The sequence below is a fragment of the Schistocerca nitens genome, chromosome 3, assembly GCF_023898315.1.
Source record: "Schistocerca nitens isolate TAMUIC-IGC-003100 chromosome 3, iqSchNite1.1, whole genome shotgun sequence".
Classification (NCBI taxonomy): Eukaryota; Metazoa; Arthropoda; class Insecta; order Orthoptera; family Acrididae; genus Schistocerca; species Schistocerca nitens.
In genome coordinates, this window is record NC_064616.1 from 926,103,928 (window position 1) to 926,176,016 (window position 72,089).

A 72,089-nucleotide genomic window follows, 5' to 3' on the forward strand; every position below is an offset into this window, starting at 1 on the left:
CCACTGTCAAACACAGTGCACTATTATGCCTGAAATATTTAATACTATAAAGGGTGGCTCATTTTACTTTGTCTAGGTGCCTCATGAAATAAGTTAAACAAATATTTCTAAATCTGTCTAAAGTTAAAACAGTCTCCTACAGCTGCAGCTACATTTACACATAGATCCGCGGGGTTATCAGTACTCACACTTTCAGCTGGCTTTTCTACCTGCCCACCAATTGAAATCAAAGCGTTAGATCACTACTTCTGTTTTGGTCTGCTCCATATAAGCTACACCACTTGAGAATAACTGCTGTTTATATCATTATCGTCTTCCTCTATTTCTTTTGACAAGCTAGCACAACTCCAAGGTTCCACGTCCTCATTATCTTTGCCACCTCCTTCATCTACTACCTCCTCCCTCTCAGAACTTTGCGACACTGAATCTGCTTCCCCCAGCGGAATTTTAGCCTGCTGATTTCCATTATTACCATAAATGTAAGCATTTACCTCATCTCTGCTACAAACGAATTAGTTGACTCTGCTCTACTATTTCTAATATTTTCTTTTTCAAGCTTATTCCAAGTGTCTAGCGTGTGCCATTACGGGGTGTTGAAAAAGTCTCTCCGCAGTGCCGTATGATTGTTCGCCTGCCTGGGTTACTTCCCTTCAAGTGGACTCTACCAACCTTCCACTGTTTCGTTTATCTCAGTAAAAATGAATTTTCAATAAATTAATAACTTGTATTCTACTGAGCTTCATTTCGGTATATTCACTGCGGCATACGGCACGCGCGGCTTTCAGTCATATGGCGCTGCGAGGAGAGACTTTTTGAACACCCCGTACGTTTTATTAGATAGTCAGTATGGTAGAACACATTAGCATTACTGGCAGTTCCAACTGAAATATCATTCCTGTCATCGGTTTGTGTATAATGGCTTATTACTTTGGTCTGTTTGTCAAGCACTGGCTGTATTATTGTTTCCGCCTGGTGAATGCCAGTGTCCTCAGAGATGGGAATTAATTTCTTTCATGCGACCTTGTACTCAAATTAGTAATATTTTCATATCGGAATGCATTTTTTTCTCCATGCTGTCTCAAAGGATATTCTCTCGGTCTTCACAATAATTAGTGTTCGTATTTCGAACTTCCAAGTTCTACACATTTACGTTCCGACTCTATAATCATTTTACCAATTCTAAATATTCGGTGAATCTGTTAACATTATCTTCAGATGAATAAATTATTATTTTCTGCCAGTTCCAAGGCAGTCTACCTTCTGATCACATTATATTCACTTTCAGTTACATCTTTGCTGTCAAATTTGATAGCTGCGAAACCTGCTTCTGAGAGAAATCTTTAATAAATTCGCTAGCAGCAATGTACTTTCTACTGCTCCAAAATCCCTTTAATTCATCATTTTGTTCATTATGTGAGCAGTCTCACGCTGGAAAGTAGATTTTCATTCAGGCAGCGTTTTACATCGTGTCATTACATCAGCTGACCAATGCAAGGCATCTACTATCAAATGACTTCTAATAAAAGATTTTCTCGCATTCTGACCACACATTTGGCAACACATTTTCAGAGTCATTTCAGAACTCTAATAGGTGTATTTCCTCGCCTTAATCAAAACACAAAAATTTCTGAGAGCAATAAAAGCTTCATCAACTGACTCAACAAGCTGCAGATTAGTACTACACGAACTACTAAGAGTTACTCTACTTTATTTGTTAGCAATGCTAGTAATAAATGCTTTACTTGGATTTCTACTAAGTTTACTTTTATCAGAAATCTTTTCGTTAGTTTGAACATATTTTTAAGGCAATAGGTTTTTACTTTTTTTATCTCAGTTTGATAATTATTTACGTTAGCAAACAGTGTGTGCTGTGTTCCCACTCTCACTCAGCTTCTTCAAATTCTGTAACATGAAATCCCCGCTTTTACGTATTACAACAAGCAAAATGTACAGATTCCATTAGTAGTAGTAGTAATGTATGTGATATTTACATTTATCAATGATGGTGGCTAGATTGATAATCGTGGTGGTGGCATCTCTTACACAGCAGCTTCAATGACATAGCTATTGCAGCGAGTCTTCCTGCTTTTACGAGGTGCATTCAAGTTCTAAGGCCTCAGATTTTTTTTCTCCGGACTGGAAAGAGATAGAAACATGTGCATTGTTTTAAAATGAGGCCACGTTCATTGTCAATACGTCCCAGAGATGGCAGCACCGTACGGCAGATGGAATTTTACTGCGAGTGGCGAGAATGAGAACTGTTTTAAATACTTAAAGTGGCGACATTTTCCTTACTTGAACAGCGTGCAATCATTCGTTTTCTGAATTTGCGTGGTGTGAAACCAATTGAAATTCATCGACAGTTGAAGGAGACATGTGGTGGTGGAGTTATGGATGTGTCGAAAGTGCGTTTGTGGGTGCGACAGTTTAATGAAGGCAGAACATCGTGTGACAACAAACCGAAACAACCTCGGGCTCGCACAAGCCGGTCTGACGACATGATCGAGAAAGTGGAGAGAATTGTTTTGGGGGATCGCCGAAAGACTGTTGAACAGATCGCCTCCAGAGTTGGCATTTCTATGGGTTCTGTGCACACAATCCTGCCTGACGACCTGAAAATGCGAAAAGTGTCATCCAGGTGGGTGCCACGAATGCTGACGGACGACCACATGGCTGCCCGTGTGGCATGTTGCCAAGCAATGTTGATGCACAACGACAGCATGAATGGGACTTTCTTTTCGTCGGTTGTGACATTGGATGAGAGGTGGATGCCATTTTTCAATCCAGAAAGAAAGCGCCAGTCAGCTCAATGGAAGCACACAGATTCACCGCCACCAAAAAAATTTCGGGTAACCGCCAGTGCTGAAAAAATGATGGTGTCCATGTTCTGGGACAGCGAGGGCGTAATCCTTACCCATTGCGTTCCAAAGGGCACTACGGTAACAGGTGCATCCTACGACAATGTTTTGAAGAACAAATTCCTTCCTGCACTGCAACAAAAACGTCCGAGAAGGGCTGCGCGTGTGCTGTTTCATCAAGATAACGCACCCGCACATCGAGCTAACGTTACGCAACAGTTTCTTCGTGATAACAACTTTGAAGTGATTCCTCATGCTCCCTACTCACCTGACCTGGCTCCTAGTGACTTTTGGCTTTTTCCAACAACGAAAGACGCTCTCCGTGGCCGCACATTCACCAGCCGTGCTGCTATTGCCTCAGCGATTTTCCAGTGGTCAAAACAGACTCCTAAAGAAACCTTCGCCGCTGCCGTGGAATCATGGCGTCAGCGTTGTGAAAAATGTGTACGTCTGCAGGACGATTACGTCGAGAAGTAACGCCAGTTTCATCGTTTTCGGGTGAGTAGTTAATTAGAAAAAAAATCGGAGGCCTTAGAACTTGAATGCACCTCGTATAGTGAGCCACAATGCTAAGTCAGTAGGTAAAAATGCGACTACTAGGCAGAAAATGTGATTACTAAGCACTAGTCAGCAAGCTTTCCATATTCTTGTTGCTTACCACATTTCCAATGAACACGATCTCTAAGGTCCGAGATATCAAGTAAACTCAACTGAATCTTTTTCAACGATGGGCCCGTGGGTGGGGAACAGATAAGTGGACCTCTCATTTCTTTGGACACAATTTGTTGTACAAAAATTTTCATACTTTTTACGCTGCATGTAGTAATGTAATACGCTTCTTAGAAGCAGCAACACTAGTCTGACATTCGCCTGCATCATCCTGCAATAGGTTAACACATGGTTCAAATGGCTCTGAGCACTATGGGACTTAACTGCTGAGGTCATCAGTCCCCTAGAACTTAGAACTACTTAAACCTAACTAACCTAAGGACAACACACACATCCATGTCCGAGGCAGGATTCGAACCTGCGACCGTAGCGGTCTCGCGGTTCCAGACTGTAGCGCCTAGAACCGCACGGCCACTTCGGCCGGCGTTAACACATGCAGTTGGATGCTGTCTTAAGACATTGACTCTGTGGCATGCACCCAGACAATGTAGTTACGTAAAGTGTTTCCATATATTTTGTGAGATATCTATTGCAAGGAATGGAATGTTCTGCAACTGTAAACCGTAGGCAATAATCAAAATTTTGTCTTCGACAGAAGAAATATAATTTTGCAGATCAATGTTGTTGTTGTTGTGGTCTTCAGTCCTGAGACTGGTTTGATGCAGCTCTCCATGCTACTCTATCCTGTGCAAGCTTCTTCATCTCCCAGTACCTACTGCAACCTACATCCTTCTGAATCTGCTTAGTGTATTGATCTCTTGGTCTCCCTCTACGATTTTTACCCTCCACGCTGCCCTCCAATGCTAAATTTGTGATCCCTTGATGCCTCAAAACATGTCCTACCAACCGATCCCTTCTTCTAGTCAAGTTGTGCCACAAACTTCTCTTCTCCCCAATCCTATTCAATACCTCCTCATTAGTTACGTGATCTGCCCACCTTATCTTCAGCATTATTCTGTAGCACCACATTTCAAAAGCATCTATTCTCTTCTTGTCCAAACTGGTTATCGTCAATGTTTCACTTCCATACATGGCTACACTCCATACAAATACTTTCAGAAACGACTTCCTGACACTTAAATCTATACTCGATGTTAACAAATTTCTCTTCTTCAGAAACGATTTCCTTGCTATTGCCAGTCTACATTTTATATCCTCTCTACTTCGACCATCATCAGTTATTTTGCTCCCTAAATAGCAAAACTCCTTTACTACTTTAAGTGTCTCATTTCCTAATCTAATCCCCTCAGCAATACCCGATTTAATTTGACTACATTCCATTATCCTCGTTTTGCTTTTGCTGATGTTCATCTTATATCCTCCTTTCAAGACACTGTCCATTCCGTTCAACTGCTCGTCCAAGTCCTCTGCTGTCTCTGACAGAATTACAATGTCATCGGCGAACCTCAAAGTTTTTACATCTTCTCCATGAATTTTAATACCTACTCCGAATTTTTCTTTTGTTTCCTTTACTGCTTGCTCAATATACAGATTGAATAACATCGGGGAGAGGCTACAACCCTGTCTCACTCCTTTCCCAACCACTGCTTCCCTTTCATGCCCCTCGACTCTTATAACTGCCATCTGGTTTCTGTACAAATTGTAAATAGCCTTTCGCTCCCTGTATTTTACCCCTGCCACCTTCAGAATTTGAAAGAGAGTATTCCAGTTAACGTTGTCAAAAGCTTTCTCTAAGTCTAGAAATGCTAGAAACGTAGGTTTGCCTTTTCTTAATCTTTCTTCTAAGATAAGTCGTAAGGTTAGTATTGCCTCACGTGTTCCATGTGTATGCAGATCATTAAGAAGTGTTTTTCGTTATAATATTATTATCATGCTCTGCCAAGTACTGATGGAAATTTCGGTTAAAGATGTTATTTAATTAACATGTGAATTATTACCGATCTCTTTCCATTGCTTCGTATTATGGCAAACTGCCTTATTAAAAATTGCAATATTGTTAAATTAATACAGGATGTGTCTGCTCTTTGCCCACATAACTACTTGAACTCTGCTGGGAAGACTTTCAAAGAGACAGCAGAATGTCTGTGGTGGAATGGCAGCTCGTTCTTCCTCAATAACTGAAACCAGTGATTTGGGATGCTGAGGTCTTGAGTGAAGTCGACGTTCTATCTCACCCCAGTGGTGTTTAGGTCGAAACTTGGGGCAGGATAGTCCACTTCAGGAATGTTATTGTCCACAAACAATTGTCTCACAGATGCTGGTTTACGACAGGGTGTATCGCCATGTTGATAAAAACAATCATTGTCTCCGAATTGCTCCTGTACTTACGGCAGTATGCAGTGCTGTAAAATGTCTTCATATGCTTATGCTTTTAGGGTTATATTAAGTTCAGTAAGGAGGCTACGCTCTAATAATGAAAAACAGCTCGATTCCGTTACACCACCACCTCTGTACTTTATCGATGGTAGATAATGATCGCCACTCCAAATCACCCATCCTCCAGTCGGCCACTGCCCAGTGACATCGCTCTTTACCGTCGGTCAGCACTGGCTAGAGAAATGTGTGGGCTGCTCGAAAGTTGCACTCCACTCATTTTACAGTTATTGTGCTAACTGGACTGCCAGTAGCACTTACATGGTGTGTACATTTCGGTTCAAAGCTTGCGTCCGATTTATCTCCTTCTATTAACCTGATTTTCAGCTGCCTTATTAATCAAGAAATCTCCAGAAACAGCCTGTTTTGTGTTTTCCAATTCTTTTGCAGTCCAGTCTTACCCATCTCAAATATAAAATATGGATAAGATTAGTTTGTAAGATGATTATCACATGGTTTTATGCGACCACTATGTGATACAATGTACAGCTTGCGTTTAGGTCAGATTTATTTCCACTCTTTAATATGATTTTTATGTGCTACGAGGTATTTTAAATTTTTTGGAGCCGTTTTAATTGATATACTTCCAGAAACAGCCTACTTCACCTTTTTCAAATCTTCTGCAGACATTTAGCTTGCTCCGTCTCCCATATACACGTTCTAACCAATTGAAAAATAGAATCCACCTACATAGTGCAGCAGTCAGCATATTTAGTTGCTATGCAGAGGAACCAGTACTGTCAGGAGCTTTCCCGCGGTGGGAGCACAGTAACAAGGTGCCCTTTGCCTCGTTAAGCCAATTGAGGTGGTACTTGAGTGAGAAGTAGCGTCTGCAAGGTCAAGAAAGGCGACAGCGCCGGCTGACAACACGCCTCTCCATGCCGCATACTAATGACGCCCTTGTCAGAGGATGTCACTGTGGTTGGTCACACTCCGTTGGCCCCTCTGTGGTCGGAACACCGGGATTTGCTTTTTAGCTTTTTGAAAAATAAAGAAAATATGTATTAAATGTGTTTGCGTGGCCAAATGGATACTGCTAGGATAATGGTAGGGTGAATGCCATAACCCAGAATGCATGATTTCATTCAGCAACTATGTAATGCATAGTGGAGATTACCATGATGCTGTGTAATCAATAGTGTGTTAGCAGCAGGCAGTTAATTGTGATCTGTCCTGTGGTTTCAAACATTCTTACGCGATTAATATACTAATACAAGTAACAACTGACGAGATAGCTTACACTATGCCTTTTAAATACAAGAGATCATTGTGCTCACCATCGCAAATGATGCTAATTTGACAGGGTGGTCAACATTACTTCTTTTCTTCCAGACACGCCATCAGCTTATGTATCTTTCTGATATTCCTGATATCGCAACATGTGATACATCATGTTGATGGAGTCATTGTCTCTAGAATTCCTTATGAGCGTCCGATTTCGTGCGATAGTACAGATAAATGTCAATGTTTTGATCCAGTTCACTACAATTGGCTCAGAGCAGTACGGGACTTAACATCTGAGGTCATCAGTCCCCTAGAACTTAGAACTACTTAAACCTAACCTAAGGATATCACACACATTCATGACCGAGGCAGGATTTGAACCTGCGACCGTAGCGGTCACGCGGTTCCAGACTGAAGCGCCTAGAACCGCTTGACCACACCGGCCGGCTCACTACAATTATTCTTGAAAATGAGGAAGAGAAAGAACCACACATTTGAAAACTGGTGGAGTTTTACACGAAATAAGAGATTCCTGGGGGGAAGTCCGCCCCGGTAGCTGAGTGGTCAGCGTGACAGACTGTCAATCCTAAAGGCCCCGGTTCGAATCCCGGCTGGGTCGGAAATTTTCTCCGCTCGGGGACTGGGTGTTGTGTTGTCCTAATCATCATCATTTCATCCCCATCGACACGCAGGTCGCCGACGTGGCGTCAAATCGAAAGACTTGCACCAGGCGAACGGTCTACCCGACGGGAGGCCCTAGCCACACGACATTTCCATTTCCTGGGGGGAATCCACTCACCTCCAACCACTTACTAATTCACACTAGATACGAAACTATGGGGAATTCCTTCTCCACAGCTTGCTGACTCAGCTGGCAAATAGTTCCAAATACAATTATTTATAATTATGTCTCATCATCATAATAAATTTAATTTCTATGATTTATACACCACAATGAAGTTCCAGGCAACAACATTATAATACATTACAGAGGGAATACAGTTTTCTGTCCAATTGCTGGCACCCAATTCACTGAGTGAACAAGTCTTTTGATAACTCTCAACTTACTTTTGCTTGTCGAAGCTTGATGGAACAAGTCTCAACTTGCTTAAGCTTATCTGTTCCCTGTTGCTTGAGGAAGATGTTGTAAGAGATGGATTTGTCCGTCGGTACACGTCTGGTGGGAAACTCGAGATTCTGTGGGATGTACGACTTGCAGACTATGATTCAGCAGGAATTCGCACAAGATATAAGAAATTTCTGGGTGGGTAATCCATTACCGCTCTCAGTGACTCGCAGGGTAACACAGCAGAGATTCAACTCATGGAAGCCATTGATATTACATCTTCAAGGCTGTAAAGATCATGCAGCAGGAGGGAGAGAGCCACGTCATTTCCTTTGAAATTAGACATGTATACAAAAAATGAAAAAAAGAGTAAATTTCTGCTTATGCAGATTTTAATTTATTATACATGTTTCATATATGAATACATACATAAATGTAGCTCAGACTTTTTTTTTTAATTCAATGCTACAGGATCTGCAAACGTCACCGAAGTTTCTGCAAAAGCTTTTGGGGTAAGAGTGCATAGTTGGCAGTTGATATGTTGTGAGCGTGTGGATGCTATTCTGTCATTCTGCGCAACGGATTAATCTGAGATGTACCCTTTACCCTGTGGCTCCTGCAAGAAACAATTTCCACCCCCACACTACTACAGAAGTCAGACAGACGCTCCTAACGTTTTAAAGAGAAATGCCAGAAAAACTTTCAGCAATAAATATCTTCTGGATTCGTCCGCTGTAAAGAAATGACACAAAAATTCACAAAATTTCTTACGTAACTAGTGGGATACTTGGGTACTGGAGTAGTACTAGTTAGTGTAAGAAATACATGAAACTAACTAAAATTATTATTTATTTTTCAAAAATTCTGAGAAATCACGATGGCACTTTTACTTATGAACTGAACAAGTTATATCCGGGTTCTTTTCGGAATGTGAAGTTACCTCTTAAGGATAGGATTCGCTAATGAAATTTCTATACAAAGTTGAAGATTGTTATTGACTTGGCAGAATGGCTGAGAGCCTCGCCTGCTCAACTTGAATAATTATCCGTTAGAATGTTGCTAGGTACGGTCGTCGGCCGGGGTGGCGGAGCGGTTCTAGGCTCTACAGTTTGGAACCGCGCGACCGCTACGGTCGCAGGTTCGAATCCTGCCTCGGACATGGATGTGTGTGATGTCCATAGGTTAGTTAGGTTTAAGTAGTTCTAAGTTCTAGGGGACTGATGACCTCAGCAGTTAAGTCCCATAGTGCTCAGAGCCATTTGAATTTAGGTACGGTCGAGGCTGTCGCGTGTGAAATGGAGTGAAGTGTATTGTTGTGGAGAAAATTTGGGGCTCAGAAGAGCTGTAGCGCACAATAGCGTAAGCGCCGATGACTGCTGTCTGCGCCGTTCGCTGCTGACAAATAAGGTAACTCTCGTTCTATCTGGATTGACCATTGCCAATCAAACTCTCCCTACGCCTTGATGAAGTCAAGGACTCCTATTTGCCCCTAGTCTAACTATTGGCGTGGTACACCGGTCAGCTAACCAGTCCACCGCGGTGTCACTAAAAAATTCGCTCGCAGGCATTGTAAGCTACCGTTTCTGTTTTGCTCTTTTCTGCTCATGGGTAAGCCTGCGAGCCAAACGTATAAGTGAAAAATTTTGTGCAACGGATTTTATAACGCTAATTTGTCGCCTTTGACATTTATACGCTCTCCAGAAGGGTAAGCTTATCCTCTGCTCTATATGTGACGTTAACTAGTCGTATGCAAATCTGGTTGGTTTCTAACCATATCCTCAGTATACGCTAGAATGTTCAGTTGTGCTGACCTACGAACACTGCCTCCACCTGGTGGTTGCAAACATGAAATACACAAATAAGGAGATAATAAAATGACAAAGGAAAGTACTAGCTATGAAATGATACACTCAGTAGTGTTAAATTCTTTACTCTTCTGCAATTGACTCTATACAAGATTACACATTACGAGCAACATTTTAGTTCTGCGTATTCACATTTGGTAATCGCTCTGTCTGGCACTGTCCTGTGATGTATTCGCGGTCGTTAATTCAAGCGTGGAATACTGACATCAGCTGTGGCAATTGCAATTATATTTAGAACTACACTCGCGACTTGCAACGTGAAGCCTCAGCATAGAACGAAAAAGACAAATGATCAGCAATTTACTTTACTTCCCTAACCGCTGTTGCGAATGTACGATCACTACAGTGATGTAACGCTTATCGCTGCAAAGGTTCTCGCCTCAGTCTCACCAAAAGCTTCCGTAGGCACCTCCAAGGCTGCTTTGGAACACCAGACGATCCTCAGGCTCTCACTACAAGTACTCTGTCCCAGTAACGAGGCCGCACACCTCGCCAGGACCAACCTCTCTCCTCGACGCCCCTGGAACAAGTGTTTCTCAGTCGCTACGCTTTTTCGTACCTCCTGTTCTTTTTTCTTCTTCCCTTTAATGTGCGTGTCCAATCATGTTGCTGGAAGGCGTTCGTTTCCGAGCGCTGACCAATCTGTTTTGCAAGCGACCGAAGCTTCTAGAAGCTTCCAGACTGTTCCAGAAGCTTCCGCTCCGGCCGTTGGGAAAACCACCCACACGCCGCCACGCGTTTTGTGAGCGAGCCCCTGTGTCTTCTCCTTGTCCTCGGCCACGTGCTCCCGCTAAGCCGCATCCACCCGCCTGGGGTTTCCAGGAGCTTCCGGGCGCTGTTGTCTTCAGCTCTCAGGCCTGCCTGCCTCGCTTGTGTCTCCTGTCAGCCTCCCGTCTCCATCTGCTTCATTATCGCCCAACGTGCAGATATTCTGCTACAAATTAAGATCCCTAGCCGATATCAGTATCGTTAATGGTTTCCTGTCTCGGTGTTTATACTATTAAAGGGTCTTCTTTCCGGAGTGGTAGTTGTAATGTGGCTCAAAATGATGCCACCTTACAATACCTTCCCGTTCCCAGCAATTTTGTACTTTCATGCGGTGACTCTAAGAGTGTCGTCTTATGCAGTACAAAATTCATTTACATTTAGCCCTTGTTATCATTCCAAATTTGATGAAGGCAATGGGACAGATGAATACCAATGTGTCTTTATTGCAACATTCATACTTGGGATACTACCAACTTTGGTTAAATTTAATTTAAATTAATTGACATGGTAATTATTTATAGATTGGTTCGTTTGTGCTTTATGTTGTTAATATTCCTTGTTTGTGGCACGACGATTACAATGTTCAGGTGCAAGATTACGCATGTAAGCGAAAGAAAACTGTAAACTAACAATGAGAGATTTATCTATTTAATTATGGCAAATGGTAGTCCCTTTATTTTAAATTAAGTTCTTGTTATGTAACCACTCATCCTTCCCTAACTGAATGTATAGTAATGCTACATGCTACATGAAAACATATTTGATACATGTGGTCAACTAATATTAACGGTTCTCATGTTCGCAGAGGGCAGTTTCATCATTATCAGTTCATTTAAACAAATAGATATTCAATTTCATTTTAGCTAATTAATATTCATCACATATACAATTTCCTGTGTAATTGGATCTGGAAGTGTTTCTGTCTCTGGTGTATGAGTCAGTTAGCTTTACATAATTGATAACCTGTCTGGGTAAGTCCAGTACTTACTTTTAGTGTACATATTGTAAATTCAATAGAGTCAATATTGTTATTCACTTTCGCAATTTGTATTAAAGGAAATTACCAATGCCCGTTTTTGGATCGACCTCTCAATATAATAAAGAAAAAGAATACATAGGTATTCAGTTATTTCGCTTACAGGAAAATGTGTAAACATGATTAATCAGATAGACTTTAAATCAATACAGTTTACAAAATATAAAACAAAGAAGAAAAAAAACAAAAGGCATTGATAAAGTTTTATCTGTGGGTGTTAGTACGAGTCTATCTGATGTGACCCTACTGTTTGTATGATCATAACACATAGGCACTGCTTGACATTACACTGACACTATCGATGCTAGTTTATTTACAGGAGGGCACTGTAGTCTGTGTGTGTGAGATATGGTTTGAATTGACACGCGTCTCTAGCCTGGATTCACTCTAGTACCTTGGCAATAGGATCTATGGGCACTCAGCCTTCTCGTCGATTATCACTGATCGTTGAGGTACAGTGACGTAAGGGAATGGCATGTCTGTTCACAAGGTGAGGAGCAAGGCAAAGTGGTGTGTTGATGGGCAGTTTCATGGGTTTTCTTCACCGAGACAGATAACTGGTTGATAGGAAGGTACACGGGTTTTTATGTGGTGCAAGTAGTGGGTATAAGGAAACATATAGTTCCTCTTCGTTGTCTAAGAGTTTGTGTAGCTGTCCCTATTTCGATCTTCATGTATTTCTTCTTTGGCCTTTAGTTTTTGTGTTCTTGCTTCGTGATCTTCTGTCTCTTGTAAACTCTTGTAATCAGGTAAGGAACATAGGTTTTTGTGGTTAATATTACTATGAGGATTGGGTTAGGTCTCCTGCTTGGAAATCCGAGCCTTTGTAGTCGCCTCGGTTCCCGTTGGATGGTGTCGGAAGACACGAAACTATTGTATTCGCGACGTAGAAGTCGCTCGTTAAGTAATAATTTTGCTACAATGGTAGCGATAATGTTTTCTTTCTCAGTACACAAACGTCGTCTGTGTAAGGCCTGCGTTCGGTTGCTGTGATCCTATCAGTTATCTGCCATGTCATCTGCTGTCGAGGTCTTATTGAACATGCCGCCACTTTGTAGCTCGTTAGGGCGCTTGCTGCGCGGGCCCATGTTATACGTGGAAGGCAGCGGCGCGTGTCTGCTGTCCCGTTATCTTTCGTGCGTGAAGTCCTCGCCAACCGCGCTTTTCCCTACTGCGCCCGCCATCAGTTCAGCCACCCCGACACCTGTCTCCTCCAGTGTTATCATGAGCAGCTCGTCATACTCGTCCCGGTTCTCTGAATACCTGCACCCCCTAGAGTACACAGTCTCAATCATCAATACCTGTACATGGAATTTAACACATACATAAACATGTTACATACATGGAATGAATTTCTAAGATGGTCGGCAGTGACCCTTTTTCAGCAAATATTATAACTTCTAATTTTACCCTACTTCCAATTTGATGGTTACATGTATTCTATGAAGCTCTCGCCTTACATTTAAACCTGCTTACGTGGGAGAAATATTTTCATTAGTACATTTTGTGCAGTCAATGGTTCAAATGGCTCTGAGCACTATGGGACTTAACATCTGAGGTCATCAGTCCCCTAGAACTTAGAACTACTTAAACCTAACTAACCTAAGGACATCACACACATCCATGCCCGAGGCAGGATTCGAACCTGCAACCGTACCGGTCGCGCGGTTCCACAATGAAGCGCCTAGAACCGCTCGGCCACACCGGCCGGTTTGTGCAGTCCAACACCAAGGTCCATGACATGAGTTAAAGGTTTTCTACACTATTTGTTAAAACTATACAACTAACAAGCTAAAGAATACACAAACGCGCTGGCCAGCGTGTCTACTCTACTTTTATTCATACAACAACAACAACAAAAACTCCCTGTTTTTATAATCTCAGAAGCCTTCTTCTGCACCGTGGTTCTCTGGTTGCGCAAGGTGTGTGGTTTTCCCTGTTAGGGAAAACTACACACCTTCCGCAACCAGAGACCCACGGTGCAGAAGAAGGCTTCTTTCCCTGTTAACATAAGAACAGAATGCGCCACAGCGGAAAGATTGCGTTTAGTCATGTCTTTCTCTGTTGTAATTTTTTTTTTTTTTTTTGAGATCACCGCTGGTTGCGTCTTTGTTTGGTACCTGCAGACAGATGAATCATTTGTGTGATATTGTAATCACTGCTCAGTATCACAGGTACTATAATGCGATCTTATTATTAACCCATTTTCTCAAGCGACAGTTATCGGAATTTCTTGTGCCTATATTTGGCGTGTTCTCTATTTGTATTTAATCTTATGTGATCGAGTAACTGTACTTGACATTATGATGTCAAATTCCCTCTCATTTTCCTCAGATTTTAGTGCGTTCATACGCCATAGCGTAGATCAGTCCACCCTTATACATTTTATCATTAACAAACATAAAAGAATTCCCCCTCTATAATCTCGCGGTGTGCTCTCGCGAACTTCACGCAGAGCTGGCCACCCAATTGACTTCTTATCACTATAAATACATCACACTTCCCTCTTTATTTTGCCGTGCGATTTTGCGAACTTTACGCAAAGCAGGCCACCAATTCGTCAACATAAACACTTCGACACAACACAGCAGGCATACCCATTTGTTTCCTTAAATAATGTCAGTCAAGTCACTCTCTGGTGGCATTGTATTCACGCAAATTAAATATTCTGTACAGTTAGTCTTTCCGAAAACTGTCACCCCCATTTATACAGGTGATTCTGTTATTACACACTCAGATGACTAAAATATGTTTAAACAGATGTAGGTTTTCATGACTAAACTCATTAGTATCGTTCTGTCCTTTCCAGGTACAGACCAGATGAAATGATTAACAGGTCCTTCATATGCTGGTGTCATATCTATTGTTCATTTCCCGCAGCTTAATACTAATCATTTTATACTAGAATTATTATATCTGCTTACTCTAGACTTAGTAATAATTTACATAATGTACATCTCATTCTCCGTTTGTCTGTTTTCCGTTCCTTGTTTTACTCTACGGAGTACTTGATATGGCTTACGTGGTGTAAACCAAGCGACTTCCCTGTTTTGATGGACTCCAGTTCCACTGCGTTCGCATGTGCCAATCGCCTAATCCTTACAGGCCCGTCATAGACATCGAAGAATTTGTGGCAAAGCCTATTTTGTTTATTGGACAAACGGTGAGATTTTACTAACACTCGCTGCCCAATAACAAATTCACGCACATTTGCTTTGTGTCTGCTCGCTTCTTACGTTTTTCTCCTGCCATGCGAATGTTACGTAGCGCCTCTGCTACGAGGGCTCTATGTTGTTGTCGTTTCCTGGGCTGGAAATCGACTAGTTCCCTTATCCTATCTGGAGCCGGCCTGCCGGCCGTTGGAGTGTGCTCCCTGCCGCCGTTGGATAAGCAGCTGCAGCAGAAAGTCGTATACTCCTAGCTCACTCATTTGTTACATTGTTTAATTCTTAATTTCTTTGCGTGTTTTTGGTACTTGCATTGTATAATTCATAAATTTCGGGCGTATTATAGTATTTGATAGTTGTAGCATCGCGTTTTAGTACCTGAATAGTGTAAATTCGCGTAGTCGTTTGTCTTCTGTTTCTGTTTTGAACGGCCAGTGTCAGTTGGTCACAGTCAGTGTGCTCCCCGCCGCCGTTGGATAAGCAGCTGCAGCAGCAAGTCGTATACTCCTAGCTCACTCATTTGTTACATAGTTTAATTCTTAATTTCTTATCGTGTTTTTGGTACTTTCATTGTATAATTCATAAATTTCGGGCTTATTATAGTATTTGAGAGTTGTAGCATCGCGTTTTAGTACCTGAATAGTGTAAAATCGCGTAGTCTCCTTCCGCCGCCGAGCAGTGTGTCAGCAGTGCGCAAGTAGCAGCATTACTGCATTTACTAGGCAAACTTGTATTTTAATAACCGTTTAAATTTTGTGTCGATTTTTTGCGCTCTCTGTTGATTAGTTCAGACGTTCTTTGCACAACAGCTTTTAGCATTGATATGGACTGCAACTGCTGTGTTCGGATGCAGGCTGAGTTGGCATCCCTTCGCTCCCAGCTTCAGGCAGTGTTGGCTTCAGTCACACAGCTTGAGGCTGTTGCCAATGGGCATCACTGTGGGGGTCCGGATGGGGGTTTGTCGGGGACGGCCAGCTCGTCCCACGCATCCCCCGATCGGACTACGACTGTGGTTACCCGGGATACTGCCCGCATTGAGGCTGATCCCTCACCTGTGGTAGAGTGGGAGGTCGTCTCAAGGTGTGGCAGGGGGCGAAAGACATTCCGGAGGGCTGAACGGAAGGCCTCTCCAGTTTGTCTGACGAACCGGTTTCAGGCTCTGTCTCAGGCTGATACTGATCTTCGGCCTGACATGGCTGCTTGTCCTGTTCCAGAGGTTGCCCCTCAGTCTGCAAGATCCGGGCGGTCGCAGAGGGTGGGCTTACTGGTAGTTTGGAGCTCCAACGTCAGGCGCGTAATCGGGCCCCTTAGGGAAATGGCAGCAAGAGAGGGGAAGAAAACCAATGTGCACTCCGTGTGCATACCGGGGGGAGTCATTCCAGATGTGAAAAGGGTCCTTCCGGATGCCATGAAGGGTACAGGGTGCACCCATCTGCAGGTGGTCGCTCATGTCGGCACCAATGATGTGTGTCGCTATGGATCGGAGGAAATCCTCTCAGGCTTCCGGCGGCTATCTGATTTGGTGAAGACTGCCAATCTCGCTAGCGGGATGAAAGCAGAGCTCACCATCTGCAGCATTGTCGACAGGACTGACTGCGGACCTTTGGTACAGAGCCGAGTGGAGGGTCTGAATCAGAGGCTGAGACGGTTATGCGACCGTGTGGGCTGCAGATTCCTCGACTTGCGCCATAGGGTGGTGGGGTTTCGGGTTCCGCTGGATAGGTCAGGAGTCCACTACATGCAACAAGCGGCTACACGGGTAGCAGGGGTTCTGTGGCGTGGGCTGGGCGGTTTTTTAGGTTACATGGCCTTGGGCAAGTACAGAAAGGGCAACAGCCTCAACGGGTGCGGGGCAAAGTCAGGACATGCGGGGACCAAGCAGCAATCGGTGTTGTAATTGTCAACTGTCGAAGCTGCGTTGGTAAAGTACCGGAACTTCAAGCGCTGATAGAAAGCACCGAAGCTAAAATCGTTATAGGTACAGAAAGCTGGCTGAAGCCAGAGATAAATTCTGCCGAAATTTTTACAAAGGTACAGACGGTATTTAGAAAGGATAGATTGCATGCAACCGGTGGTGGAGTGTTCGTCGCTGTTAGTAGTAGTTTATCCTGTAGTGAAGTAGAAGTGGATAGTTCCTGTGAATTATTATGGGTGGAGGTTACACTCAACAACCGAGATAGGTTAATAATTGGCTCCTTTTACCGACTTCCCGACTCAGCAGCATTAGTGGCAGAACAACTGAGAGAAAATTTGGAATACATTTCACATAAATTTTCTCAGCGTGTTATAGTCTTAGGTGGAGATGTCAATTTACCAGATATAGATTGGGACACTCAGATGTTTAGGATGGGTGGTAGGGACAGAGCATCGAGTGACATTATACTGAGTGCACTATCCGAAAATTACCTCGAGCAGTTAAACAGAGAACCGACTCGTGGAGATAACATCTTGGACCTACTGATAACAAACAGACCCGAACTTTTCGACTCTGTATGTGCAGAACAGGGAATAAGTGATCATAAGGCCGTTGCAGCATCCCTGAATATGAGAGTTAATAGGAATATAAAAAAAGGGAGGAAGGTTTATCTGTTTAGCAAGAGTAATAGAAGGCAGATTTCAGACTACCTAACAGATCATAGCGAAAATTTCTGTTCCGACACTGACAATGTTGAGTGTTTATGGAAAAAGTTCAAGGCAATCGTAAAATGCGTTTTAGACAGGTACGTGCCGAGTAAAACTGTGAGGGACGGGAAAAACCCACCGTAGTACAACAACAAAGTTAGGAAACTACTGCAAAAGCAAAGAGAGCTTCACTCCAAGTTTAAACGCAGCCAAAACCTCTCAGACAAACAGAAGCTAAACGATGTCAAAGTTAGCGTAAGGAGGGCTATGCGTGAAGCGTTCAGTGAATTCGAAAGTAAAATTCTATGTACCGACTTGACAGAAAATCCTAGGAAGTTCTGGTCTTACGTTAAATCAGTAAGTGGCTCGAAACAGCATATCCAGACACTCCGGGATGATGATGGCATTGAAACAGAGGATGGCACGCGTAAAGCTGAAATACTAAACACCTTTTTCCAAAGCTGTTTCACAGAGGAAGACCGCACTGCAGTTCCTTCTCTAAATCCTCGCACAAACGAAAAAATGGCTGACATCGGAATAAGTGTCCAAGGAATAGAAAAGCAACTGGAATCACTCAACAGAAGAAAGTCCACTGGACCTGACGGGATACCAATTCGATTCTACACAGAGTACGCGAAAGCACTTGCCCCCCTTCTAACAGCCGTGTACCGCAAGTCTCTAGAGGAACGGAGGGTTCCAAATGATTGGAAAAGAGCACAGGTAGTCCCGGTCTTCAAGAAGGGTCGTCGAGCAGATGCGCAAAACTATAGACCTATATCTCTGACGTCGATCTGTTGTAGAATTTTAGGACATGTTTTTTGCTCGAGTATCATGTCGTTTTTTGAAACCCAGAATCTACTATGTAGGAATCAACATGGATTCCGGAAACAGAGATCGTGTGAGACCCAACTCGCTTTATTTGTTCATGAGACCCAGAAAATATTAGATACAGGCTCCCAGGTAGATGCTATTTTTCTTGACTTCCGGAAGGCGTTCGATACAGTTCCGCACTGTCGCCTGATAAACAAAGTAAGAGCCTACGGAATATCAGACCAGCTGTGTGGCTGGATTGAAGAGATTTTAGCAAACAGAACACAGCATGTTGTTATCAATGGAGAGACGTCTACAGACGTTAAGGTAACCTCTGGCGTGCCACAGGGGAGTGTTATGGGACCATTGCTTTTCACAATATATATAAATGACCTAGTAGATAGTGTCGGAAGTTCCATGCGGCTTTTCGCGGATGATGCTGTAGTATACAGAGAAGTTGCAGCATTAGACAATTGTAGCGAAATGCAGGAAGATCTGTCGCGGATAGGCACTTGATGCAGGGAGTGGCAACTGTCCCTTAACATAGACAAATGTAATGTATTTCGAATCATAGAAAGAAGGATGCTTTATTGTATGATTATATGATAGCGGAACAAACACTGGTAGCAGTTACTTCTGTAAAATATCTGGGAGTATGCGTGCGGAACGATTTGAAGTGGAATGATCATATAAAATTAATTGTTGGTAAGGCGGGTACCAGGTTGAGATTCATTGGGAGAGTGCTTAGAAAATGTAGTCCATCAACAAAGGAGGTGGCTTACAAAACACTCGTTCGACCTATACTTGAGTATTGCTCATCAGTGTGGGATCCGTACCAGATCGGGTTGACGGAGGAGATAGAGAAGATCTAAAGAAGAGCGGCGCGTTTCGTCACAGGGTTATTTGGTAACCGTGATAGCGTTACGGAGATGTTTAATAAACTCAAGTGGCAGACTTTGCAAGAGAGGCGCTCTGCATCGCGGTGTAGCTTGCTCGCCAGGTTTCGAGAGGGTGCGTTTCTGGATGAGGTATCGAATATATTGCTTCCCCCTACTTATACCTCCCGAGGAGATCACGAATGTAAAATTAGAGAGATTAGAGCGCGCACGGAGGCTTTCAGACAGTCGTTCTTCCCGCGAACCATAAGCGACTGGAACAGGAAAGGGAAGTAATGACAGTGGCACGTAAAGTGCCCTCCGCCACACACCGTTGGGTAGCTTGCGGAGTATAAATGTAGATGTAGATTCTTTAATACAGAGATTGGTGGTAACAATGTGGTGCTACGAGGAAGTTCATTAATAACATCCTGAAAATATTTAAGGAAGAAATCCCACGTTGCATGTCTTTTGCCACAATACAGTCGGCACAGGTTTCCTATGTCCTTCATCGTACTCGGAGGGGTTTGAACTGGGTTTAAACCTTGAGATGAACGCGGGCTTTATTTTGTGCCTCCGTAACATTCTCTTCCAAATCTCTGATTTGTATTGCGGGCCATTGTCAGAAAGAACTACATCAACCGTCCCGACCTGGGTCAGGAAGTCTTTGCAGAACGCATTGCTTACCGTGAGGCCTGTGGCTCTCCGTAGTGGTGTCAGAGTAACGAACTTAGACGTTAGTTCTAACACTACCAGGATGTACCTATATCCGCTTGGCGTCGCCGGCAAAGGAACCGTTAAATCAGTGGCCGCGATATGGCGCAATTTCTTGGGTATAATTGGGCACATCGGGGCTTGCAACGCTACTGTTGTCGTCTTTGCCTTTTGGCACCTTTTGCAGACGTCCAATACCTTTATTATTCGCCTCTCCATGTTTTTAAAGTGACATATCCCTTTCAATTTTATAAAACATTTACGAGCACCAAAGTGTGCAAAACTTAAGTGGGTGTACCAAATTAATTTATTGATGACTTCTTCTGGCACACACACTACCCATAGTTCTATAGAAGAAAATTCCCTTTCTAAGGAGGTAGTGTTGGAGTATATTTGCCTGTGTACGATCCCTTCATTTCCGTCTTATCTCCAGGAGTGTGGGATCCTTGTCCTGTTCCGTCATGATATTCTGCATAGTGACGGTAATGAAATTCTCGAACGCCACCTTTCGGAGGTAAAACAACGAAAAATGTTCGTGTTCTAGCTCCTCTGCTGCCTGTTCCGTTATGCCTATCGGTGAACGCGACAACGCGTCGGCAATAGCATTGGTGGACCCTGGTACGTGTACTGTCGTGAACTCGTATTCCTGTAATGCGGTAATCCATCGAGGCAGTCTTCCGTGCGTGAGTTTGGCAGTCAGCAGGAACTCAAGTGCCTTGTGATCGGTATATACCTTTGTTTTTCTGCCAAAAAGGAAATATCTGAAGTTTTTAAAACACCAAACTATGGCTAGGGCTTCGAGTTCCGTCACCGAATAATTGCGTTCACTCTTCGTCAAAACTCTATTCACAAACGCGATTGTTTTGTGTACCTGTTTTCCGTCCTGCTCGTACTCCTGAAATACCATCACCTCTAATCCAGTCTTCGCACTACCCGTAGCCATGCAAAATTCTTGCAACAAATCCGGGTGTGACAGTATGGGAGCCGTAGTGCTGATTTGAGCTCCTGAAACTCCCTGTCCGCATTCTCGTCCCATACCCATGGTGTCTTCTTACTCGTTAACTGACAGAGGCGAGGCGTCGTTAAAGAGCTTACATAAACAAATTTCTTGTAGAAATTGGTTATTCCGAGAAATCCCCTCAGTTGCTTCCTCGATTTTGGAGTAGCAAATTCGCCTATAGCTTCCAGACTTTCAGGGTCAGGAGAGATACCTTCACTGTTTACGACGTGACCCAGAAAGTGCACCTGACTGCTTCCAAAACATGATTTTCTGATGTTTGCCGTTACCGCATGTTGCTTCAGTCTGTCCAGCATTTCCCCCAGTAGCGCATTATGTCGTTCCCACGTGCTCTCAGCTATGAGGACGTCGTCGACATAACAAGTGATCCTTTCTTTTAGGTTGTCACTTAATATACTACTAAAGCCTCTAATGAATGCGGCTGACGAGATACTTAAACCGAATGGCAACCTATAGAATTGGAAGCACTGTCCAAATGCAATGAATGCACTGTACTTACGGCACGCTGGATCCAGCTCGATTTGCCAGAAGCTAGACTTCATATCTAATGAGGTGAATACGGTGATCCCATAGAATTTCTGGAGTAGTTCCGCTAATCGTTCAGGTCTATCCGTTTCCGGGATAATAATTGTATTGATCTGACGCGAATCTAATACAAGCCGGATTCCGCCATCCTTCTTCTCGAGTACTCTTAAAGGGCTGTTGTACTCTGATGTTGCCGGTTCAATGACTCCATCATCCCTCATTTTTTGCAATTCTGCCAAAACTCTGTCTCGGTATGCCCAAGGTATGATGTTGGGTGGGACGCGGAAAGGTCTATGTTTCCTGACATTGAATTTGTACCGGTATCCTTTTATTGTACCGGTCTTGAGTAGAAAGACTTCTGCATTATTGTGCAGCGTCACTTCTAACTCTTGTTTCGACCTAGGAGGTATGTTCGTTAATGCCTGAATATTAGTGTCTACTTCCTGATGAATTTCCCGTAACTCTTCTCTCTCCGTCATGCAAGGTTGTTTACTGTTTAGCCCGCATCTCGTGGTCGTGCGGTAGCGTTCTCGCTTCCCACGCCCGGGTTCCCGGGTTCGATTCCCGGTGGGGTCAGGGATTTTCTCTGCCTCGTGATGGCTGGGTGTTGTGTGATGTCTTTAGGTTAGTTAGGTTTAAGTAGTTCTAAGTTCTAGGGGACTGATGACCATAGATGTTAAGTCCCATAGTGCTCAGAGCCATTTGAATCATTTTTTTTTTGTTTACTGTTTATCTTTTCCCGGGGAACACTGTCGTTTTAGCCTGTCGGTCAGTAAACTGTAACCTTCGACAGTTTGTCGGGATTTGCGCCTTTATGACCTCCTCGTCAAACCTGATTGTGATTCTTTCTTCTTCCCTATAGTAAGTTCGCCTCTTCTCAAATCTATTATTGCCTTTTGGGCGGAGAGAAAATCAACCCCTATTATGATGTCTGCAGTTAATTTGGGAATGACAAACAGATTTGCTGTGAGTTTGTGTCCTTGGCAGTCAAAGTCAATTTGCGTCTGTTGCGAAATTTCAGTGCCTTTCCCCATTAGCGCGCCCCTCACTTTCGATTTCCTTACTGCAAGCGTTGGTGGATTTACGGAGTCTCTACATCCATTATATAGGGAGTCAGATATTGCTGAAAGCTCGCTTCCACTGTCTATTATCGCCGTGCAGTTGATCTCGCCTATCTTTACTTTAACCAGAGGGTATATTTCTGCCCTACATTTCGTATCCTTTTCTTCTAATAGTAGTTTACCCGTATATTCGTATTCTAGCATGTTCATTTGACCGTATCCGATATTGTTTTCGGGCTGTCTTTGTGTCGTGCCCGACCTGTGGCCTAGTCAATTATCAGTCTCTACTTCGATCACTTCTACGCGTCCCGGATTTGGTGGCCGAATTTCAACATCATGCCTGTTTCCGGTGCGTCCGTTTCCTTGCCAATTCTGATACGTATGCGTTCGGTTGTTGCTTCTGTTGTTGCTCCACTGTCCGCTGTTACTCCTCCACGTGTACGCTCTCTGATCATTAGGCAGCCTGTTGTTTCGATTGTTTGTCCAATTGGGATTGTTCCCTGTCTGATTTTCACGTTGGAAGTTTCGCTGAGGCGATCTACGACCATTATTGTGACAGCTCTGTCCTCTACTGTTTTCGTTCTGGTTTTCCCAATTAGCCCTTTGTGTGTCCTTTTGCACTTTCCTTTCTCTGTTTTGCTGCTCATTAAAAGCGAAATCAAGTTCCCTTAACGTGCCTTTAAACATCTCGATGTTATCGCCGCACCTACCAGCTAGGGTTTTTTGGTACGCGATCGGTAATTTCATGTAGCATAATCTGATTATTTCTGCTTGGCTACACGGTTGGTCTAAGTACTGGTTTCGTTTGGTCATGTTTTCGAAATATTTGACGGGGCTGCGGAAACCTGAACTTTCAAAATTTCGGCTCATCATGAGTCCTTGTTTAATTCTGTCTTGCGTTTCTTTCGACCAATACTTGTTGAGGAACGCAGTATGGAATTCTTCATAGGTATTGCAAGTTCACGCAATGTTTCGCATCCACTCGGCGGTGGCGCCTTCCATATCTGAACAGACAAAGTCTATCTGATATCAGAGTGGCCAATGCGGTGGTAAACTTAGGTCAAATTGTCCGATGAATGTTTTCGGGTGCGACAGATTCCCGTCACCGATATGAAGTGCTTAAAATCGAAGTTGTCTTCTGACTTCGGTATCTCACCTCATTCTTGTCTTCCTTCCTGTTCACTGTACCGGCAGTTTTCGTTCCTCATTGTAACGGCACATTCGGAATTATACAGTTGATTTGCGGTGGTTCGGATTAACGGACCGAATTACTTGAGTCGACCGTAATGTTGCTATTCGCACGGTTGTTGATTAGAGGGGCAGGTGGGTTCAAAGGATTTGTCCGTTCTATGCCACCGCTGGCCATATTAAATTCCCTCTCCGTGTTCCCATGGTGGATTACATTAATTTCTGATCCGCTATTCGACGTTTGCCTGTGACTGGTTGGCAGTGAAATTGCTCCTGTTCTTGTCGTTCCCTCTGTACTTGTGGGGCTGTTACTTCGGTCTTCTATAGTCTCTGCATTTTTGCTCAGTGACTTTATTTCCACTGCTAGCCGCTCCATTTCTTTAGTAACGTCTATTTTTATTTGTTCGAGCTCTGCATTCGGTGCTTCGTTCTGTGGTGCGCTTTTGGTACGTAATTGTGTTTCTTCGACCTTCTTTATCCGGTTCTGGAGTTTGTGTATCGCTCCATTTCCCACTTTCGCGGTTTGCAATGTTTCCTCTTTGGTTGCACGAGCCATGCGCTTCGCGCCTTTTGCTATTAATTTCGCTTCGTTTGCCGTTCTTTTAGTTTCCGCTACATCACGTGCCAATGTGGCTTGTAACGCAGCTACATCGTCTTTCATGTCTTTCGTTTACATCTTAATCACATTAATATCCATACTGACGTGATCTATCCGACTGTGAATTCCCTTGATTTCGTTTTTCATACTACTTCGGATTTCTGTCTTGTTTTCTTGCATTTTCTTTTCCATACTAGTTTGAATTTCTGTCTTGTTACTTTGCATTTCGTTACTCATATTTTTAAGAAATTCCTACCGCGGCAACACCTTGCACGTTATTTGACACAACAGGTTCTGAACAAGCGCGGACATATCAGTACTGTGTTCTATCAACCTCCTCTTGCCTGCTGTACCTACTATAACCTGACGTGTGGCTGCGTGCTGACGCGTTTGATCCTAGTCGGTCGTAGTAATTACTGTCGCTTTTGTGTTCACGTGGGCTAACTACACCGTAGTTTCTGATGGTAACAGCTGGATCTACGTGTTCTCTAAGATCTTCCTCGCTATCAGATTCTCGTCCCCTGGCTTGGCTGAGTCTGTCTTCCTCCAGAAACTCCCTGTGATCCGCGTTCACCTCATCAGTACCCTGCGCACCTAGCATTCTCAATTCTGTCTTGTCCCATCGATTCTCGTTACTCCTATTTATTCCCGCCATTTTACTATTAATTTTGTCTGTTGTATCTACTTGTTTCTGTAACCGACCTTTAGCTCTTGTTAGCATGAGGCGTAGGCTAACTCACTGTTATCCCTCACACAAATAATAAATAAATTGTCACACGAACACTTACAAGAAATAACAACGTCGTGATTCCGCAGTGCACATGCAAATACATATATAAAACACTTCTTACGGCTCCAACCAGCGAGCAGACGCTCAAGCAAGTCCCTATTTCAAACAACTGAAAACACTGGGCCAACGAGCAGCCGCTCAGGCGCAGCAGTAATTCTACAAATTATTCTAAGACACTGAAGCCAGCGAGCAGACGCTAAAGCGCGGCAACAAATGCAATTCTTATTAAACTAGCATTTATAATATGTGGTTCTATGCATCTACACATAATTTATTCAATCAAGCTGAGATCACGATTAATATGTAAGTAATTATTTACTGAGACTTCAAATTGCTATCTCTTCGAATTTTTGCTGACTGTGTTTCAGGATTCTCAGAAACGTATCCCGGCAGGGTCGCCAATTGCAAGCTACCGCTTCTGTTTTGCTATTTTCTGCTGAAGAGGAAGCCTGCGAGCCGAGCGTACAAGTGAAAAAATTTTGCACAACAGATTTTATAACACTAATTTGTCGCCCTGACACTTATACGCTCTCCAGAAGGGTAAGCTTATCCTTTGCGACGTTAACTAGTCATATGCAAATCTGGTTGGTTTCTAACCATATCCTCAGTATATGCTAGAATGTTCAGATGTGCTGACCTACAAACACTGCCTCCACCAGGTGGTTGCAAACATGAAATACACAAATAACGAGATAATAAAATGACAAAGGAAAGTACTAGCAATGAAATAATACACTCAGTATTGTTAAATTCTTTACTCTTCTGCAATTTACTCTATACAGGATTACACAGTACGAGCAACATTTTAGTTCTGCGTATTCACATTTGGTAATCGCTCTATCTGGCACTGTCCTCTGATATATTCGCGGTCGTTAATTCAAGCGAGGAATACTGACATCAGCTATGCCAATTGCAATTATATTTAGAACTACACTCATGACCAGCAATGTGAAGCCTCAGCATAGAACGAAAAAGACACGTGATCAGCAATTTACTTTACTTCCCTAACCGCTGTTGTGAATGTCCGATCACTACAGTGATCTAACGCTTACCGCTGCAAAGGTTCTCGCCTCAGCGAGATAACATAAATTCTACCTCACCAAACAGCTTCTGTAGGCACATCCACAGCTGCCGTGGAACACCAGACGATCCTCAGGCTCTCGCTACAAGTACTCTGTCGCAGTAACGAGGTCGCACACATCGCCAGGACCAACCTCTCTCCTCGATGCCCCAGGAACAAGTGTTTCTCAGTCGCTACGCTTTTTCGTAGCTCCTGTTCTTTTTTCTTCTTCCCTTCAATGTGCGTGGCCAATCATGTTGCTGGAAGGTGTTCGTTTCCGAGCGCCAACCAATCTGTTTTTCAACAGACCGAAGCTTCTAGAAGCTTCCAGACTGTTCCAGGAACTTCTGCTCCGGCCGTTGGGAAAACCACCCACATGCTGGCACGCGTTTTGTGAGCGAGTCCCTGTGTCTTCTCCTTGTCCTCGGCCACGTGGCTCCCGCTAAGCCACGGTCCACCCGCCTGGGGTTTCCAGGAGCTTATGGGCGCTGTTGTCTTCAGCTCTCAGGCCTGCCTGCCTCGCTTGTGTCTTTCCCGTTCTCCTGCCAGCCTCCCATCTACGTCCAGTTCACTATCGCCCAACGTGCAGATATTCTGCTACAAATTAAGATCCCTAGCCGATGTCAGTATCGTTATGGTTTCCTGCCTCGATGTTTATACTATTAAAGGGTCTTATTTCCTGAGTGGTAGTTGTAATATGGCTCAAAACGATGCCACCTTACAGCTTTTAACTATAACTCTGTCCGTTCACACCGCAAAATAAGTGTGGTGGCCAACAGAGTGTACAACGCTTAATCGCAAGGACTCAATATAGAGTCGCACTCCGATTCGCTGTCGACAGAGGTGCTCTCCCAGTGAAGTACTGAGGAGAGACTTGTTCCTCGCTCTTTGAGTACACGTACGAGTGCACATGCTCTCGTTACATGTTTTTGCTCCAAGAGCGACAATGGAACTGCCCCTCTGCTTGACGTGGCAGTTGTTTCGATACAGGTGTAATCAGTCTCGATCTTTTCTTTGATAGTTTGTATCAACTCTGTTCGAAGCTTTTCAAACTGATCTTTGTTTTTAAGTTCTATTTTATTGATCCGCCGATCATATTTTTTCAGTGGAACCTTTGCGAACTTGCTTTGAATTGCTTGTTCTTCCGAAATTTGTATTGCTGTTCGAGTGGCTTTTTTCGTAAAACGTTCCACCTTTTTGTCAACATTTACGATGTCCAATTGGACCTTGTCCACGTCAGTGCGTAATTGCTGCTGACCTTGTGTTAGTACCTGAATTCTTTCTTTAGATTCTTTCGCGTCTTTGTTTATCTGAGTGATCTGACTATCAATTCTAGCGATCGCTTCTTCCGTCTGGATTTTAACACGTTGGATCTGTGTCTTAATAGGCTGATTATCCTGTTTCAATTCCTGATTATCCTCTTTCAATTCCTGATACTATTTTGTTGTGTGTGTATTCTGTTTCGTCATACTAGCGTTCATTTTTTGTAACATCTCCATGATCGCGTCCTGTCTTGTAACACTACCTTCTGCTGAACTATATATTCTCGAGCTATTGTTTTCTACTCTGTCAGTTACGTCGTTTACTGGGCTATGCTGTGGCGTTTCTAAGTTTGATAACTGCAATAACCCGTGCTGTCTGTGTTGAGGACTAGTTGCGTTTGTCATTGAACCATTACGTGGCGCAAACAACTCGGCATTCGGCCCTCTCTGTTGTGTATGTCTTGTATTTGCAGGTACAGTTGCGTCTGTTACGGAACCTTTTCGTGGCGCTCGTAACTCCGCAATATTCTGTGTCTGTTGTTGGGGCATATTAGAATGCGTACGATAGGTTCGACGTATTCTAAACGTTCCCCCTCTTCCTCACTGTCTACTTGTCTTTGAACGTTAGCTAACTGCCGGTTCACTGACTGAATTGACGCGTATTCTGTCCCTGAATATGCGGCAAACAAACGCGTTTCCTGTGCTCAAAATGGTTCAAATGGCTCTGAGCACTATGCGACTTAACTTCTGGGGTCATCAGTCGCCTAGAACTTAGAACTAATTAAACCTAACTAACCTAAGGACATCACACACATCCATGCCCGAGGCAGGCTTCTAACCTGCGACCGTAGCGGTCGCTCGGTTCCAGACTGAAGCGCCTAGTACCGCACGGCCACTCCGGCCGGCTTCCTGTGCACGTTTCGCTTCTAATCTTTGCCATTTCCCACGTGGGCTGTCTATTTCTGGCTCAGAATGTGCCCTTCCTTGAATTTCATATTCTGGAAATTCGATGTTCTCATCCCTTCGATTCCCATCTGTCTGATCTGTCTCAGTTTTATCCCAGTCTAACTGAGCCTGCTGATTTTGCAGCTCCCCGACTGTCCTATTCTCTAATTCATCGTCTGGCCTATTCTCAGGTTCACCTTCTGTCCTGTTGTCAATAAGCTCGTTTACTTGCTGTCTATGTGGTTGATTCTCCCCCATCTTGGTTCAAATGGCTCTGAGCACTATGGGACTTAACTTCTGAGGTCATCAGTCCCCTAGAACTTAGAACTACTTAAACCTAACTAACCTAAGGACATCACACACATCCATGCCCGAGGCAGGATTCGAACCTGCGACCGTGGCGGTCATGCGGTTCCAGACTGTAGTGCCTAGAATCGCTTGGCCACCGTGGCCAGCCCCCCATCTTTTCTACTTGCTGTCTCTCACGTAACCTTTTGGCTTGTGCTCTCGTTAACATGGAAATTCTTTCAACATACCACAACCCTATCTACAAAACTGTACGACCACTTACCAGTTGGTTGAACCAACAACAACAACAACGTTGTGGCTTCTTGGTTAATGTTCTGTCTGTTCTGCTACAGTCTCCAATCTCCACCTGTGCGCTTGGAAAGGGAGAAAAATGTTATTTCTTAATTCTAACTTATATGATGCTGCGTCACACTGTGTCTCTGCGTCACTCTGCGTCTGTGCTTGTCACCTGAAAATCCTGTGCCCTAACAGCTACACAAAAATCGTAAAAAAAATGCAAAATTTTCCGACACAATAACACACGTCCTTTTCCCTACAATTCTGCTTTCTTCACTACCTGTATCTATCCTGATCCCAATCTTTGCAAATAGCTATTTAGTACATGAAAGAAAGTTCTTCAAAGTGCTACTGCTGCAATCTGCCGTACCTAACTATTCTGATACTTTCCTATCCTGGTAGCTTACCTATTTTACCTATCCTGACAGGGTCGCCATTTTCTGTGAACGTGTGGGTGCTTTTCTGTCATTCTGCACAATGAATTAATCTGAGATGTACCCTTTACCCTGTGGCTCCTGCAAGATGCAATTTCCACCCCCACACTACTACAGAAGTCAGACAGACGCTCCTAACATTCTAAAGAGAAATGCCTGAAAAACTTTCAGCAATAAATATCTTCGGGAGTCGTCCACTGTAAGGAAATGACACAAAAATTCACAAAATTTCTTACGTAACTAGTGGGATACTTCGGTACTGTAGTAGTGCTAGTTAGTGTAAGAAATGCATGAAACTAACTAAAATTATTATTTATTTTCCAAAACTTCTGAGAAATCACGGTGGCACTTTTAGTTATGAACTGAACAAGTTATTTCCGGGTTCTTTTTGGAATGTGAAGTTACCTCTTAAGGATAGGATTCGCTAATGAAATTTCTATACAAAGTTTAAGATTGTTATTGACTTGGCAGAATGACTGAGAGCTGCACCTACTCAACTTGAATAATTATCCTTTAGAATGTTGCTAGGTAAGGTCAAGGCTGTCGCGTGTGAAATGCGGTGAAGTATATTGTTGTGGAGGAAATATGGGGCACGCAAGAGCTGTAGCCACAATACCGTAAGCTGCGATGACTGCTGTCTTCGCCGCTCGTTGCTGACAAATGAGATAACTCTCGTTCTATCTGGATTGACCTTCACCAATCAAACTCTCCCTACGCCTTGATGAAGTCAATGACTCCTATTCGCCCCTACTCTAACTATTGGCGTGGCACACCAGCCAGCTAACCACTCAAAAATTCGCTCGCAGGCGTTTAACTATAACTCTGTCCGTTCACACCGCACAATAAGTGTGGCAGCCAGCACAGTGAACAACGCTTAATCGCAAGGACTCAATATAGAGTCACACTCCGATTCGCTCTCGACAGAGGTGCTCTCCCAGTGAAATACTGAGGAGAGACTTGTTCCTCGCTCTTTGAGTACACGTACTAGCACACACGCTCTCGTTCCTTGTTTTCGCTCCAAGAGCGACAACGGAACGGCCCCTCTCCACGACAGACGTGAAGGGGTATATCTTTCGGTCTCTTCCATTACTCCTTCAGCTCAAGGCGTCAGGAATATCGTCTGACAATCAGCAATGCTCTTCTAAAACGGGAGAATGACGTTTCGTTTAAGGCGACCATTCCAGAAATCTGTAGCATCGGCGTTTGGCGATTGCTGTCTCCCTGTGAAAACCTCTGAAACTGCGTGCTATGTTTGTAAAGAATGCGTAGGCTGGGCGCTCCCACACAATGTAGCGGAATATACTTTTAAGCCGAACACGGGGTCGTTGTCCCCTTTCACTCGGGCACACGCTGTCCGCTCCACGGGCAGTCGCCGTCCGACGTAGATAGGCTGAATTGTCCTCTGCAGGGACCGGCCTCCCGGCGTGAAGTCTGCCTCTCCCGAACTAAAAGAGTCGTGTCTGGAATGTATGTGTGTACGCCAGCCTCGAGTATTTCAACCACGGTGAGCTTACTTGTTATTTGCATATCGTTTACATGAATTCATACAACACTGACTTTATGTTATCGAGTTTGGGTTTGAATGACGCGTCTTGATGTGCGGAATATGATTGTGAGGGCGGAATATGTAAGCAATGAAGGTTAGGAGACCACGACGTCTTACAGTGTGTGGCAAGAAAATTGAAGTCTGCAATCTTTAAGCTGCTAATGCTGCTGATCATGCTGTATATCATTCAGACATTTCTTGTAGAAGTTTCATATCTATGCATGCAACTCAGATGTCCTTTTCCTCATTCAGTGCTATAGAGTCTGCAAGCAGCAGTAGAGAAGCTGCAGTTTAGTACGCTTGGAAAATCTGAAAAAAGCTGCAGCAGCAGCAGTGGAGAATATGCAGAAGAGGCGCAATTTGGTAGGCTGAATTCCATAGTCTAACCTAGTTAAATGGCTCTGAGCACTATGGCACTAACATCTGAGGACATCCGTCCCCTAGAACTTAGAACCACTAAACCTAACTAATCTAAGGACATTACACACATCTATGCCCGAGGCAGGATTCGAACCTGCAACTGTAGCGGTCGTGCGGTTCCAGACTGAAGCGCCTAGAACCGCTCGGCCACAACGGCCGGCCCTAACCTAATTATATTAGCATAACGGGTGAACTGGAGCTGTTAAATGATCACGAATTGATTGCTGTTGAGACTGCATTTAGAAGCCGAATACTTGCTGATGTGATGGAAAATAGTGTAGGATTTAAAGACCCTAGACATGACTTGAATGTCTTTTTTCATATATTTGTGGAATGAAAAACATGTAATTTACCCATCACCTAAAACAAATGTTTCGTTAGTCTTTTAGTTTCTCTTGCACCAGTGAGGCAAGGAAAACGAGATGTAACTTACTAGAGAACGTAAATTTATTGCCATCCAAAATTCGTGATGGCTGGTGCTCGACTAACGTTACTGATAAGCATCGAAGGAATGTTGAGACTTTTCAGGAGAGAGGTTTCCATAGGGCATTGTAGAAAATAATTAATTTGTGAGTAAATGCTACTGAAAGTAAGGAATTGTACGTAAGATTAGGCACGAAACTGCCTTAAATAATAGCAAATGCAACTGTGGTAACGAACATTAAATCAAAGGACATGCTTGTTTTAAGTGGTCAATTCTAGCAGGATTGCATCCTATAAATAAGCATGCAAAAATGTGTCTAAATATTGGCCACGTGCAAGGAAATTAAACTGTGCCTACATACCTTTTGCAGAAGAGCTGAAACATGTTCACATTTCCGAAAAGGAACATAAACCTGTCTGTAAACGTCTACGTCATGGATGACTGTGAAAGACAGGAGGAATGACAAAGAATTCCGAGTTGTATCGCTTTTTATCACAAAACACCGTCGCAAAACGAATGTATATTTATTGATGTAGCAGTTTGTAACTACAGTTATTTGTCATTTCTATTGGATTAAAAACTTGTCCAGATTAGATTGTAGTACTATTACTGCTTATCATAAGTCCATCATCGAATGTGAATGCTGTCTATGTCATTTTCATTCCTAGGAAAGATCAGAAGCACATTTAGTTTCCTCAGCACAGTTTAAACCACTCACCAGTGTATTTCCTAATGGTGAAAACGAGTTTGTAAAATTTACGAAGTTCAGCAAGAAACTGAAGCTGCCATTTGTAATTTATGCTGATGTGGAATGTGTATTGCAGCCAGTTGCTAGTTGCAGGCATAGTACTGACTTACGTTTATGTTCCAGTCAGATACATTTGCATAAACCATTCAGCATTGCCTACTACATGCGCTGTAGCTATGAGAAGGAATATTTCAAGTTAAAATCGTACAGAGGAAACAGTTGCATAGAGTGCTTCACAAAACAGCTCAATGCAATTGATACGAATGTGAAAGTCTTATTATCACAAATCAAAAAGGTGGAAGTTAGCCACGAAAAGCCGGCTGGTGTGGCCGAGCGGTTCTAGGCGCTTCAGTCTGGAACCGCGCGACCACTACGGTCGCAGGTTCGAATCCTGCTTCGCGCATGTATGTGTGTGATGTCCTTAGGTTAGTTAGGTTTAAGTAATTCTAAGTTCTAGGGGACTGATGACCTCTGATGTTAAGTCCCATAGTGCTCAGAGCCACAGCCCCGAAAAGGAATCAGCATTTCGCTCAACTGAGGTCGGCTCTATTTGCTGGAAACAGTTTGAAGAAGGCGATCTGAAACATAGAGATCGCATTCATTTCACAAGTACATATCGGTACTGTAATACTACAACATTCACTAAATTTTTTGACATGCGCACTAGAAAGTGCTCATCGTACCTAAAATCCGATGAACTCAAGATAATGAAAACATATTTTCCCAGCAAATGCAAGTTTAATCTAGCTAATAAAAAGCCGCTATTTTGCATATGAGTATGAGGGTAACGAATTGTTTCTGCTGGAAGATAGCCTGCTGTCAATCGAAAACTTTAAAAGTTTATTAATAGGTGAAATGATACCAGAAGAATACACATGTGACTCCTTGTCAACATGTTCGAAAACTTTTCGGCCTTTGCCTAGCACAATATATTATTTCGTCTGGCTTGGTATGGGATGCTCCGCTAAAAATTACTAGAGTGGAATTGCAGCTTGTTTCTGATATCAAACAATCCACTTTATTCAGTGTGGCATCAAAGGCAGAATTGTCAATTGTTCTTCAGACATAAAGTTGCCAACAACAGATCAGTAGTTGATTATAATGACAAAATTAATGAATTTTTACCACATATCTTGAAGTGAATACACCATACGGCTGGGCGATGTCACGTCATCTCCCTCCAGGGAGTGTTGAAACTTTTGACATGAAACACACACCAGACGATTCCAACATAGGCTATATATTAGAAGTGGTCCTGAATATCCCAAGAGTATACACTACTTACATTAGGATTTGCCCTTATGTCCAAAAAAATGGAGCTACAATTCAATATTAGTCCATTCGTCCTTGGTTGTGCATTTATGCGCCATATGACATTGTTTCAGATATTTACTCCTTGGGAGCAAAACGGATGCAGATATTACTTCCTGCTCTTGTCTCAGTGCAGCGAAGATAAGGCACTACTTGTTTTGTATTGGTGAATTGTTGTAGTGTCTGATCGTTTCCAGGGATCAAACTGTTAGTTCGTTTCAGAGAGCAAAGTGGCTCCACATCATTACAACAAAGGGTAAACGTATTGCAAAACCCTTTTATATTTAGTAAACTATTGTTTGAACTGCCTTTGGTGAACTGTATTCCATGTGCGTATAAAACAGGATGAGGTTATGCACAATGGTCTGGCTGTAAATGCTACTGAAATTTATTTGGTGCGCTAATGCACCACCGATCAGAAGGATATATATTTTGCTGAAATGTGAACTCTACTTTCTAGTTTCCATTTTAAGAAGTATTATACTCATAGCACAATTTGTATGTTGGTTCTTACATTCCGAAGAGGTTATTACTCTCGTTGCGGTGGTATAAATGCGGAAAAGGTGTTGGCTTTGCTAGAGTAATCTGATATTGAAGATTATGAAATTTAAATTTCATTGGCATTCTGCTTTGCTCCCCCTGATGTCAGAGACGGTACAAACGAAGACAGCGAAGACGAGAATGTTGGGGACAACATCAATAATCTGAACTGCCATCGTTGACAGCAGAATGTGAAGCCATTGTAATAGAGGCTAATGAAGATGAAATAATGGGTTTCTGTCATACTGAACCCGAAAAATCAAGGGATGAACACGTATAAAATGACTCCATAATTGAAGTAACTGTAAGAAATACTAATGAAGGTAAAACAGTCTGTTGCAGTAAAACAGAACAAGTTAATTTACGGAGCTATCTCACTTCACACAAGGAAAGGACAAAAACGGTTGGTAGCAGATGGTTGCCTTCTAAGTTGCCTGAAAGAAATGAAGTCAATGGCTGAACTTGGGTTGCTTGTTTCAGAGACTTAATCGCATTCAGAGAGCCCTGACTGTACTGAATATATTTGAAATGTTTTTCGGTGACGATTTTACTGCGTACATTATGAAACAAAATGTTTTATATACAGTCCAAAATGGTAGGATGATTTTTGAGTTATCTGTTGAAGATCTAAAGACTCTCTTTGGATTATTATTGGTTAATGGGAATGATGTCCTACATCGGAAACGAAAGTACTGGAAGGAAGTGATGATACACGAAACTATTCTCTGTCAGAGTCAATGACAAGAAACCATTTTAGAGATATCATGTATGATGTGCATCTAAATTACAATACTAACTTAGATAAGAACAACAGACTAAAAAATTCGGCCCTACTTAGAACACTTCAGAAACTGTTTCCTTGCGTATGCTGTGTGGGAGAAAGAAAACAGTGTAGATGTAGCTACGGCACCATACATTGGACGGCCCGGCCGCAAACAATTCATTATGGGCAAACATATACGTTTTGGAGACAAAGAATGGTGCCACAACTTCAGACTAAGTCATCTTGCGAAGTTTGAGATTTATCAAAGGGACCACAATATAAATACATTGAAGATTATGTTTTGAGAGTGGAAATCCTTTTATGACTCACTGAATCTCTGGCTAAGAATGGTAGTTGCGACATTGCGCCCCATCATTTGTTTGCAGACAGTTACTCTATCTCCTTGAAAATAGTCGTTAAATTCACTGGAATTGCTATTGGTATACGTGGTGTCATTAGACGTAAAGGAACTGAAAATTCTCCATTAAAAAGTGTAGCTGCGATGAAGAAGGAACACAGAGTCTCTTACGAAGTGATGTGTGATAAAATTTCACAGTTACTTGTTTGTCGCTGGATAACAACTCTCTAGTCACGGCAGTGCCAAACTGTGGAGGTGTAAATCCAATCTGTAAAGTTCAGAGATATTCTGCGACACTAAAAATGAAAACTGTTGTTCCTCATCCTCATATAATGATGTCTTACAATTACAATATGGGCAGAACAGATAGAATAGACCAAACAGTGAGCTATTACAGGATAAATATCAGATCCAAGAAATGGTGGAGGCTAAATCTTTTCTGGGTAAACCCCAGCAATTCAAAATTCAATATTCGTGGATGTTTTACAGACTTTCTGGGAATGAAGAGAGGGATCTTCTCGAATTTAGATGAAAGGTGGCTAGATGCTTCTTACAAAAATAAGAGAAACAAAAATTGGAGGCAGGACCTAGTAGGGTCTCTTTGGCAGTTCGTTTAGATGAAAGAGTCGTTTTATTGTTCCTCAAACGAAAACAAAAAGATGTGCTTACTGTTAATCAAACAGAACTCGCAGCTGCAAAAAAAAATGTAATGTAGCCTTACATGAAAATAATGGTTCCATTCCTTTCATTCAAGAAAATAGGATGTGTGATATTCCATATGCTCTGTGGTGCGTTTGTGTATCGGCTCATATTTTGTAATGTGTATACAGAAAAAAATAAAACTGGATGTGGCCATGCTTCTTTGGTTTATTGAACCTATCCTAGCAACATGAATCAATTTTCTCACAAAAAATTCTGAGCACTAATAGGTTAGGAGGATAAAGAAATTTTTTCGATGTGATATGGCAATGAAACCTATTTTATTCATTACGGAACTCTAAAACAATGTTAACAACATAGACTGGTTTTAAAAAGAAAGATTTATCAAACTTTATCAGTTTGGCAAACTCTCTGGATGTTGCAACACATTGTGATTAACGCACACAAGAACATGAGTACAATCAATGAGGCCGAGAAGAAATTTTCAAGCTGATAAATAATGTCTGTTTGGAAAACCATGTAGAATGTGCGAAAGCTGCTAGACATAAGAACAGAAACATCATAGAATGGCGTTCCCCAAGGTAGTGTTATAGGCCCTTTGCTGTTCCTTATCTATATAAACGATTTGGGAGACAATCTGAGCAGCCGCCTTCGGTTGTTTGCAGATGACGCTGCCGTTTATCGACTAATAAAGTCATCAGAAGATCAAAACAAACAGTAAAACGATTTAGAAAAGATATTGGAATGGTGCGAAAAGTGGCAGTTGACCCTAAATAACGAAAAGTGTGAGGTCATCCACATGAGTGCTAAAAACCGTAAATTCAACTAAATACCTAGGTATTACAATTACGAACAACTTAAATTGGAAAGAACACATAGAAAACGTTGTGGGGAAGGCTAACCAAAGTCTGCGTTTTATTGGCAGGACACTTAGAAAATGTAACAGACCTACTAAGGAGACTGTTTACACTACGCTTGTCCGTCCTCTTTTTAGAATACTGCTGCGCGATGTGGGAGCCTTATCAGATAGGACTGACGGAGAACATCGAAAAAGTTCAAAGAAAGGCAGCACGTTTTATATTATCTCGAAATATGGGAGAGAGTGTCACAGAAATGATACAGGATTTGGGCTGGACATCATTAAAAGAAAGACGTTTTTCGTTACGAAATTCCAATCGCCAACTTCTCCTCCGAATGCGAAAATATTTTGTTTGCACCGAACTACATAGGGAGGAACGATCACCACGATAAAATAAGGGAAATCAGAGCTCGTACGGAAAGATATAGGTGTTCGGTCTTTCCGCGCGCTATACAAGATTGGAATAATAGAGAATAGTGAAGGTGGTTCAATGAACCCTCTGCCAGGCACTTAAATGTGATTTGCAGAGTATCCATGTAGATGTAGATGTAGATGTAGATGGCAGATATGGCGCAGCTGCATTAATTGCCAAACCAATTTTTCAAAGGGGCATTACTTTTTTACGAAAATTTAGTCTTTTATAAACCAATTGCAATAGGAATGGCCACTGTGGATATTTCAAAAACCCTTCTTTTCGATTTTCACCATGGATACATATCAAAGAAGTTTCCGCCAAACCACGTAAAACTGCGCTCCACAGACACAGATAGTCTAATATATCACAAAAAAGCGAATGAATGCAAGCAGTGAGCCCGAGAAGATATCGCGGCGCGACACCACCTACTAGTAAAACGTGTCTACGGTTCCTGTTGTCACCATAAACCGAATGTAATGGATCAGTGTGACTTGAACAGATGTGGAGGAAGCCTCGCAGACGTATGCGCGAACCGTATCGTCAACTCAGTGAGTTTGAAAGACGTCGCATTATTGGCATGAAAGACTGTAATGCATCCATCGGGGAAAATGCTGCTCATATGGAAAGGAAGAGTTTTCTCAGTGCAACGACTGTGTGCCGAATGGTTCACTGAAGGACTTAGAACACCACAAGATGGGTCAGGTCGCACCAGCCAGACTATGCCGCAAGAAGATCAACACCTCATTCGAATGACATTGCAGGACATATCTGCGTCCTCCTCCGCTCTGGCGCAACAGTGGGTCAGTGTCACATCGTACACTATCGGGTGTGACGGTCCGTCGCCTTTTATTACGCCATGAGTTAAGTGCGAATGTGCGGAAACATGCTAGACCGCAATGGTGTATGGAGCGAGGTGACTGGGAACACGAATGACATAAGATAGTGTTTCCGAAGAATCTCCAGCTACTGTTTATTTGAAAATGATGGCCGCATTTTGGTTCGCCGCAGACAGAGGGAGCAGCCTCACAGTAACTGCATTCGCACAAGATATACAGCGTCAACTCAAGTCCTGAGAGCCTAATATACCACATTAAAACTCTAAATATCTATGACGATACCAGGAGTGGGGTTCACAAACAGTTCAACATGTCGGCTTACTCTGAACTTTACAACTTGCTACGTGCTAATAAAAAGAGGTTTACTGGATGAAAGACGTACTTAATGGTGAACCTATTGTAGGGAAGCAGCCTACTCACGCCGTAGTAAATTCACAGCAGTCTTTCCATTGTGTGCCAGCCAGTCCGCTGTAACTAGTTCTGACGTCATAAATGTTGCGCAATACTTTAAAAATCAAGCAAATAACCTAAAACATTTCTAGCATGTCAGGAGTAATACTAAATTAATGTGTGTTGAATATCAGTTCGACAACTTTAGCCATTTTCGAAATTTGGACGTTTTTCTGTAAAAATCATTGGCGCAACAGAAAAGAGCTAGAGATTTATACTTAGGTTCCTTTTCAATAATAATTTAATAGAAACAGCCTTCTGGATCTCACAAATTAAGATTTTTGTTGAAATTCATGATTTTCTGGGTTTTGTCTAAAAAATTAAGGAAGCAAGATAGATTAAGTAGGCTAATAAATAAGGCTAGGATGTTTATATTTAAGTAGAATGGAGATCCGCTATAACCATAAAGATGTGAGAAGTTTCATTTGAGTGACTATAAAACTATAGCGATAGCGTATCTCCAAAGGGCCAGTTCAGAGCTCGTCTACTGCGTGCAGTGTAATTAAATTAATTCTCTCGCCCAAAATATTTAACTTAGCCACGTCAAATTTTTATTATGATTACTTACCTGTGTGCTGAATGCTCATTTAAATTGAGAGCTTCATCGGCCATCAGCAAAAGAAGCTATGATTTATTCGGTAACCTAAAGTGGTGCATTACTAGTCCAGCGGCTAGTCGGGAGAGCCGATTTGATCAGGCGTTCCCTTAGCCGTCCGCACCGCGGCTTTATATATAAGAACGCTGTTTCGAAACAGTGAGACAGTTTGCGTTTTGTAATCTAATAAACCTACACATTTTATCATTTTGCATGTCTACTGTGTAAGTATGTTCATATAAGCACAAATGAGGTGCGAGAGCGATAATCATCATATCGCAGAAAGTATGAAACTATCACTTAGGCGTCTTGGCAGTTTCGTATTTCCTGCAGCAAATGCGCTGCTTTCGTGTCGTGTGACTTTCATACTTTTCAATTGGCTGAGAACAGCCATAGCTGAAGACAGAAGAACCACCACGAACGGAACTGGAGATGGGAGCAAACTGCAGAAACAACGGATATGCTACTGGGATTCCCACATTCCGTTAGTATGGGTAATATACCCATCCTGCTAATTTCCATGCACACAAGGGAATCATTGTGGATAATACGCACAGTGACTATAGACTCACAAATAACGCCAAATAATTCGAATAAATAACAAAATATGACAGAAAAAATTTTGTCTTTCAAGGTGTTTCGAACCGTTACTATAAATTCACCATGCTTCCCAGCCCTTCCCGTTCACCATTACACTATCAGTGGTATGTCAAACAGATTGCTTGCAATTATACCTACATCAGATTTATGTATATGTCTAATAACTGTCACTCTACCTCTTTTTTTATTCAAAATGTTGTAGGCTTACTTGCATTTCTTTATATGACTACTGTACATGAACAGAGAACCGTATATTATAAAAAAAGTGTAATTTAACTGAATGATTTTCACGTATTCATTATTTTGAATGTGAATAGTATGCATTGTTTTATTGTTTGGTTAGTGTTTGTAAAGCAGATGTTACGCCATTTCGAAATAGGACACTCAGCTAGAAAAGAAGCTTTATTTTCGGATATCTTAAGCTTCATGCTATTGCTTGTCAAAAAGATTTCGACACTCTTGAAAGTGTTTCATGAAGTGGTATGTTGTGTTTCAATACCTGTGCCGAACCCGAATCTCGTCCGACACAGAGCGGAATGAAACATCACTGTTTCGATACAATCAGTCCGTTCCAAGCACAGGTGGACTGAAACAGCCTTATTTTGAAACAACGATACAGTTCCTGTGTCTGGCTCGAGATCGAATCTGGTGCGGTTATCCGAGACAGGGGCGGAATGAAACACCACTGTTTCGAAACAGTGAACCACAGCCGTTTCGAAACACTGAAACAGTTCCACGTATCGATACACTGTATCGAAACATAGAAACAGTGGCCAAGACTACTCCAGACGCTGAATAGCACGCCATCTGTGTTGGGAGTCGCGTCGCGTCGGTATCATTGCTACAAATAGCCTCGGATGCCGTATTAAGTTACTCGGAATACGCGTAACCATGAAATCATTTTCGAGAGAAGTGTTAATTCTGGGTTGACTTTAATTATCGATCTTCAGTTTGCGTATTGTCGTATTTTCACGTGCCGCCGCGGGACAATCATTCTACCATTATTTAGCGTGGCGTTTGATGAACCTTATCATCAAATTATGGCGAGCATTCATTTAAACATTTAATTTGGACATTTATAGTTGCATCAGCACACTAGACTCTGAACTGCTCTGTTAGTTAGATTGTGTGGATTCTTTTGTTTTCATCTGTGACTTTCAGAATACAGAACGTTTTTTTCAAGACCGTTTTTGATTATAAATCCCGGACAATCTCCTAATTCCTCAGAGCTATAAGCTGTAACTATAAGTGTATTCTCAGATGAAGTGGGCACTAGGAATTCTAATTACAGGCTTCACGTTTTGCTAATCACTTTCTGGTAGCCAATATTGTAGTTAGAGAGCCAATGTTGAGAACGGCGAAAGACAGCATAAATAACATTCTAAATAATAGGAACATTTTAAACAACATTATTCCACCAGCCGCCCCACATATGGATAATCGGCAGGGAAGTGTTTCAACATTCAAACATTTATGCAACATTTAACAACAATAATTCCACCCGCTGCCGCGCATATGGTTAATCGGCCGGGAAATGCAGTGTTTCTACATTCAAACCTACATTCTACAAACATTTTAAACAATTAATTCTATCCGCCGCCCCACACTATTGCAAAATGTTTTGACCTAAGAGGAAAAATGTATGCTGTCAAGACTGACTCTAGCCACGTAATGTACAGAGCAAAAGACATAAAACAGTTTTGTGCTAATAGGTTCACCACAGTTAACTACAGACAATGTGTATTGGACTCAGACGTAAAACCCAGTGTCCAGTTCATTATTCAGTCAAAGTAACATGTTGCTTCCACTATTAAACAATATCAACTTGCTTTATCTGCACAGAATGACAAAGCCCATACAATTCTCGATAAGTTAAATACTGTGGTTTCTGGTCACTACTATATGAAAATGATTATTATTGTGATGATGACTGTAAATAACGCAAATACCTGTAAAAATACAAGTAACTGTGACAAAGTAACCTGTAAAAGTGTAAATAATGTAAACTGTAAACTGTAGCTTGAGGTGAGTTCCATCTTTAATATTAAACTCATCCTCTCATTATTTTAATAGAAATTCAATTATCTATCGTAGCTGCCCAGATAGCGAAAAATACGCAGAAAAAAATTGAAAATGTAAATATCTGTAAATAATGTTATATTTGGAAACTATAAATTATATAGTTTTCGATAGAAATTTAATCATCCATCTTAACTGGTCATGCAGTGAAAAAGTTGTATGTAAAAAGACTGTATGGAAAAAATAATAATAAAGTTTATATGTAGAGTTTTTGTTTGAGTTCTTCTTTTCCTTCCTATTCCCTCTAGAGGGTGTTACAAAAATTTACGGCCAAACTTTCAGGAAACATTCCTCACACACGAAGAAAGAAAATATGTTATGTGGACATGTGTCCGGAAACGCTTGCTTTCCATGTTAGAGCTCATTTTATTACTTCTCTTCAAATCACATTAATCATGGAATAGAAACACACAGCAACAGAACGTACCAGCGTGACTTCAAACACTTTGTTACAGGAAATGTTCAAAATGTCCGTTAGCGAGGATACATGCATCCACCCGCCGTCGCATGGAATCCCTGATGCGCTGATGCAGCCCTGGAGAATGGCGTATTGTATCACAGCTGTCCACAATACGAGCACGAAGAGTCTCTACTGTACATTTGGTACCAGGGTTGCGTAGACAAGAGCTTTCAAATGCCCCCATAAACGAAAGTCAAGAGGGTTGAGGTCAGGAGAGCGTGGAGGCCATGGAATTGGTCCGCCTCTACCAATCCATCGGTCACCGAATCTGTTGTTGAGAAGCGTACGAACACTTCGACTGAAATGTGCAGGAGCTCCATCGTGCATGAACCACATGTTGTGTCGTACTTGTAAAGGCACATGTTCTAGCAGCACAGGTAGAGTATCCCGTACGAAATCATGATAACGGGCTCCAATGAGCGTAGGTGGAATAACATGGGGTCCGCAGCTCGTGGTTGTGCGGTAGCGTTCTCGCTTCCCACGCTCGGGTTCCCGGGTTCGATTCCCGGCGGGGTCAGGGATTTTCTCTGCCTCGTGATGACTGGGTGTTTTTTGCTGTCCTTAGGTTAGTTAGGTTTTTAGTAGTTCTAAGTTCTAGGGTAACACTTGGTTCAAGAATCATGAAAGGAGGCTGTATACATGGAAGAAGCCTGGAGATACTAAAAGGTATCAGATAGATTATATAATGGTAAGACAGAGATTTAGGAACCAGGTTTTAAATTGTAAGACATTTCCTGGGGCAGATGGCAGATGGCAACCCAGTTCTAAGCAAAGAAGGGAAGGCAGAAAGGTGGAAGGAGTATATAGAGGGTTTATACAAGGGCGATGTACTTGAGGACAATATTATGGAAATGGAAGAGGATGTAGATGAAGACGAAATGGGAGATAAGATACTGCGTGAAGAGTTTGACAGAGCACTGAAAGACCTGAGTCGAAACAAGGCCCCGGGAGTAGACAACATTCCATTAGAACTACTGATGGCCTCGGGAGAGCCAGTCATGACAAAACTCTACCATCTGGTGAGCACGATGTATGAGACAGGCGAAATACCCTCAGACTTCAAGAAGAATATAATAATTCCAATCCCAAAGAAAGCAGGTGTTGACAGATGTGAAAATTACCGAACTATCAGTTTAATAAGTCACAGCTGCAAAATACTAACGCGAATTCTTTACAGACGAATGGAAAAACTGGTAGAAGCGGACCTCGGGGAAGATCAGTTTGGATTCCGTAGAAATGTTGGAACACGTGAGGCAATACTGACCTTACGACTTATCTTGGAACAAAGATTAAGAAAAGGCAAACCTACGTTTCTAGCATTTGTAGACTTAGAGAAAGCTTTTGACAATGTTGACTGGAATACTCTCTTTCAAATTCTGAAGGTGGCAGGGGTAAAATACAGGGAGCGAAAGGCTATTTACAATTTGTACAGAAACCAGATGGCAGTTATAAGAGTTGAGGGGCATGAAAGGGAAGCAGTGGTTGGGAAAGGAGTGAGACAGGGTTGTAGCCTCTCCCCAATGTTATTCAATCTGTATATTGAGCAAGCAGTAAAGGAAACAAAAGAAAAATTCGGAGTAGGTATTAAAATTCATGGAGAAGAAGTAAAAACTTTGAGGTTCGCTGATGACATTGTAATTCTGTCAGAGACAGCAAAGGACTTGGAAGAGCAGTTGAACGGAATGGACAGTGTCTTGAAACGAGGATATAAGATGAACATCAACAAAAGCAAAACGAGGATAATGGAATGTAGTCAAATTAAGTCGGGTGATGCTGAGGGAATTAGATTAGGAAATGAGACACTTAAAGTAGTAAAGGAGTTTTGCTATTTAGGGAGTAAAATAACCGATGATGGTCGAAGTAGAGAGGATATAAAATGTAGACTGGCAATGGCAAGGAAAACGTTTCTGAAGAAGAGAAATTTGCTAACATCGAGTATAGATTTAGGTGTCAGGAAGTCGTTTCTGAAAGTATTTGTATGGAGTGTAGCCATGTATGGAAGTGAGACATGGACGATAACTAGTTTGGATAAGAAGAGAATAGAAGCTTTCGAAATGTGGTGCTACAGAAGAATGCTGAAGATAAGGTGGGTAGATCACGTAACTAATGAGGAGGTATTGAATAGGATTGGGGAGAAGAGAAGTTTGTGGCACAACTCGACTAGAAGAAGGGATCGGTTGGTAGGACATGTTTTGAGGCATCAAGGGATCACAAATTTAGCATTGGAGGGCAGCGTGGAGGGTAAAAATCGTAGAGGGAGACCAAGAGATGAATACACTAAGCAGATTCAGAAGGATGTAGGTTGCAGTAGGTACTGGGAGATGAAGAAGCTTGCACAGGATAGAGTAGCATGGAGAGCTGCATCAAACCAGTCTCAGGACTGAAGACCACAACAACAACAAGTTCTAGGGGACTGATGACCATAGATGTTAAGTCCCATAGTGCTCAGAGCCATTTGAACCATTTGAATAACATGGGGCCCAATCAAGACATCACCAACAATGCCTGCCCAAACGTTCACAGAAAATCTGTGTTGATGACGTGATTGCACAATTGCGTGCGGATTCTCGTCAGCCCACACACGTTGATTGTGAAAATTTACAATTTGATCACGTTGGAATCAAGCCTCATCCGTAAAGAGAACATTTGCACTGAAATGAGGATTGACACATTGTTGGATGAACCATTCGCAGATGTGTACCCGTGGAGGCCAATCAGCTGCTGATAGTGCCTGCACACGCTGTACATGGTGCAGAAACAACTGGTTCTCCCGTAGCACTCTCCATACAGTGACGTGGTCAAGGTTACCTTGTACAGCAGCAACTTCTCTGACGCTGACATTAGGGTTATCGTCAACTGCACGAAGAATTGCCTCGTCCATTGCAGGTGTCCTCGTCGTTCTAGGTCTTCCCCAGTCGCGAGTCATAGACTGGAATGTTTCGTGCTTCCTGAGACGCCGATCAATTGCTTCGAATGTCTTCTTGTCGGGATACCTTCGTTCTGGAAATCTGTCTCGATACAAACGTACCGCGCCACGGCTATTTCCCCGTGCTAATCCATACATCAACTGGGCATCTGCCAACTCCGCATTTGTAAACATTGCACTCACTGCAAAACCACGTTCGTGATGAACACTAACCTGTTGATGCTACGTACTGGTGTGCTTGATTCTAGTACTGTAGAGCAATGAGTCGCATGTCAACACAAGCACCGAAGTCAACATTACCTTCCTTCAATTAGGCCAACTGGCGGTGAATCGAGGAAGTACGGTACATACTGACAAAACTAAAATGAGCTCTAACATGGAAATTAAACGTTTCCGGACACATGTCCACATAACATCTTTTCTTTATTTGTGTGTGAGGAATGTTTCCCGAAAATTTGGCCGTACCTTTTTGTAACACCCTGTATAGCTTTTGCTTCACGTAACATTATGTTAGCGAGTCTCTCTGTCTCTCTCTGTCCCTATCTTAGCAGAGCTGGCTGGCTATGTGTCTTATCAGAAGAGCTCAAACGTGTGGTCCCCACACGAGGCTCTCTGTTGCAGCAAGTGGGCCCTGTACTAACGCCCATAACGCGTGCGCTCTCGCATGCGCGCATGTGTGTGTGAGTGTGTGTGTGTGTGTGTGTGTGTGTGTGTGTGTGTGTGTGTGTGTGCGTGCGTGCGTGCGTGCGCGCGCGCGCTTGCGTATGTGTGCGTGTGTTTTCTTTTACTGATGAAAAAGCCAGAGATAACATATATTTATACTTTTTCTGAACGTGCCACAAAAAGTTCAAGTTATTTTAAAATGTTGTCAAATGACTTTTAATGACAAGGCAAAGATCGAAAGGTATAAAATTTACTATGATGCTTCGAAATATACAAGAAAAACACACGCACCTATGAAAGATAGTATTAAATGATGAGGCAAACAGATAGGACAAAAAATATTTTGTGAAATGAACTTTGAATAACGACACAGTACACAGGGAAATTTGTTATAATATCACTGAGCTACTTGTTACCGTATTGGGGTAAATGTTTGCCCTTATGGAGGCATTTTCTATCCCTTTGTGGCAAGTTGGTACAGTTTTGGAGCAATTTGATACAGTTTTCGGCCAAATTAGTGTGATTTTATTGACCATTGTCTATATAAACACTTAACTGTTTACCACTTGCTGATTAACCATTTCCATTTACCATTTCCATTTGCTCTTTAACTGTCTGCCATTTACCCATTTACCATGTGTGTATGTGTGTGTGTGTGTGTGTGTGTGTGTTTACATAGTTCAGAGGAGGAATATATCTTACGCCATTTTACGTGCATTTCTTTGAATTTCATGGAGATAGTGCAATTTGACACTATTTTTACATATCATTTCACCAATGCGAGTTGACTTTTCATGAAATAATACAACTTGACGCCAGTTTGATGCATAATCTTAATGTCACATTGATTAAATGCAGACGTATTAATATGTACACAAATATCTTTGACTTTCTAGTGAATAATCAAACTTGGCGCCATTTTATGCATCAGTTTAGTATTACGCCAGATGTATATATGTGTACGTAATTTTACATAAATATCAAAGCAGTACCACATGTCTTTGACCTTGATAACGGTTTTACACATCATTTCAATGAGGTACAGAGTTATTTGTGTGTACACAACTATCTTCAGCTTTCACAGAAAAAATGCGAGATGTGTTTGTGTCTACACAACTGTCTTTGACTTTCACAGAAATAGTGCATGTGTCTGACGTTAAAGTGAAGATAATGTAATCTTATGCTGCATTTCTGGTGCCACTTTAATTTATCATTTTAATACTATGCTCTGATTGACTGGAGATGTCGGGGAGGAAGCGATGGGGCAGGGGGGCAGTATAACGCAAATGGGCTGGTCCGCCTTCTTGGATTTTTGTAATTTCCCGCGAATTTTTAAATATCCCACTATCACTATTTTTCGTTTTCGAATTTCCTGCCATTTTTCGAATATCTCAGCGTCCACCATCTTTAATTTTTTAATTTCGTGTCAATTTCTAAATCTGCCACCTTGATGATGCCTTGTGTGCAGTTAGCTACCCAGACTCTGCAAGCATGCAACCAAGATTTTTAGGGATTTTCTTGTGAAAGTTGGCATAACACGCTGTTTAGCCTCGAACGTCCATATCCATTCTACTATACAACCTTGTGGGGCATTCAGATGTGACAGTGGTCAATTGTTAGTCTATATGGTAAAGTGGGGCAGACATACTCATTAACCGCGCGACTGCTACGGTCGCAGGTTCGAATCCTGCCTCGGGCATGGACGTGTGTGATGTCCTTAGGTTAGTTAGGTTTAAGTAGTTGTAAGTTCTAGGGGACTGATGACCACAGATGTTAAGTCCCATAGCGCTCAGAGCCATTTGAACATACTCATTGTCAAGGTTCCAGTCGAAAATATATGACCACCATACAGGAAGAGTACTGCATTGTGCACCAAACACATCGTAACCGTTTCACATTTGCACTTGCCATCCAAATACAAATAATCGACTCCCTAAAACATTCTGTATCATCCAACATCATCGGTTGGAGACCAGCAGCAGCCAAATTAGGGAATTACTGGCCTGCGCATAGGATACCGTTAACACTTGATCACAAATGGCTGCGTTTGAAGTTGCGTTCAAATGGCTCTGAGCACTATGCGACTTAACTTCTGAGGTCATCAGTCGCCTATAACTTAGAACTAATTAAACCTAACTAACCTAAGGACATCACACACATCCATGCCCGAGGCAGGATTCGAAGTGCGACCGTAGCGGTCTCGCGGTTCCAAACTGTAGCGCCTAGAACCGCACGGCCGCTCCGGCCGGCTGAAGTTGTGTCGTGACTGGGAACCATGTACTGTAGATAAATGGTGTCACATTGAGTTTAGCGATGAACTGCAGTCCTGCACTACCCCTGGATGATTATCATCGATGAGTATGATGGTGAATCGTGGGAGGTCTCATTCTTCCAATGTTTCAGAGAGGAACGGCAGTGCTACTCCTGGTGCCGTGGCATGGGAAGCCATCGGTATGACTATAAGTCACTACTGGTTGTGACTGGGGGAACGCTGACTTCACAATTGTACATCACGGGCATCCATCATCCTCGTGTGCATACATGTCTCTATGAACTGACTGGGTGATGGTGAGCTTCTCCCAAGGCCAGCTTGTTTCTCAGATTCGTCACAGATAAAACATGAAGGACCAGGTCGAACATCAAATCTTTATCCAGGTTATCAAGAGCCAATTGCAACAGTTGCGGACCAGAATCAATCAGGAGATACTACAATGGCTTTATAACACTCTTCGCAAACAAATCAGAGTACGCATCTAGGCCACAAGGGATAAGATGTCATACTGATAAGTGGGCTCATTCTACAAAGTTCTTTGTTAACGTAACTCGATTTTGTGATCACTAAAATAACACGACGTATCATCCATCCTCCTTCCCTTCTGGCTGCTTCACTTTTTTTCAAGCAGTATATATTAAAGATGAAACTTGCAACGAAATGCAGCCATGTTGTAGGTGTTGGCATATAGATACTCAGGGCGATAATCTTATAACAGTGAAGTTAAAGTAAAATGTCTTGACAAGATCGAGATGATTAGAAATGGAGCACTAGCTCAGTTACAGGAAATTCGAACCAAGAAGAAGCCTCTTTAAAGAACGGTCACAGCATACAGTTGTAGTGATTTAGGAAAACTAGGAAACATCTACACCAGCCTGGCTGGCTACTGTGAACAAGAATCCAATGTCAAGCAGAAGAGAGTTACTCTCCAACAAGAAATTAAGAATTGTCCATGAACGTTATCTATTGAATAAAATTGAAAATACTAAGACAGAAATCCTGAGATTTAGAGTTATAGTGGCATTTTCACAAGTCTCATTTTCACAAGACCTCATGTGAAAGTGGAAAGCCTTACGCATCCAGAACCCTGGATAATGGGAGCCATTATGTTTTGGGTCAGCAGTGCATGCAGCGTAGTGTTCAGGTTTCAGGCTTACATTGAGGAATTGGGTTGAAATCTTGGGCCAGCAATTACTATTTCTTTATCTCAAGTAACTTTAAAAACTAGCGCCTAGATAGGGCCTTTGAAGCCACCACAGGCAGATTCCTACCTCTTTCTTGGACAAGATAACTTGTGGTCTGCGGCTTATGACCACTTTCTCGATCAGAGGTTTTTCACAGATCTTCCATTTATTTAGCAGCAAATTTCATAAGTGGATATGTTATTTATATCGTTCAGCCGTAACAAATGAAAACAGCTTCTCATCCTGAATACACAAACATACTAAAGCGCACGCACACACGCACACACAAACACAGAGAGAGAGAGAGAACACTGCTTCCCTCATCACCATAATCCTCTGCAGCTGTTATCTGCTCCAGTATTAATACAACAGGTGCCTCATCCAACAATTGCTCCAGGAGCAGCTGAATGTCATCAACATCTGTAACATATGGAAAAAATCATCACATCACGAGCTCATATAAAATTTAAAACATTTGAGATCATGAGTACAAAAAAAAATTATTACTTATGCAGACTGTTGTCCATAAATGTGCAACATTCTGGGGGTGTATTCCTGCTTCTACACATGCACAACGTAGATCATCAACACACACTCAGTCACACACACACACACACACACACACACACACACACACACACACACACACACGAGAGAGAGAGAGAGAGAGAGAGAGAGAGAGAGAGAGAGAGAGAGTCCAAAATGTTTCAGCACTTACGCACAATGTAGTTCACAGGCTCTGCCTCTGTGGACTGGGTGGTGAGACGTGCATACCGACCATTATGGTAGCTGCCGTCTTCTTCCTTATTTCTACTGCGTCTCTTTCACTTCGTGGTGTGTTTGTAAATATCATGTATTTATACAAATTTCTCACAGCTTTTTCCATATACAATTGTACCCACATGGTCTAAGGTCCTCAGGTCTTCATTATATCTGCATAGGTCATTTCTGGACCATGCCAATGAATTTTGTGATAATTACGCATTATGCTGCATTTTACATCTATGAATGGTTTCTGGCATATAAAATTTGTGGAGAATGTTCTAATAATGCATCCACCATTTGTGAATCCAACGAAGATTACACCCATATCTATTGATTGTCCACGTTCATCACAGAAATCCTGAGTAATAATAACAATGTATGTACTTTGAGATAACGTCATAAAATGTTTTGGAGATGCTGCTACATCTATATATTTATATGAGCCTTTGTACAGTTCCTGTGAGCGATGTATGGTTTATAACATAGTTATATGTGCATACCCTGATGACATTGCTATAGTAGGAAGAAACATCAATACACTTCAAGAAACAAACCGAGCAATGGAAACAGAAGCCTTAACAATTGGTCTCATAGTAAATGAAAACAAAACAAAATGTATGGTAATGTCACAATATAAGGCCAGAAGAACCCCTAAAGACATAAACATCAATAGGATGTACTTCAAAGGAGTGTCCTCTTTTAACTACTTGGGAACCTTAATAACAAATGGTAACCATATTAAAAGGCTGCAAGGGAAAGAATACAAGCAGGAAATAGAGCTTACTTTGCAAATATGCAACTTTTCAGAAATAGCCTTGTTACTAGAAAAACAAAACTGCTAATATATAACTCCCTAGTCCGCCCAATTATCACATACGGGTCAGAGGTATGGACGTTGACAGAACATGATGAAAATGCACCAAGAACCTTTGAGCGTAAAATACTACGTAAAATCTATGGTCCAATAAGGGAGAAAGAAGGCTGGACAGTACGCTACAATGCCGAATTACAAAAGTTAATACAAGATCGGGACATAATAAAGTTTGTGAAATCACAGGGAATACGGTCGCTAGGACACGTGGAGAGAATGGCAAGGGATAGAATTCCAAAGAAAATGATGAAAAGTGTGATTCAGCTAGACGAAAAGGGAGACCTAGAAGAAGATGGATTGACGACGCAGTAGTGGATCTCACCAGTAAGGGAGTCCGGTGGTGGAAAAGAACAGCAAATAACCGAGAAGCGTGGAGGAAGTTCGTTGAAGAAGCCAAATTCACGAAAGGCTGTAGCGCTACCCTAGGTCGAAAAATTCTACGAGTGAGTCTTGATCTTTCTTCAGCCTTGCTTTCATTATCAAATGCAACATCAGAACCACCACTCTGGTGCCTTTACCTTCCATAAAGCCAAACTGAACATCATCTAACACATTCTCTATTACAATAATGGATATTAACTTCTTCAATTCACATGGACTGGGAATACGTCCCAATTCTCCTTTTAGTCCCTTACAGTAAGAAGAGCAAGACCTTGCGTAAATATCGAGCAAGCTGTAGGGGCTATTACTCCGATCTTGCTGTAAATTATCATGTAGGTAGAACTCTGAATTGAAGTAAACTTCGCCATTACTTAGTTTATAAATGCCAAATTTGCTCGAATCACATTTTGGCTTCGTCTCCCTGTCAATTTAAAGTTGGAATATGATGAATTGAGACAGTCCTGCTTGAACAGCAGTTTCGATAATCCATGTTTGTCGAACGGCATTCGATAGTATGGGGTATTCAAACATTTCCCATGAATGTTACTTAAACTCCATTTAATTCCATCAGTCAATATCTGCAAAAGGTTTAAGTATTCCTTATGCGTTACTGAAATGTGAGGGATCTTCGATGCAAGTTAATCGGTTCCTATCTATTTTTCTTCAGACCTAACCATTCCTTGATTTTAAGAATTCCTGCCTGTTGTGCATTGTATCAGTATGAGTGCTTGTTTTTCAACGACGAGAACATACTTCTTGTGCTTGAAATATCCAGTTAGCAGCTTGAGTGGTATAAATGCACTGTGGCCAAGATAAATACGAAGCCCTCGCCTACCACAGTAGTACAAGTTTATATGCCAACTAGCTCCGTAGATGACGAAGAGATTGATGAAATGTATGATGAGATAAAAGAAATTAATCAGATGGTGAAGGGAGACGACAATTTAATAGTCATGGGTGACTGGAACTCGATAGTGGGAAAAGGAAGACAAGGATAAGTAGTAGGTGAATATGGAATAGGAGTAAGGAATGAAATAGGAAGCCGCCTGGTAGAATTTTGCACAGAGCATAACTTAATCATAGCTAACACTTGGTTCAAGAATCATAAAAGAAGGTTGTATACATGGAAGAAGCCTGGAGATACTGGAAGGTCTCAGATTATATAATGGTAAGACAGACATTCAGGAACCAGTTTTTAAATTGTAAGACATTTCCAGGGTCAGATGTGGACTCTGACTGCAATCTGTTGATTATGAACTGTAGATTAAAACCGAAGAAACTGCAAAAAGGTGGGAATTTGAGGAGATGGGACCTGGATAAACTGAAAGAACCAGAGGTTGTAGAGAGCTTCAGGGAGAGCATTAGGGAACGATTGACAAGAATGGGGCAAAGAAATACAGTAGAAGAAGACTGGGTAGCTTTGAGAGACGGAATAGTGAAAGTAGCAGAGGGTCAAGCAGGTAAAAAGACGAGGGCTAATAGAAATCCTTGGGTTACAGAAGAGATACTGAATTTAATTGATGAAAGTAGAAAATATAGAAATGCAGTAAACGAAGCAGGCAAAAAGGAAGCGCAAAATGGCTAAGCAGGGATGGCTAGAGGATAAATGTAAGGATGTAGAAGCGCATATCACTAGGCGAAAGATAGATACTGCCTACAGGAAAAATAAAGAGACCTTTGGAGAAAAGAGAACCACTTGCATGAGTATCAAGAGCTCAGATTGAAACCCAGTTCTAAGCAAAGAAGGGAAAGCAGAAAGATGGAAGGAGTATATACAGGGTCTAGACAAGGGCGATGTTCTTGAGGACAATATTATGGAAATGGAAGAGGATGTAGATGAAGATGAAATAGGAGATATGATACTGCGTGAAGAGTTTGACAGAGCACTGAAAGACCTAAGACGAAACAAGGCCCCGGGAGTAGACAACATTCCATTAGAACTACTGACAGCCTTGGGAGAGCCAGGCCTAACACAACCCTACCATCTAGTGAGCAAGATGTATGAGAGAGACGAAATTCCCTCAGACTTCAAGAAGAATGTAATAATTCCAATCCCAAAGAAAACGGGTGTTGACAGATGTGAAAATTACCGAACTATCAGTTTAATGAGCCACGGCTGCAAAATACTAACACGAATTCTTTACAGATTAATGGAAAAACTTCTAGAAGCCGACCTCGGGGAAGATCAGTTTGGATTCCGTAGAAATGTTGGAACACGTGAGGCAATATTGACCCTACGACTTATCATAGAAAATATATCAAGGAAAGGCAAACCTACGTTTCTAGCATTTGTATACTTCGACAAAGCTTTTGACAATATTGACTGGAATACTCTCTTTCAAATTCTGAAGGTGGCAGGGGTAAAATACAGGGAGCGAAAGGCTATTTACAATTTGTACAGAAGCCAGATGGCAGTTATAAGAGTCGAGGGTCATGAAAGGGAAGCAGTGGGTGGGAAGGGAGTGAGACAGGGTTGATCCCAGATGTTATTCAATCAGTATATTGAGCAAGCAGTAAAGGAAACAAAAGAAAAATTCGGAGTAGGAATTAAAATCCATGGAGAAGAAATAAAAACTTTGAGATTCGCCGATGACATTGTAATTCTGTCAGAGGCAGCAAAGGACCTGGAAGAGCAGCTGAACAGAATGGACAGCGTCTTGAAAAGAGGTTATGAGATGAACATCAACAAAAGTATAACGAGGAGAACGGAATGTAGTCGAATTAAATCGGGTGATGCTGCGGGAATTAGATTAGGAAACGTGACGCTTAAAGTAGTAAATGAGTTTTGCTATTTGGGGAGCAAAATAACTGATGATGGTCGAAGTAGAGAGGATATAAAATGTAGACTAGCAATGGCAAGGAAATAGATTCTAAAGAAGAGAAATTTGTTAACATCGAGTATAGATTTAAGTGTTAGGAAGTCGTTTCTGAAAGTATTTGTATTGAGTGTAACCATGTATGGAAGTGAAACGTGGACGATAAATAGTTTAGACAAGAAGGGAATAGAAGCTTTCGAAATGTGGTGCTACAGAAGAATGCTGAAAATTAGATGGGAAGATCACGTAACTAATGAGGAGGTGTTGAATAGAATTGAAAAGAAGAGAAATTTGTGGTACAACTTGACTAGAAGAAGGGATCTGTTGGTAGGGCATATTCTGAGGCATCAAGGGATCATCAATTTAGTATTGGAGGGCAACGTGGAGGGTAAAAATCGTAGATGGAGACGAAGACATGAATACACTAAACAGATTCAGAAGGATGTAGGTTGCAGTAGCTACTGGGAGATGAAGAAGCTTGCACAGGATAGACTAGCATGGAGAGCTGCATCAAACCAGTCTCTGGACTGAAGACCACAACAACAACAACAACAACAACATGCACTAAAGTGATTCTTCGCTGATCACAGAGCAACGCCGTTCATTGCAGTCATTGCTTTCCTGTCATGGACCACGTCAAACGCAGCTCTTTGTGTTATGGTGTTTACAGCAGCCTTTACATGGGATGGTAATTTTCAAGTCGGTTGCTGCTAGTATTTAAACAAGTGTGTGGGATGCCGCAGAATGTCGGAGGGAGTCTATTCCTTGTTTCCGTATGGTAGGCGCAGATGTGAAGGATTTATCATATATTTGCTGCACAATACGGCGATTCTCACTTGTGGTGGTCATACACGGTTGACTGGAACCTTATGCCTGTTCTCGCGTTTCCATGCAGTTTAATATTAGGCGGATTTCAGGATTTTGCACGATTCGACCAGCTGGCAAAATGGAGATCTCAATGAGTGTCCTTTCAAATTATGTTGAACGTTGATAACGCTGTTTCACTGGATTACGCTGCATCTCCATGTCCACAGTGATCACTCAAAATCTGATGCTGTTCACGCCCTGTATATACCCACCAGGCCAGATAATAACACCAAACAGGAACAACACTAGTGCACTCTCCTGGCCATTCTAACTGTCACAGAGAGTTGAAACTCTGATCATTTACATACCCATTGACGCTGTGTATACGTAGGAAGTGATGTCTGATCATGTCTTACCACGTCTTTTGGGTGCTTCACATTTTTTTTGTTAGGTAGTGTACTTTAAAAAACATACTTTGACAGAAAGACTTTCAGGTGCAAAAAGCAAAATATCTGTTAACGCACAAAGGAATAAAAGAACGAGTAATTTAATAGGACTGAAGGACCGAAAAGTTTTTCGGTGATACTTAAACTCAGCAGCGGAAGCTCCGTAAGGGCTAGGAGTAGCAGTTGAGAAATTTCTCGGTAGAACCGTTTACCGTATTTGTCAGTAACAGCGTCAAGGTTAATGATTAACAAAACTACACATCAGCTGTTCAAAAAATGGTTCAAATGGCTCGGAGCCCTATGGGACTTAACATCTTAGGTCATCAGTCCCCTAGAACTTAGAACTACTTAAAACTAACTAACCTAAGGACATCACACACATCCATGCCCGCCGGCCGGTGTGGCCGTGCGGTTAAAGGCGCTTCAGTCTGGAACCGCGTGACCGCTACGGTCGCAGGTTCGAATCCTGCCTCGGGCATGGATGTGTGTGATGTCCTTAGGTTAGTTAGGTTTAATTAGTTCTAAGTTCTAGGCGACTATTGACCACAGAAGTTAAGTCGCATAGTGCTCAGAGCCATTTAACATCCATGCCCGAGGCAGGATTCGAACCTGCGACCGTAGCAGTCCCTCGGTTCCGGACTGAAGCGCCTAGAACCGCACGGCCGCCGCGGCCGACACACATCAGCTGTATTATTACACATTTATGAAACTTCCTGGCAGATTAAAACTGTGTGCCCGACCGAGACTCGAACTCGGGACCTACTTAAAAAGTAAAGTTTGGAAGGTAGGAGACGAGATACTGGCAGAAGTAAAGCTGTGAGTACCGGGCGTGAGTCGTGCTTCGGTAGCTCAGTTGGTAGAGCACTTGCCCGCGAAAGGCAAAGGTCCCGAGTTCGAGTCTCGGTCGGGCACACAGTTTTAATCTGCCAGGAAGTTTCATATCAGCGCACACTCCGCTGCAGAGTGAAAATCTCATTCTGGACACATTTATGATGTTACGACCGATTACCATCGTTGAATGTCTTCAGGTTGCCGAGTTGTGCTGAAGCCATGACATAAATGGTGTTTGTCATAGGTAATGTTGAAGACAAAATCCGAAAACACTTATCATATACCGAACGAGGTGGTGCAGTGGTTAGCACACTGGACTCGCTTTCGGGAGGACGATGGTTCAATCCCGCGTCCGGCCATCCTGATTTAGGTTTTCCGTGATTTCCCTAAATCGCTCCAGGCAAATGCTGGGATGGTTCCTTTGAAAGGGCACGGCCGACTTCCTTCCCCGTCCTTCCCTAATCCGATGAGACCGATGACCTCGCTGTTTGGTCTCTTCCCCCCCCCCCCACCCCCCACCCCCAAACAACCCAACTCAACTTATCATAAACATGTAAACATACGAAGGCCTGCTGAACATTGGTGCCTCAGAATTTTTTACGAGAAAACTCTTCAAGCTTTGTAAATAAAACGAATCTCATTTACATTAAACATCTTTATTCTTATTTATATCTCCGAACGAGAGACCAGTTTGTTGATACTGTCGCTGTAGAATGTCTGACTTTGTTGACGGAGCCACAGCTTCACCTCTGCTTGAACCGCGTCATCATTATCAAAGTGAAGTTCTCGATGATGGTCCATAAATTTTTGGGCTCAAAATGGTGAACCAATCTTTCATCACCTGTCCCAATGTTGTTAAGGAGGAGGAGGAGGAGGAGGAGGAGATTAGTGTTCAACTTCCCGTCGACAAAGAGGTCATTAGAGACGGAGCACAAGCTTAGATTAGGAAAGGATTCGGAATGAAATCGGCAGTGCCATTTCAAAGGAACCATTCGGGTATTTGCGAGAAACGATTTAGGGAAATCACGGAATACCGGATACTTCTGATCACATAGTGAATGTTCAACTGACGGCATACTGGTGTTGAACAAAGAGGAGTTTAAGAAGTGCATTACCTTTTAGCACAATTGAGGACTCAATCTATCGCTGTTTGACATCAGAGTTCACTATAGATGCCTCTCGCTGTGTTGCTCGACAATCAACCTGCAGCTCAGGTATTCGAAATTCAAGAAAGCTAATACACTCTACCACAACTGGTGCAAAATACTTCAATATTATAATTACACATCGAAGTTGTCATGAAAAAAAAAACCAGCACTCGTAATGAATGGGTCATAATGCAACACATGTATTAGGGACTGGGGAGAATCGTTGTCCCAAAAGATTGCAGCACGAGAGAGGGTTGGCAGTTGAACGTGCATTCTCCTTGAAGTGTGGTCCCAAACTGTTGCACTTAAAGTCACTCCTATCTCCCCTCATCCCTCTCTCTCCCTCCCTCTCTGTAGGTCGGGGTAGAGGCTTCTTCAAACTGGGAGCTGCTACCTCTTCTGTGCACCGTTCCCTGGTCTGCGGCTTTCCGGCCTCCCGCCAGCAGACGAACAGGCACTTGCTGTCTGTACACTGACAGCCGGCACAGCGTGCCTTCCGGTGACGGCAGCTGCGTGGTCCAGGCGGTAGATCTGCACTGACAATGCCTGCGTGCACAAAAGGCAAAATGTAGCAACACCTCACTGCACCCCCGTGCTGACCTCTGGCCAGAGCACAGCTGCCTTGGGTGATCTCACACACTGGACCCACCCACCACCTGAAGCTGCGTGCTGCTCTAAAATGGAGAACACTTTTTTTCTTCGTCAACACATCGCCTATAGCCGAGATCCTTTTAAAAAAGAAAAGAAAACTCAATCATGACGATAATAAATGTTATCTTTCCACGAAAATAGCTGCAGTCCACTTTTTAGTTTTATGAGCAGAATCGATATAGTTTTTATGTTTGACTGCAGGATAAAATTCATATCTCTCCCTTCTCCTGCCACTTGCTACTTTGCGACTTCCAACAAAATGAAAAAAAAATCTATAGCACTACCACCGATTACAGATGACAAAAGTGTAGAGGCCGGAGTGATTTCTTTCAGTTTGATGTACGAAATTACATGCCTTGAGAGTGTCCCTCACATTCAAATCAGTTTCAGTAAGTAAACTGTCGTGCACATGTGTATTACAAACATTTCAGACATGTGAAATAACATTACAGAATACAGCCTTCCACACCATTTGCTCACATGTCGAAAAAACACATTCATTTTACATTTGAAAACAACAAGCTATAATTCAAGAGGACGTTTCAGTTTTTTACACTACGGCAGGTCCTGTTTTACCAATGCAATGCTATATTGCACTGTATTTACAAACCAAATCGTGAGAGCTAGTTTTGTAACAGAACCTCCTAATATCATCTGGTAAAGAATCGTATAAGATTCCTCTGATACATCGGAAACAAATACCATATGTGTGTTGACACCTGACTTTTTTGCTCCATAACTCGCCTCTAGTGGCCTGTGTATAAAGTTTCTGTCATACAGCTGACAATCATTCGCGACAGCAGCAGATTCTCGCGTTCTAGTTTCATAAAGTAATTGATCATCACAAAACAGCCTGTTCCACGCAATCTAGTCACATGTTAGCAACACCGGTATCATTTCTAAGTTCCACAATGAACTATAATCCGAATGGTGTCTACTTTATAATTAGAGGCTATGAAGTAGAAATAACACAGGACTTGTGGTAACACCTATTTTTAAACACTCAATCGTGATGATAATAATAAAAGAAGTCATGATTCCATGAGAATAGATTCAGTCGATTTCTATTGGTTTTACGAGCAAAATTGGTGTAGTTTGAGAGCATTCTTCATGTTCAAATTACAAACTGTTGTGCAAGAGGGCATTACATTCATGAAATATTGATACAGATCAGCATCTGTAAGTCATTTAGTACATTCAAAGGCACTCTTCATCGTTATTTTGTAACATCCAGAGTAGGAAAAAAAAACTGCAAACTATCTGCATCCAAACTTTAACCACTCATACCATTCCTTGTAATAGAAGCTCCTACAAGATTTTACCACATCTCTCTCTTCCGATATACCGAAAAACAAATACCATTGAGCATATTACATATAGATACATTGCTCCATTGGAGCAAGTGGCCAATGGTTAAAGCCGCTTTGACAGACCTGTGTTAAGTTTTGTCACCTGTACTGGAGGAAGATCACATTCAACAGACTATCGATAACAAGAGTTAGTCCCTATGTTGTTCTTTCACAAGCAGTTTCATACATTGTTTTTCAGCTGTAACACATCCAAGCAGTGTATGACGACAGCTTTGTACACTACCATACACTTTGTTTTTCTACCAGGACTTTGAAATCTGTGTCAGGCACTAAACCAACATTAACATATTTCGATCTATTGGCTCTCGCAGAAAGCTGAATATAGCATGGTGTAAACTATGCAGCTCCCTCAACATACAGGATGGTAGAAATAAAACACAGAGGCGATTTTCTCACTGACAAAAATGTGGAAGACATTACAACATACAGAAACTGGTAGAATTTGTAGCATTGTAGAGCGTTTCCAAACAGCTATCCAAAGGTGACCTATACAGTTAATCTAATATTCCACAGTGAAGGGGTAGCAGAGGTCTCCGTTTTCTATTTCAAACAGCATTGTTTCCTCATTTTGCAGTCAAGTACATGATTAGTGTTTTAATGTTGACCATAGCCGGAAGGTTCTGTTCACAACACATGTGGGGCAGTAGAGATAAATAGATGTGCTGTTATCTTATTGTTGAAAAAAATGTAGAGGGTATCGAAGCAAAAGGAAATAGGACGAATCTGTAGCACTGAGGAACGCTTCCAAGCAACCGTTTGAAGGTGTTGGCCTCTACATTTAATCTCATGCTCCACGGTGACAAGTAGCAGATATCCAGTATTACAACAAGGCTCTCTCCATCTCAGACAATTGGTGTCAGTCAATCATTATGTGGCAGTCAGTGGCATACCAGTGGATGGATGGAATGGGAAAGACACCTTCGATATCGAACGATGTACTGTAATAAGCACCACAGTTGGTAGTGCAATCAATTTTAGCAACCTTATCAGTTGTTCCATAATTTCAACGCCAGCCAGTGACACAGCAGAATTGCTAAATCAACCTCACGTACTTTGCAAGTGCCATATACTAGATTGCGAATGCAGATAGATGACTGTGCAGTATGTCCATTTGGTCATATACACCAAAGTATACCAGACAGTGCCCTTTACCAAAGAAGTTAAATTATCTACATATTTCTAGCGTATCGATCACAGTGCAGAATTTACGATTACGACTATCCATCTTTCGCTTTGTGGATGGGAGTCACAGAGTACTCTGACATTCGCAGGATAAAGTCGGGGATTGACAGATCCCCCAGCATTGTCCTTGACCGATCCTCCCTGAAACACCATCTCCAATTTAACCTACAACTAACCAGAAGTATGAGGGCATTCTACCCACTACATCCCACGTCTCGTGAAGGAACAGAGCAAACTGTGTGCATAACTACTGTTTATCGAAGGCTGTTCTGCACCAATCTTACCCACGGCACCAATCTAAGTGCCCAGTATCTCCCTAGATGCACGCATGTAGAGGCGGGTAATACTCCTTTTAGGTGTATAGTAGACATGAGAGTGTTGCAGTGAAATACAGAGAGTTAAGAGGAAATGTTTGGTTTGTACATGACGAAGCTTCAGAGGGATGGAGTTTCATACATTTCATGTAAATCAATTGTGCTATCAATTCTGAAGTATTATTCCAGTGTCTGGAGTCAGTTACCAAGAAGGTATTGGCACAAGAAAAATGATTATAGAGCATAAACACACACTCCTACGTCTACACAGTTCTGCACATAAAAATGCTGTATTGTTAAAGCCATATAGTTTAGTCATGCAGAATGCAACACTCTTAATACTCTAAAGGAGGACATTATGTGTCCAACTTCTGACTCACAACCATCCTGCAAGTTTACTACCTCAATCACTATGGTGACAAACTTTAAAATTATAAAACTACATTCTTCTTCACTATTCTGATGTCCTAGGAGGTGACCGAGCTATTCCTCGCTACGAAGGCATTGTCAGTGTATATCCACCGCTCGAGATGTTTATAAATCAGCTAGAACGAAGTCAAGAGACTGCTGTTGTGTCTCTTAGGAAATAAATGTATTTTATACGTCTTTTTAAGTCAGAAATGTACGTAACCTCAATCACACTTCCCGCGTCGGTCGTGCTTTTTATTGGCAGTACTGGCGATTTTGACAGACGTGGCTATGCTTCACTAGGAAATACAGTGAAAAGAGACGACATGAATATTTTCGATAGTTGATACGTTGAGTCACCACCAACTGAATGGTTCAAATGGCTCTGAGCACTGTGGGACTTAACTTCTGAGGTCATCAGTCCCCTAGAACTTAGAACTACTTAAACCTAACTAACCTAAGGACATCACACACATCCATGCCCGAGGCAGGATTCGAACCTGCGATCGTAGCGGTCGCGCGGTTCCAGGCTGTAGCGCCTAGAACCGCTCGGCCAACCTGGCCGTGCGAGTCACCACGAATGCCCTCCTGCATGCAAATGTATGCGAATAAGCAGCAATATCTTACGAGGGAGTAAGCACTGTGATCATTAGCCAAAGGAGATGTAACAGTCTTATTGCTGTTCACAGTAGCATCACGACGGCTCTGGTAGCATTCGTCTTGCACACACAAGTCTTGATCTGATGTCAGGTAGTTTTACTCATGTGTAGGATAATATAGCAATTTCTGTCTTATACCACATCTCTAGATTACACCCTCCTCACACTATTAAATCTGATACAGGGGCATCAGTCCACTCGGCTACAGAACACTCTAGGGAATCGCTGAAGTCTGATTAAGTCATTGATTTTTCTTCTTAATACTTAAGGAATAACATTGCTTGTGAGAACTAACTGTAATTAGGTAATATCTATGTTCTTATGGCTTATGTTGAAGTATGTGTTACGAAAACCCACCTAGTTTTCAAGGGGAGGGGGAGGGTTAAAACTGAGTGCAGACAGAGAATAATTTTCGAACCTTTCTTGGTCTTGAGTGTCCGGGTACCTATAACACACCTCAGTTCCCCACATTTCCTGGTACCTTTTTCCTGATTTTACGATACTCTGTTAATTTACTTAATTTTGCAAGTTTTTCGCTATTTTACATATTTCGTCGTATTTCCCTCAATTTTACGTATTTCCCATCAATTTTTAATAATTCTACAAGGTTTCCCTTTATTTGTACAGACTTTATGTCTTTTTCATATTTTTTCAATAGTTTTCCGTATGTAACTGGCCATATTGCTAGCGTACCCGTGCGTTGTTTTATTTTGTAGGAGTATATTTGGGTGTTCTATACATCACCCTAGTAAAAATCCCTCTTTCCGATGATCTAACTGCATGCCTTTAGGATAGGAAGATCATGAAAAGTAACACTCGCCTCGTATCTAGATGAGGCTCAACGAGTGGTGCAGATTGGAAACTTGAAGTCTGGAAACAATTCCATGTACTGCTATGACACATCAGAGAGCTTGTCTGCAGACTCATATAGCGATGCACTTGATGGAAACTTAAGGTCTGACACAATTCTACATATTCATTTGACTTCCACTCTACTGTGTAGGGATCTGCAACAGAGAGCTGACATGTGTACAGAGTTGATTTCTGATGCTGCTCTGATATTTTTCCTTTAAGTATATGGTCTTGTTGCTTACCAGATGAGCTTCGCTACTTTTGTTTATACTTTCCAAATCAGATACGTTCCCACAGTCCTGTCAGGATATCTACAAACTGTAGATTTCGGGTAACTTATTTAATTCAAGTAATACGTTATTCATTAGTTGATAATGTGTGACTGCACTTAGCATCCTGGATCGTGGAGCTAGTTTCGAGTTGTATTGTGAAATTTTTTCCTGGCAGGCTAACATCAGCTGCATGGCATCATCAATTTTTGATCTGTCTTGCGATTTTAGGCGCTCTTTGTGTAGCAGTATGCATATAGTTGTCTAATTAGGACAGATCTACATGATTAGCTACGTAATTAGGACCAATATTTACTTCAGATTCCCAATCAAAATAAATAAAGTACACTAATCTAACCTTCCTCTCCTGCATCTGGACAGTTTTCATGTGCTGGGGGTGCACTTGGTTTTTCCATCCAGAACGACTGGGGATCGAGTCTCTGTAAGAGCACCACCATTTTTAATTTCCTGCAATTCCCGGTTGAGGGGTGGGGTGGGACGTCAGCACAACCTTGGGGCAAATAAATTCCTTCCAGAATTCGAAATTCCTGCCAAAATTAGAAATTCCTGCCACTAAAGTAAGTGGGGGAGTAGAGGAAGTGGAGTGGGGAGGTGGAGGGGGTGGGGACCCTCGTTCCGGCTGGGGAAAACACATGACGTTATCTGGGGTGGGATTGGAGGGAGTGGTAATAAATTGATCAATTTAATTAATTTGCATATCAATTTGATACCAAAATTGATCTTGTGCCGTCCTTTTCCCAAACAATCGAGTGCCTTTGCTAATAGCGCGATATGGTCTGCAGCGCTTCTTCTGGTTGGACCATAGACGACTGGAAAACCGTGGACTGATCGGATGAGTCCCGATGTCAGTTGGTAAGAGCTGATGGTAGGGTTCGATTGCGGTGCAGACCCCACGAAACAATGGGAACAATTTATCAACAAGGCACTGTGCAAGCTGGTTGTGGCTCCATAATGGTGTGGACTGTGTTTATAGGGATCATTGACTGGAAGTGGTTATGTTCAGCTACTTGGAGACCATGTGCAGCTATTCATTAACTTGATGTACCCAAACAACCATAGAATCTTTATGGATATCAATGGGCATGTTCTGGGCTACAATTGTTCGCAGTTGCCTTGAAGAACAGTCTGGAGATTTCGAACGAATTATTTGGCCACCCATACAGCTCGACATGGATCTCATCGAACATTTATGGGACATAATTGTGAGATTAGTTGGGGCACAAAATCCTGCACTGGCAACAATTTCGCAATTATGGACGGCTATACAGGCACCATGGTTCAGTATTTCTACTGGAGACGTACAACGTCTTGCTGAGTCCATGACACGTCGAATTGCTACATAACGCCAGAAACAGGAGGTCCGACACGATATTAGAAGATATCCTGTGACTTTTGTCACTCGAGTGCATACTGATGAGACGAAAACTTTATGAACACCTCCTTAATAACGCGTTGGTAACCTTTGGAATGAAAAACAGCAGCGATTGTGCGTGTTATGGATTCGGTAAGTTCTTGTTAGGTTTTCGGAGCTAAGTAACACCATATATCTACGATAAGGCTTTCAGTTCTCTTGAAATACTGGGCGGTAGTTCTTGCTGACGCCTGATAGTGTCCCAGACGTGTTCCATCACGTTCAGATAAAGCGAATTAGGTGGTCAAGACATCAACATGAGTTCACTGTCATGATCCTCAAGCCACTGTAGTATAGTTCTGATCTTGTCACGTGGATAGTTAACCTGCTGGAAAGTTCTGTCACTGTTGGGGATGACATCGAACATGAAAGGATACAGGTGGTTTGAAATAATGTTCATACAGTCCACAACTGCCATTATGCCTTCAAGAATTGATTTTATTTTTATTTTTTAGATTAAATTCAGTCGTCATTTGCAAATGTATTTTTATATAAATACAAAATTAAGGATATTATAAATCTATAGACCTTGGCTATAGATTTATGTGAAGAAGGTGGGGGAATTACACGCATGTGGGTAATCCCACGCAGGCTGATTTATGCAGTTTGAATGGCGCAAGCTGTTCCCAGTTGATGCTACACCCTGCCGGCAGGAGTAACAACTACTATGCAGCTTACGCCAGCCATTTTCCAGTGGCATTGTTGGAGCAGTGAAGTATTGTTTATTTAAGGCGTGTCTGATGTCATTTTGGTCAGCTGAATTTTGCAAGGTAAGTGCTACTATAAGTTGCTTTAATGTAATTCTTGCGTATCAACTACTAACCCTAGATGAAACCTTTAATTTTATCTTAGATTTGTCCCGCTATTTGAATTAGGTGCCGAGTCATGCTTAGGTTAGTCATCGAACTTACGGTGGGGTAATGCCACGCAGCTGTTGAACTGCGTGGTATTCCCCCTTGCACATTATATTTTCAATACTAACGAGGTTTTTTTTTTAATTTCAGATGGGTAGATATTGTAAAAGATAACCCAGAAATCAAAATGGACACAAGAGGAACTTTGTAAGGCTCTTGACGCCATCAAATCTGGAAGAAAAATAAGAGATCAAGAGCTTTCGGGATTCATGAAGCTACACTGCGAACGAGAATGAAGGTTAAAAATACCGAGGGTCCAAAACTTGGTAGAAACCCAACATTTTCGACAGAACAGGAAATTGAGATTAGGGATCATATTATTACAATGGCCAAGCTGTTCTACGGCATTATATGCATCCAGCTGCGAAAGATTGCATTTGAGTATGTTGAGGCAAACAAAATTGCAAACAATTTTGATAAGTCATCTAGGTTAGCTGGAAAGGATTGGCTAGCTCTATTTTTAAAAAGAAACCCACGTATTAGCATGAGAAAACCTGAAGCAACTAGCATTAACAGAACACAGGCATTTAATGAAGAAGAGGTCAATGCATATTTTAAAAATTTAGAACGTGTCTTTGAAAAATATAAATTTAAAGAGGGGCGAGTGTTCAACGTCGATGAAACGGGCATAAATACTGTACAAAAGCCTGACAGAATTTTGGCTCCTAAAGGTGTTAAACAAATAGGTGGGGCCACGTCTTGGGAAAGGGGGAAAAACGTGACTGTGATATGTTGTTTCAGTGCTGCTGGTACCTACATCCCCCCTATGTTTATCTTCCCCAGGAAGAGGATGTCAAATCTCTTAAGTAAAGGTGGACCAGTTGGAGTAATATATGGTTGTTCCGTCAATGGCTGGTCCAATGAGTCATTATTTTTCGAATGGATCCAACATTTTCAGAACAATGTAAAATCAACTATTGATGACCCTGTGCTGATGATTTTGGATAATCACAGCAGCCACATTTCACTTGATATTTTTGAATTTTGCAAAAAACATTCTATTGTCATGGTAACCATACCTCCACACACTTCTCACAAGCTTCAACCACTAGATGTTACATTCTTTTCCTCTTTGAAATCAGCCTTCAATCGTGAATGTGACATGTATATGAAGTCACAGGTGTATCAAAAAATTACACCATATGAGTTAGCAGAACTTTTTAATAAGGCACATATTAAGGTCGCTACCATGGACAAAGGGCAGTCAGGGTTTCAGGCATGTGGGATTTGCCCTTTCAATCCAAACAAATTTCAGCATGAAATGTGAGATCTTCAGAGATATTGTCCTTGAAGATGAAGAGGTTCCGAATGCAACAAATGGAAATGAAGTGGTTGCATCTACAAACGAGCCGCATATCCCCAAAAGGAGTCAAGAACAGATTCCTGGATCTTCAGCAGAAGATGTTCCACTTCTAGTAGGCCTAGAAGAGGTCACAACAACACCAACTAAAAGTGCATGTGTCAAGCACGTTAGTGTATTTAACGTATCTCCTGTTCCAAAACAAAAACAAGTTCTTCCTAAGACGAAACAAGCCAAGGGAAAGCCGAAGTGAAAGTCAGTGATCCTTACAGCAACTGCAGAGAAGAATAAGCTGTTAACGGAATTATCAATAAAGAAACGAAAAGAAGCCATGAAAAAGAAAGCTGAAGGAAACAAAAAAAGAAATCTTAAGGATAAAGCAGATAAGTGCAGAAATCTGCAACTTAAAAAAGGCTCAAAGAAGAAACAGACATTATATAAGAAGAAACACCACCAATAAAGTGAAAGTAGCAGCGAGGATGACCTAAATCTGGACTTGCAGAACATTTGTGATGACGATGAAATGGATGATATTGATCCATTGGCGATTTCAGAAGATGTCTGTTTAGTTTGTGGAGAGTTTGGGAAAGATGGAGAACTATGGTACCGATGTATTTATTGTAGCAGATGGAGTCATGAAGAATGTAGTGGCTGGAACACTCCAAAAGGTTACAAGTGCGAGCTTTGCTGTATGAGAAAATGAACTCTTTTCACATCAATAAAAATGTAAAAAACGAAAATTATAAGAGATGTTTGTAGAATTACATTATTTCGTTCTTAAATGTACTGTTTACTATTTGTAGTAACTAATAAGCAAATAAAGATAGCAATTATTGCACATTCTTATGATTTGTTTCTTTTACGTGTTATTACCAGTACTTTGCGTGTCATTACCCTCAGGTGTGGGGAATACCACGCATTTGCACTTTTTTTTATTTTAATGTTCAAAATAAAGGTACTGTATATAACAATTTACAGACGATTGGAATATGTGGAGAAATCTCCATTGTATGGTATGTACTTATTTTCGTAGGTTTTAATGACGTAACGAATGGTTCACATCGATTTTTCCTTAGGTGCGTGTATTTCCCCCACTCTCCCCTACTACAGAAACTTAGTATTGGTTCAGCAGACATCAAAGTCTTCTTTAAAGAAACATAATGGCACGATACGTCCATATAGCCATATGTACATATTGTATGTGATTATTGCAAAACACAGATCGACAATTTACAGTAACTGAGTCACATCGATGTATTTGCTGTGCTAGCAGCAAGGGACATACGTGAAAACATATATAAATAATATAACCAAGCTATATAAAGAAGTTGCATATGATACGTTTGAAGAAAAAAAACATGGCACATAGTTCTACTATATAAAAGGAATGGGCTAATTTTCACATTTTATACGACATGATATGTAATCAGAAGAGTCCAGAATGAAATTTTCCTTCTACAGCAGAGTTTGCGCTGATATGAAACTTCCTGGCAGATTAAAACTGTGCGCTGGACTGAGACTCGAAATCGGGACCTTCGCAGGAGAGCCTCTGCGAAGCCTGGAAGGTAGGAGACGTGGTATTGGCTGAATTAAAACTGTGAGAACAGTTCGTGTGTCGTGGTTGGGTAGTTCAGTTGGTAGCTCAACAGGTGACGCAGTGGCTAGCGTCGCGGCGTGTCACTTTTGCTGGCATAGTAGCTCAGCGAGTTCGGTCAGAGAGCTGGCTGGTCTTCGTAATAAAAAAAACTGAGTGAAGGGTAAAAAAGACGGTATAGCACTTGCTCTCGAAAGGCAAAGGTCCCGTGTCCAAATATTCGTGCGGTACATAGTTTTAATCTGCCAGGAGGTCTGAAGCTGAAAAATGTCTGTTTCATAATACAAGTTAATCGTTCAAATTTTTTGAATTTAGGTGGAAATGTTTATATATTTCAAATTCTTCTAAAAGGTTCGTATTGTAGCCGTTGTGAACTATATGCAGAATTTCCATGTTCAGCAATGATGCAGGAGCAAGAGTGTGTTTCTATATTTTGAGATGTACTGCAAAAGCTGACTAATATCAGTTCTTTAAGCTGGCAAGATGAGGACCATCAGACCCTCTCTTACATCCAAGCAAGCGTTCCAATTATTTTGCATTAAATTAATTACAATAAGCATGTTATTAGTTACATCTAATGTACAACACCATGAAACACATAGTAATTACTGTAGCGCGGAAAGAAGCAAATGAATAATAACAGCTTACATTCCTTCATGAGAAGCACAACAACAGTGATAAGTTACAGGAAGATAGGTTTAAAGAATGAGAGCAGCAACGGGCATGAGAGGAGGATTGGAAGAAGGATAGAAAGAGGAAAGTGATAGAACAGAATTAGTGAAGATAGAGAAAATGAAAGTGACGTGACTGTCTAAGAAATGAGAAAAGAAAGATGCATAAAGGGGAGAATTTGCTTCACTGTTTGACACGGGAGGAACTGGTTAGATACGTCAATTTTTGTGGAATCTCTATGAAGGCTCCAGCTGCTTCTTAGAAGTAACAGAGCATTTAATAGTGTGAAGAGAGAGGGGTAGCTCATACCTGAGGTGGACGTCAACAATAGAGAAGAAGCCTGCGAAAGTTTTTGTTTTATGTATGTGCACCACTTGGATACTAAATAAGTGAGAACTTGCGTTTCGGTTACTACCACAGGTCCCACTGAACCCCATGTGAATGTCCAATGGTCGTTTCCTAACACGGGATAGAGGAAAGACAGAGGATTTGAGGACAGCTTGCAATTTCCGAGCAGTGAGGAGGGAATGCAGAAAGACAAATTCCCAGTGAAGGCGGGTTGATGACTTGTATCAGCGCCAAATACTGTCACAGAGTACTTACGAGATGTGCGGATTCTGATACTCGACAGTACGCTTGCAGTAGGAGACTCATGGAATTAACGCTACAAAGCATTTATTAGGGATCAGACTAACTACTACACTGAAGGCTAATCCTAAACATCAGAAAAAGCAAAGGAGGCAATTGGTTGCACAACAGAACTCAGTGTCTGAATCCACGGGGATTGGCGCTAACGGAAGAAGCGAACACTAGCAGAAAGTTAAGTACAAACTTGACAGAAGCACTCCAGGTGAGAAAAACAGACATGTCGGGACTTACTGAGGCTGGCCACGAGTGACACGGAGTCAGCGTCCCAGCAGTCTGACTAGAACTCTTCTGAATACAAAAGCATGGGTTTTTAAAGAATCGTGGCGACGCACTGTTTCTACCTTCCTACAGTCGACCCACCAACCCATCGGCACTTCACAAGCTGCGGCCTATCTGGCGAGTCGCTCTGCGGTTGCTTCTGAAGGTTACACCAACAGACGACAAGTCTGATAGCAACAGCGTTCAGATGAAAACTAAACGCCACTGCCACTCCTATTATGTCCAGCAACAACAGCATTTTACGTCACTTGGCCCCACCCTCAGTCCTTGTGAGTGAGGACTGCTACAGTAGCCCTCTAATCTGTGTGAACACACCTACGTTGCAGTTCTCTGGGGCAAATATCAAGCTTGCTGCCTCTGCTAAGACGTGCCTCTTCGTGCCATCTTCTTCTGTAACGACTTATAAAAGCATCTAGGCTGTCGATAGATTTACCAGTTAATTCTCTAAAGTGAAAGCACAGAATCTGCAGCTTGCAGTGCTGTATCGTTAATATTTATCCTCGGAAACCCAAACGCTGCCGCTTTTGCTCGCTCTCTGTGTTGTCTCTTTGATTTCCCATCTTGGAGTGGCCTTGATGAATCCCTCGGGCTTAGGCATAACAACATACAAGTCATTACGTCGTCAGCATGTGACACCCTCCCCTATGGGAATAATTTTTTAACAATTATGTGGAAACAAATTTGTAATCTGGCTTTTGCTGTATTTAAAACATCTTAGCACTAGAAATGACATTATAGAGATTATTGGTTAACATTAGGAGGACCGACATGAGCGAACTACCTAGTAGAACCACTACTGGTCATTTTGACTGATGACGTTTTTCTTCTTTGTTCCAGTTTTGCTTCTTGAGTTACTTCAGTACGGTGTCTTTATAGGTCAGTAGTGCATTATGCTTATCGTGCAAACGCGTTATGCTTAAATATTTCTATAGAAAATATACTTAATTAAATAAAAAAGATGGAAGTAAAAAATACATTGTAAATACAAAATCAATTTCAAGTAACCTTAAAAAGACAAGAAACAGATAATTATACAATACCATTTTTTATCTGTACGACTTGTAGTCAGTCAAAGCCCCAAAACGGTCATAAACACATATTTAGTACGAAAAATAAAGAAAAATTCACCCAAATTGCTGCAGCAATAACGAGAAAATAACATTTTTTCTCTCTATGACATATTTTGAATCAAAGCCACCATCTTGGGCAGAACACTTTGCACACACGTACTGAACACTTCCAGCACACGGACCACATACGAATTTCTTGCACTGCACACACAGATTTTTAGGTTTGTTCGATCTTTTGCATCCTACTATCTGGCACATCTTCCGTACTGGTACCTAACGTACACTCCTGGAAATTGAAATAAGAACACCGTGAATTCATTGTCCCAGGAAGGAGAAACTTTATTGACACATTCCTGGGGTCAGATACATCACATGATCACACTGACAGAACCACAGGCACATAGACACAGGCAACAGAGCATGCACAATGTCGGCACTAGTACAGTGTATATCCACCTTTCGCAGCAATGCAGGCTGCTATTCTCCCATGGAGACGATCGTAGAGATGTTGGATGTAGTCCTGTGGAACGGCTTGCCGTGCCATTTCCACCTGGCGCCTCAGTTGGACCAGCGTTCGTGCTGGACGTGCAGACCGCGTGAGACGACGCTTCATCCAGTCCCAAACATGCTCAATGGGGGACAGATCCGGAGATCTTGCTGGCCAGGGTAGTTGACTTACACCTTCTAGAGCACGTTGGGTGGCACGGGATACATGCGGACGTGCATTGTCCTGTTGGAACAGCAAGTTCCCTTGCCAGTCTAGGAATGGTAGAACGATGGGTTCGATGACGGTTTGGATGTACCGTGCACTATTCAGTGTCCCCTCG